Here is a 72,089-nt window from a genome sequence, read left to right as displayed (position 1 = left end):
ACGCAGAAGGAGAAAAACGTGTTATACTAAGCTCCATTTGTGGCCTAGTCATTGGTGAGCACCCAGGCTGGGGAGTACGCTACAAATGGCAATGATATAGGGGATAAGTAATCCAAAGTTTGACAGTGCTCTCCAATTGAGTTTGATGTGGTCCAGCAAACTGCTTATGTTTGCCACGTGTGCCTCCGTTGTAGTACAGAATCGGCGCTTGGTGTACATGGAGCCAAAGCGCAGCCCCCGTTCTGTATAAAACATTTGAAGATAATGAAAGCATCACCAAAAGGTCTAATCTCCAGGAGCCTGGAACCTGCTGGAAATTCGCACAAAGAGGTACTGTGCTACTACACAACCCAAAGCCATGCATTTGTAGAGAGTGACAATGCTAGAGGCGGATGCAACTGGGTTTTGAAAGAGTAGCAGAGTGCAAGCTAACACTTGAACACACGTGCTGTGAGGCAGAGATCAACCAGGTGTCAGACAGAACAAAAAGATGCTTAAAAACAAAGTGATATAAGCAAAATTCATCATGCCACAACTCTGGAGGGAGTGACCCTGGAGAAAGCACACAAGGTTGTGCTTGCAGATTTTTCCATACCCAAAGCGGCGACCCTACAAAGTTGCCGAGTGGGGCTCAGAACAACTCCAAAGGTTTCCAAAATAGAGAGAGAGTTGAGAGCGGAGAACGGAATTTTGACCGTTTGCTTCTTCAATTGAGACCAACAAAGGGGTCTCGTTTCCTGGCATTATCGATGATGATCCAGGGGCCAGCACATCTCAAGGCCTCAGAGATTGCATGCATGGACAAGATCGCCAAGCAGTTGTGGAGAGCACTATACTCTCCATGCCAGTAAGTTCCACCAACCGTTACAATGCTGCTGCCTTCTTGAAACCACCAGCAGCAGCCTGTGCAGGTAAGAGAGGTGGAGCCGGGTTCGCGGGGGGGGGGGGTTCGACAGGTAACCATGAGGGAAAATTAAATAAGTAATTTAATTCCCCTTGACTGTCACAATCCTCCCCACCCGGCGCACCACTCTTATCTGCACGGGCCGCTACCGGTAACCACCATTTCCATTTGATACTGCCAAAAAGTTGAATATTGGTGAAAGATATACTGCCTGTATAGTGACATTTGATAGTTTGATTGATTCGATTGAAGAAGCAGATAACAAAAAAACTATCAAGTACCTCAAGCATCTTGATGGTGAAACGGTTCAAGAAGTCATAAAGAAAATGCTTTGTGCTGACGAAATTACATGCAGTCAAATCAAAGCAAGGTTGAATCTCAAGTTCAATCTGATTCCAAATGTAGATACTGAAAGATACATCTTCAGTCAAGAAAGACAGCTAGCTGGTGAGACTGGATATGCTCATCAAAACTTTCAAGTTCAATGAATTTATTTAATGATGAGAAAACTACACACCTCAGAGTGATTGATGGATACTTGTCAGATTTGTTCAGATGATGAATGCTGAGTATAACTCAGGCCCTGATTTCAATATTGGGCGGTCAGACCACTGACTGCTTTCGTGGTTGTCAGGAGACTGCCTGGCAATCAGTTGGCGGTCCGACCCAACCCAATTACCATAGGGCTGCCGTGCTGACGGTCGGATGAGCTCTTTAATACTGCAGCTTCTGCTGTGGCCCAGGAAAAGGGCTGCAGCACAAGCCCCAGTGTTAAAGAGCACTTTGTACACATCCATGCACTGTGCACTATGCACCATATGGTGCATGGCACACGTTGCATGGATGTGTTTGGCTCCCAAGGCCCCTTGCAGAGGCCCACAAGGGCAAGGACCCTGTGTTGGACCCCCAAAGTCCCTTTCTGACAGCCTTTTCATGGTGGGCTTCTCACCATAAAAAGGCTGTCAGAAAGGGACAGCATAATTCCAGCAGGACTACAATTCTGAACGCCACCCCATCATCATCTGAGATGCTGGCGGTGGTGGCAGTCTTGTCCTTCACTCTTGACAGTCTGACCGCATGCATCAAAATGTGACATTCGGACCAAAGGGCTGTCTATCAGGCGGACCTCCACCAATGGGCTGTCGTTGGCGGTCCGCCTGACATCGTAATTAGGCCGCTAGCATGGAGCGAAGTCTCATTGCTGCCAGAGCTGAAGAACACGCTGATTGACAAGCTGCTGATATGGAGGCTGGAGGTTCCCAGAATGAGACATTTATGAATGTGAAAAATAAGCCAAATCACAAAGCAGAGGGACAGAGTGAATTCTCCACTGAAGAAGTTGCGTTTCAGATGTGGATTTTTGCTTCCATGCAAATGTAAATGTCCTGCCATTGGTCAGATCTGCCAAGCTGTGGATAGGAAAACCATTTTGTGATGGTGTGCAAGGGGAAAGAAAAAGGAGGTGTGTCACAGTGTGAAGACAAAATGGCTGCTCATAAGGCCAAGTGACTACATCAGCTTAGGTAAATCAACACCAAATTAGGTCAATCAACATCTAAAAATCAAGCAGTTCTTCTGTGTCAATTCAACTGAAAGTAAAGGAGATGGGTGATCCATGTCGATGTTCATCTCAGAAAGCATGCGCATGTTGGACTAGCCGACTATGAGGAAAAACATCTGGCCAAAAGAAACCTACGTGACAAAGCACCAAAGTCATTCAAACTAATGGTGAATGGTTTTTCGATACCTTTCATTATCAAGAATGGTGCATCACTAAATATTATGCCTAAGGAAAAATATAGTTCACTATCTCAAGTGCCTTGACTTATGCCATCAAAGACTAAAGTGTATATGTGGGCTGCATCAATGCCACCAAAGAGTCAAGGTTCATTGTAGCAACGATGAAGCATAATAAAAACCATTCATGTGCTTCAAGGTATGGAATCAAATACCTGTTTACTCAGGGAAACAACCTACACAACAGAAGCGTTACAGTGCATGCCATTACAACGCATGTTGTTACAACATGAAAGGCTTGTTGCAGGGTGTAGAAGGTGTTGAAGTTAACTCCAACACCTTCCCTACTGTTGCATACACTCAAGTTGCAATAGTAAATTATACTATTCCAACTTCCAGTGCACCCCAACAGCAAGTCGGGGTAAAGGTATGCATTGTAACGGCATGCATTGTAATGGCATGCATTGTAACATCATACAACCATTTACTCAGCTTCAGCACAGCCGCTGAAATCAGTGAACTATAACATGAATGCCCATCACAAAATAGTAAGTCAATTCCCTTTGTTGTTTCATGAGTTGGGAAAGTTCAATCATACATTAATAAGGCTGTCCTTGCTATGACACAGACAAATTGCCTTTCATGTACAGTAAGCTGCTGAAGAGGAACTTGAATCTTCAGTCTAGCACAATATTATTGAGCGTTCTCCTAGTCCAATTTCACCCATAGTGGTAGCACCCAAAAAGGATGGTGAAAGAGCTGTACGCATTTGCGTGGATATGCGTCAAGCTAACAAGTGCATTGAAAGGGAATGGCATCCAGGTCTGCACATTGCTGAAATGATGACACAATTGAATGGGGAAAAGGTATTCCCTCCCCTGGATCTGAATTAAGGATATCATCTGTTGGAAATCAAGGAACAGGTACATTACAACCTTTTCTACACATGTTGTTCTGTTCCATTACAAGAGACTAAGTTTAGGTGTGTCATCAGCTGCAGAGCTATTCCAAGACTTCTTTCGATGTATTATTCAATATATCATACAGCCTGTCATGAATGCTTTCAATTACAGTGATGGCATATTGGTTTTCTGAGCTAAGGAGAAGGAGCATGACAAAGCTCTCACTCAAGTGTGTCTTTTGCTCACTGATGCTGGTTTATCTTTGAATGCTGAGAAATGTGTCTTTGAGAGATTACACAGCATCTGCAGGACCTGGGAACAGCCCATGTTTCAACAGTTGGGAATTCCAAGACTTTCTCAGTCCTCTTAATGTGAAGCATCAGAAGAGCATTCCTCTGTGGCCATAGGCCAGTGGCCTTGTCGAACATTTCATGAGTACTCTGTACTGAACGCTGTCCAGTGTGTTGAATTAGAAAAGCTCAACCTTAAAGCTGGTCAAAGTTCTCCTCTTTGAACTTAGCACTCAAACCCTCACTCAACCACGGGTGAAATCCCTGCAACCTTGATGTTCGGGAGAGCCATGATAACCAAGTTACCTCAATGAACCAACAGAAGAGCAAATACCGAGGAAGAAACATGCATGAAAGACCTGGGTCATAATAGCCTACGCCAACAAGCATAGGCATGCACAAGATGTTACCTTCATGAAAGGAGATTGAGTTCTTGTTAATTTTGATGACTCAGTGTTGTCATTTATTGAGCAATATGCAACTTGCGATATTCAAGAAGAGTCTCAAAGCAGAACTCTCAGGCAACAAGTCTTGCAATTCTAGTCCCATAAATGTGTCAAATATTGTTGACAGAGATACAGAGATACAGAGCTAAAGGGAAACACTACATTAAGGGGCACATTACGATTGCAGTCAGACGAGCATCTGACCACCATCGCTGCAGGCAGGTGTCGTGCCCACAATGTGTTTGTCGTCCTGCCTGCCTTATACGATATGACTGCCATGCCCTCAGCACCAGATATTCCACTGCCTGCCACCTAGCATTACCGAAGAACACCCAAGGCCTGTTTGCCTGCCACAACTGCAACCACACCTTCACCTGCCTCCGCACAAAAGACCCACCAGCTGCACAACACTCATGAACCAGACCCGACCACCTCAGATGTATCCTACTTAACACCTGCACCCTCAAAAGACAAGTTGTGGAGATATGGGACCTGCTCGACTCCATCTCCCCCAAAGTCGCCTTCTTTACGGAAACCTGGATGAACTGCACCTCAGCCCTGGACATTGCAACTGCCATCCCTGCCAGCTACAAAATCATCAACAAGGACAGCGTCAACTGACCGGGAGGAGACATCGCCACCGTACACAAAAACACACTGCACCTCACAACCAGCTCCAATGAACACTCATCCAAACTGGAGCACATTCACTTCCAGATCCAGAAGAACCCAAACACCACCCTCTGCGGCACCCACATCTACAGACCTTCCAGAACCCATTTACCCTTCAGCAAAGCTATAGCCGACTTCATCGCTCACCATGCCCTTGCCTCTATGGACTACATCCGCCTCAGGGACCTCAGTTTCCACCTGGATAACCTCGGCGACCACAGCACTGCATCCCTACTGGAGAGCATAGCCACCATCAGACTGAAACAACTGGTCAAAGCGTCAACCATCTCCACTGGGCACACGCTCAACCCCATCTTCTCCGCAAACAGCAACATCTCTTTCGGCTACAGCTCCGAGCCACACTGGACCAACCGCCACTGCATCCACTTCTCCTTCACCAAACCCACCAGACGACACCATGCCCACAGCGGTCCTGGTAGAAGCTGGAACAAGGTCACAGAAGACCAATTTACCACCTCCCTCAGAAAAAGCCATCCACAGACACCAACACCTCAGCATTCAAGCTCCACCGCTGGATCTCTGAATGGGTCAGCACACTCACTACCCTCAGGAAAACTCTCAAACATGCAGGCCTCCAAAAAGCCAGCTGGTTCTCCCCCAAGATCCAAGAGTCCAGGCACACTTGCAGATGGCTCAAGAAAAGATGGAGGGGTAGCCAGATCATGGCAGACAATGCAGCTTTCAAAACCGCTGTCATTGCACACCACCACCTCATTAGAACAACTAAGAAAGCAGCCATCCAGGAATGAATCAACGCTAACGCACACAACTGCAAAGAACTCTTTGCCGTGGTCAAAGAATTTGCCAAACCCAGTACAGAGACAGTGGGCATTCCCCCCTCTCAAAACCTCTGCGACAACCTCTCCACCTTCTTCCACCGCAAGATAAAGGAGATCTGCAACAGCTTCGAAACACAAGACCTACCCAACACACCCTCAACCTCCACACCCAATGGCTCCAGACCCCATCTGACCATGCGTAACTGCACCACCCAGAACCCTGATGACACCCTCAGTATCTTGAAGAGCATTCACTCCGGAGCCCACTCAGATCCCTGCCCTCACCAAATCTTCAACAGAGCCGGCACCTCCAGCACATCCTAACTCTGCTGCACCATCAACTACTCCATCGAATCTGCCACCTTCCCAGAAGACTGGAAGCACGCAGAAATCGACCCCATGCTGCAGAACCATCTGCCAACCCGACAGACTTCAAGAACTACAGACCCATCTCTCTGCTCCCCTTCCCAGCCAAATTCATCGAGAAAGCTCTCAACACCTAACTCTCCAAGTTCATTGAGATGACCCACATACTGGACCTCTCCCAGTCGGGCTTCAGAAGCAACCACAGCACAAGGACTGCTCTCCTCGACCGAGGTGAAACTGCTGCCCTATTCTCCTGGACCTCTTGGCCACCTTCGACACCATCTTCCACCACGCCCTCTGAGCAAGACTACACAACACCGGCATCCACAACAAAGCCCTAGAAAAGACCTGCTCCTTTCTCACTGGCTGATAACCAAGAGTCAGACTTCCCCGTTCAACTCAGAACCCACAGAGAACAGCCGAGGAGTGCCTCAGGGTCCTCCCTCAGCCCTACCCTCTTCAACATCTACATTGTTCGCATGCAGCCATAGTCAGAAGCTAAGGACTTAACATTGCCTCCTACGTGGCTAGCACCATTGCATCAGCCAGGCTGGCTTGCATTTAGTGGCACAGCGAGCAACAGCTCACTGGGCCACTGGATTCAAGCTAGCCTGGCTGAGGGGTAATAGCTCAAAACTGGTCCCAGGGTGCTTGTTTCCAGTCCAAGGAGAATCTGGCTTGGCAGTTCGGACTGGACTGTTTCCACGAGGAGCAGGGTCAAGACTGATTTGCATATGGCTGTGTCTAAACTGGGGTGGCATGGTGAGCAAATGAACGATGTAAATGACCCAGATCTCTTGACTAGGGGTGAACGTATGATTTTTTCCACATTCTGCCTATCATTTGCTTGTGTAGCACTTTTCGGCCTAAGTGGGATGGGCCCTTGCTCATTGAACCACTGGGTCTAAACTGGGGTGGCATGGAGGGCAAAAGAATGATGAATTTAACCCAGATCTCCTGACTGGGTCTGAATATATGATTCTTTCAGCTTTCTGTCCATCACTTGTTTGCGTAGCACAACTTTAAAGGAATCACATTGCACAGACTACTTATGTTGCCTGTGGAACATAACAACAAACTAGAGTACCTGAAGTTATCTAGTTATACTTGTCATGAAGTGTCCAGAGTTCTCAAAAAATTGAAAGTTCTCATTATTGATGAGGTTAACATGGTATCAAACCTAATGCTAGCTTTCATTCGTTGGAGGATCAGGGCCGGGCGTAGTTCGTGCAGTTTCGCTACACTGAACTCCGCCAAAAAACTCAGCGGAGTTCTGCAATTTGGGGAGTGCAGTGCAAACTGCCTTTCGCGCTGATCTTCCTGCCGCTCGGGTAGAAATGAGTGGCAGGTGGCGTTTGCTGACTTATCGTTCACGTGCGCGAGTGGGGAAAAAACTCCACTGCACTACGCGGAGTGGAGTTTCCTGCACGCCGCAAGCTCTGCTGAGTGCAGAAAACTCCGCGAACGGAGCGGAGTTCACTTCCCAGGCCTAATGAGGATGCAGGAGAAACTTCTTCATGAGAATACGAAAAAAGTCATCAGGGAGTGTAAGAAATGTTAACATATGATTAACTTTTCAGTACGCTGAGTTGACACATAGGGCACGATTCCGATCTCGTTCGGAAAGCATACTGACTGAATCGGTTTTGGAATGCTTTCCGTATGACTCAGATCGGGGAGTCTGACTGAGTGAGTACGATGCAGCCGTATGTACCCAGATACAATTCAGTCAGACTCCCATTTACTTCAATGAGAGGCTGAGTTCTGAACGCGAACACAGGCTCCCACTGAAGAAATGGGTGGCTGAGGAAATGGGTGGCTGAGGAAAATCGTGCCCCCTGTGGTACACCATGTTGCCTGCCACACTGGGCATGGTTGGGTAAGGGGGACCCATGGGTACCTCCTACAGGCCCCCAAAGACTGATTCCGGCAGCCTTTTGTTATGGGCAAACCAAATCGGAAAGGCTGTCCGAATCGGTCATCGTACTCGCTCGTTTGGAAACCGGGGGGCAGATTTACAAGCCCTATGCGCCACTTTTGCGCCACCGTAGTGTCACTTTTGTGACGCAGTGGCGGCGCAAAGGTAGCGCAATGCTGCGACAGATTTACAAAGTGGTGCATCTAGGGAGATGCGTCGCGTTGTAAAGCCCTGCGCCACAATAAACCCGCGTCAGGTTTAATGTATGCAGGGTGGGGGTTGTGTCGAAAAAAGCCTCGGAAAAGTGACGCAGTGAAATCTACAAGATTTCACGCAGTCACTTTTCCGACGCTGGTGTGTCAAATCCTTACGCCTGCCTCAAGCAGGCGTAAGGCGTGACGCACCATGTTAGGGATAGGGCAGGTTGGAACAGTGCTGGAGTTGTGTCGCGCTTCAGCACTGCATAAATGCGGCACATCGGCGGTGGCGCATGGGCAAACTTGCGTGATGCATCTTCCCTGGCGCATCCCTGCTGATTTGCAGGGATGCGCCAGGGAACGTAAATCTACCCCCTAGTCCATAGAGCTGTACTAATCGGCTCCAGAAAGGCTCGACCTCTCCGAATGCCTTCCGGAACCGATTCGGTCAGCCCTAATGGTTTCCAGGCATTGTACTTGGTCGTTCGGAACTGGGAACATATCAGTCGGAAACAAGGGCTCCGGATCGGTTTTGTCAAACCCAAATCCGATTCAGAGCCCTTCCGACCAACATCGGAATCAACCCCAAAAGACAGCAGATGTAGTGTATGGGAATATATTAAAAGACATGAGAATAGGAAGAATTAGCAAACAAGCTTAGAAAGCGGTAGCTTCTTGCATGGTTAGATCTCTATTCCTGTACAACAAGTCACTAACTTCTGTAATGCAATGTTTATGAAAACTCAGAAGCAAATTGTGTGCCAGATGCCAATATTGAATGAGTATGCACAAATGTACTAAGAAATGCTTCATTTTGAAAAACAGGAGATTGTGAGTCTTACAATTAAAGTTCAAATGGAACATAAAGGTTTATACTTACCACCATGTCAATCAGGTGTACAGAAACAAATCACTAGAGAAACCAGTTTCACATTCTGCTGGTTTAGAAAAGACTCTAAACCTCTGTAGAAATTGCAGAATAATTTTGCGACAAAATCTGAATGTCTAGGAGGGATAAGTGAAGGGTGCAATGGGGAATGTGATAGACGTTATTACCTGTGCCAACTGAATAGAGTATGAATATACTTTATTTAAATGTGTTCACATTGATTAAGGAGAGAAATTGAAAGGTGCACTGACAGATTTAACTTGGAAAAAGATCTGTATGTAAAAAGACAAGTGTCCTCTGTGTTTGGCCTATGCTGTCACCATTTACAAACCTCAATGATTAAGTGTTGATGCAGCAATGATAAATATAGGTCACACAGCATTTAAATATGGAATGTCTTATGTTGCTTTATCATGAGTGAGGTCTCTGTCAGGGTTGTACCTTCTTTACTTTTTGATGAGAGCAAAGTCAATATTGACTCATCATGTGTGATATAATATAAATGTGTATGAGTGCTGTATGCTCCTCATCTCAGCTTATATCCCACTGTTGACAAGCATCCAAGTTATAGAAAGAGAAAGAGTACTGAGATTATAGATTTTTCAAAAGTTTCAAAACTAAATTAAAAATCTACAAAGAGTTCGAAAAAGATAAAAACCCATGAAGTGAATCGTGTAATTGGTTTTGTATTTTCCAACACTTCTGGAGTTTCATGTTATGGTAATGTCATACTTAATTATCTTTTCTACATAAAACCCATGGTTCAAAAATTGTACAAAACAAAGAGAAGCCTTTAAGTCAAGCTTTGACAACTATGTTCCGTTGAGTACATACTGAAAAAGATGTATGTAATTCAACCATGATATAGTTGACCAATGCAATGGTGGTATACAATTCAATTTGAATGTGCAACAAGATGCATATTTTCAATGGTGTGCTAAATTAAACTATTGGCAGTGTTAGTATTCTGGTGTATACAAATTTTACATATTATATCAGGATAAAATAAGTGTAAATGCAAACTCTTCTAAAAATGTACGGTCTCACAAGAGTGAAACAGGAGGTACTGCCCACTTAGGCGGCACATGGGGGATTGTGTGACTGGATCTCGCAAGCCTTTCACAAACTCTTGCAGGAGGTTCATGAGAGCCTCTGTTTATAATGAAATATAGAAAAAAACAGGTGTAACATGTGAGCAAAGTTAAACGTTTAAAAAAGAAACTACTGTCTAGCGGGGCTTTTTGGCCTTACACAACCTTGTCCTGTGCAGACCTGCTTGTCTCCAATGAAAAACATATCTGCTTACATAAGCACCAATAAAGTGCTTTATTAAGATAAGCAGGGTTGTTTTCTGCTTCAGCACTCAATATCTGGGAAGGCACAGTGTCTCCAGGTTAGAATGAGGTGTATGCACCTGAAGAGTTGTCTTGCGCAGCAGCTCAAGCTAACTCTGCCCGAGCAAGTCTTTGCGGATGCATGGATCTCATATGCCTCCACATGCCTGTGGTACTGATACTGTACTGTTTGTTTATATTCCCCCGACTGAATTGCTTCTTGCAAAGTTTGCAGATGGCATACTTTGCAGAGCCTTTTGCCCCAACTGGACTCATGTCAAAAAACTGACATACCAAAGATTCTATAGAACAGCAAACAGGGAAACAAAGCAAGCCACAAAGGTCAACCCACGCCAAAATTCCATAGGCAAATAAAGCAAAAAGGATGGAATCTTACTTTTCTAAATAAAGACATCCATTTAAACTAATCACAACCTTTCCTTGAGATGTGTTTCCTCTCACGGACTTCTTTTGAGTGTCTACACAAGTTAATCAATATCTCTTCTATCTTTTTTTTTTACTTTATGAACTTTATTCGCAGTACAATGAATTGCATAAAAGTACACATGTTAAAATGATCACATTAGAAAAATAGATTAAAACAAGCTGGCAATCAATACATTCAGTAAAAGTTAATACAATACACAGTACTCATTGATGTTCATTACATAGAGGGGTTAGACTAGTAGTCCAGACACAGTTATTTTAATGCAGACAAGGTGTGGCATCAGCAGCAAAAATGTAAAATGCTATAGATGGAGTGCAAAAGGCCTAATGGGCTCCCCAAAGCAGCCAGCAAAAAGGAAGCTAATGCAAAACAAAGAAATGGTGTATCTAAAGAATAAAACAGCGTAAGGGCTGCTGCTACTGTTCATATGTAGAATTTCCATAAAAGCGGAATTATAAAAGTCTTCCTTTCTTTTTCATAATGTGTGCAAAAAAGGATGGTATGTGACGTCGATTGAGCTGACTTATTGTCACAGGGGCAAGAGGATAAATTCCTAAGGACAAATTGATTGTTTGGGTAACCAAGCATGAGCGGAATCAGGTTCAGTCTGAATATTGTCAGAATAAATCGATGCTGGGTATTAGTCACTATTTGTAAATAGGAAAAAGAATGATTTAATATCTGTGGCAAGGATTCATAAAACTTAACAGAATCTTTCCATCTATCCTGTGTAACTTGGTTTAAAAAGATCGCCTTTAGTGTTGATCTAGGGAAATGTTTGCAGAGAAAAGGTGTATCAAACAGAAACCCGAGACCCAACAAGTTAAAATGTTCTCTAATATTGGTTATCTATGGGATTTTGTAGGCATAATTCAAAGTTAGAATAACTTTGATAATATTTTGATCTAGGTCCATGGTGTCCCTGTTCCAAATGGATAGCCAAAGGGCAAGTGGATCTAATCTGATTGCATCCGTAATATAAGGGATGCCAGCTACTTTGTGGGCTATAACGTTACTAGTTGAATGAGGAATTGACAATTATCATTTGATGAATTTATCTTCTTGTTTTTGCAGAATAGTTACGTCAGTGATACCTCATATTGATGCCCCATAAGAGGCCATTGAAAGTGTTTTAGCCTTATAAATTGTGAGCATTTCCAATATAGGCTTATGACTACATTTTTAGGAAAACCTAAATAGTGCTGCAATGCATTGAAAAATTAAATTAGCTCTATTTTGCAGCATCTCCTTCCAGGACAGTTTATTGTCAAATGTAACCCTTAAGTAGTTAAAGTAAGGTACTTGTTCAATTTTTTCCCCTCCTAAACTAAAACTCAATTTTTTGTTTTTATCCTGGCCTATTGGCATTACACAGTACTTGGTTTTGTTAACTTGCAGGTCCAGCTTACGCATAAAATCAGTGTACTGGGAAAAAAGATTTTGCAGTGCCATCGGAGTCCGTGCTAATAAAACGGCATTATCTGCGTAGAGCAGGATCGGGAGGGCAGCTGATAATACTGATGGGTATCTTTTGTTGTCTCAATCAGAGCTTTACTTAATCTGTTGGTATAGAGCTCAAACGGGACGAGAATGGGGCCAGGACACTGCCTTTCCTGACACCCCTCTCTATTTTAAAGCATTTAGTGCATTCACCATTTCTCACATATCGCACTAGTGCGGGGGTACCCGCATAGAGCTCTATTATAAAGTTAATGATGCCCTCGTCCACTCCCTTTTCCTTCCAAATTTCCTCAGAGCTTACTATGGACCACGCAGTAGAAGGCCTTGGATAAGTCCATAAATGCCAAATAGATTTGGATGTTTTTTGCTTTCGTATATCTTCCAATAATTAGCGTCAAATGTAAACACTGGTCCAGCATTCCCCTACCCTGTAAGAACCCATACTGGACTTCCGATAGAATGGCCCTTTCTTCTGCCCATATTTCTAATTTGTTTAGCAAAATGCGAACCATTAACTTGGTCGAACTATCGAGCAAAGAAATTGGTTGATATTTGGCAGGTGCAGAGGCGTCCCCTTTTTCTCATATGTCGGGATAATTATGCATTGTTTCCAAGAGGGAGGAGGACCGTTCACATTTATGGAATTAAAAGTCGCGGTTAAAAGCGGGGCCCAGAATGGAATGTTGGCTAGGAAAACATCCATAGGGATTAGATTGGGCCCCTGTTCTCTCCCCGAATGGGATTGGATCAGGGCTAGTTTGACTTCTTCCAAGATTGAATGACTAGTGTATAGGGGGATGTGAGATAAAATATCACAAGTACCTGTAGAAGGCTCCACCCTTTGAAAGATGTCCTGAAAATGTTTTACCCATGAAGCTTCATCGATATAGGTATCTAATAATGGGGTATTGTTCTTACTCAGGAAGGGCATGTTTACAGTTTTCCAAAAGGCTGTATGGTCCCAAAGGAGAAATGCTTTTTTGAGGTTCTCCCATGCCTCTGTTCTCAGCTGTTTTAGCCTATTTGCCTTGTCAAACCACTGGTTAAATGTGGAATGGCTCACAATAGGCGAGTGTGTCAACTGTGATCTTAGGAACTTTAGTAGCGTGTTAAACGCCTCGACTATACAACTAATGAAGGATCCAGACAGATGTAAATACTTTTGAGTTAGCCCGGACAAAGCTGGTAAAAAGAGCGGGCACATCAATCTTCTCCCATTTCATAATTACTCCGTTAGATCTGCTAATTATTGGTTTGGGGAAATTAATGCCATTTCGAGGCTTGGAGACTGGCCACGACAAGACACTGGACAGGATTGCGTCATCACTAAATTCGGTGAAAGGCATGTTAGATGTGAAAAATATTGAGTTTAGGGACTCAGATAAAATGATATAGTCTAATATAGAGAGGTAATCGCTCTATAAAAAGTTGAGGAAAATTATAAGCCGCCATTTCATTAATACAGTATTGAGCGCATTCCCGTGGATATCATGATGGAAATGGTCAATGCACTCATTTTTATGATCCAAAATTCCCTAAGCATGGAGAAGACAGAGTTTGAAAAGATCTATACCCATCAATGTATATTGGATTCGTCTCCCAGGTTTCTTGCATGGAAATTATTTGGTAAGTAGCCAGTGTAGACAGCCTTTCCTCGTTATCACGCTTACTATTATATCCTGCTATATTCCACATAGCTAGAGAAAAAGGTAGATTCTGTGCGGCCTTGCGAGTGGATAAAGAGGTCTGGTGTACCTGATCTATTGAATGTAAATCGGTATAACCCTGCTGTTTGGTACCCTCCAGTGGAAGCTGGGAGGCAGCCGTTAAGGGCACACATGCGAACTGGGCACCGGAAATTAGCGGGGAAATTAGCGGGCTATCACCCGGATGTCAATCGCAGGAATCCAATCCTGATAAGGGCGCAAATCTGTTAGAAGTAGGATAGTGCATTGTATTACTCATGAGATTCCCATGCCCTCTAATGTCTTACTTTGCTCAGATTGACAAGAAAACACTGTTATGAAGTTAATTCCAAATATACGATCGTGTGAGTGGCTCGCAAGATCCAAACAGAAAGTACATTCCCTTGAAGCCCATGCAGGGGATTGTGTGATTGACTCCAGCAGGCATCTTGTAAGAGTCATCATTTTGTAAAAAAATAAATAAATATTATACACATATTTTAATGACTCTCTAATTATAGATTAGCATTAAATAATAGCTGAACACATGAAATGAAATACAATACTATAAAATGAAATATATAACTATACCATCTCGCAAGTGTTCTGCGAGTGGCTTGAGAATCTCTAGCAAGAGTAATCATACACCTTAAAAATGGATTTACATAGTGAACACTAAGACCATACATTATTGAAAAAACTGATCACTCCCTTTCTGAATTATAATCACAGTTTTAATGTAAAAATACATGCAAAGGCTATGAAAAGTATGGTATTAGAATATTAATAAACTTGCTGGGAAGAACATGAGAGTTAGAAAAACTGAGGAGATGGACAATCTTAACTGAAATATTGTTGTACTACTCTGTTTTATATTCAGACCTAATTTTTTAGAAACATTTTGAAAACTGTGCACCCTTTCCTGTTATGATATAATACAAAAGCAATTCCCTTCAAAAAGAAATTCTGCGCATAGCATATATTATTCAGTTATTCTACCATACATACACAGAAAAATATATAATTTACTGAGAAAAAAATAGAAATTCACTGAACAAATCAAAGGTTAAAGTAACATTATAGTTAGATGTGATAAAAGATTTGCTTTTCTTTAAAAAAAACGTTGACATTTGCTTAAAAAATCAAAGGTTAAAGTAACGTTATAGTTAGGTGAATTTCTTAGTGACTACATTAATGTTTTGAACAAAAAAAGCACGGCAATTCAGCAGTTATAATTAACAGCACTAACTATTACTTGCGCACCCACCATACATTGCTGATGACCTCACATATGACATCACTCATGACATGTTCTATGACATCATTTGTGACATCACTGATGACATTTCAAATGACATCATGAAGACATAATTGATTACAACAACCAAGCTTCAATTTTACACATTGCACTTTAAATGGGTATACCATTTGAGCTATGAAAGTACATGTAAAATAGCTCAGAATAATATGAAGCATATTTACTGCTATCATACATAGAACCCCCATACATAAAGCAAGTGTGTGTTATTTGCAACATTGACCAGATACCATACACTTCATGAGTAGCCTAGTCTGATGGATCAGTGGACTAATGTGTCCACTGCAGGAGCCTATGCTGGACCTCATGGTCATACGTTCATACTCTGTGGGTCCACTCAGCCTTTCATCCATCTGAGGTTGACAAAATGAGTACCATTGAGTTGTGTCACAATAAACATCTGCTATTCAGTGCCAAGATGTGTTTTACAGATACACGTTATGTTAAATATGAACTACAGATAAAAAGATAACCTATCATGCACATAGTGTTCAATCTGTATACAACTGTTCTGGGAAAACCAAATTCCTCCAGATACTTAAGACCTGTTACATAACTAAAGGTCTACTTTGGACAGTCTTTGCCTGTATCAAACCCCTGACAGTCACTGAACCTACATTGAGAAACGAAGTGCCTATGAGTAGAAAAGTGGATACTGTTAACACTCTTTACTCTATGGAGAGAGACACAGAAACTCATGAGAAATACACTACAGAGTATTACATAGGATCTACTAAGCACAGTGTATACTCTGAAAAACCTGTGCAAAGAGCAACAATTCACCTAAAATAGCCAAGGTCTGAAGGAGCTGTTGATCAAGCTACATGCTGTCTTCATACAGATAGTCCATCTTCTGAAGCAAAACAAGCACATGTACATAGCTTAATACCTGGTGCACGCAGTCTTCTATGTTGAGCAGAAATTGTCATGCTGAGACAATTCTGTCTAATAAAGCAAAGCTGCTTACAATACTTCGCATTAAGGACGTAGAATCCTTATCAAATTGAAAACTTTTTTCAGTAGAACCCAATAATGTTTTTAGAACATAATGAAAACAAGTCAATTGCCACCTGCACACAACGTTAATCTTGAATACAAAGATATATAATGTGTTCAATACCTCTACACCACTATAGTACATTAGGAGCACAAGCATTTTGTAAACACATACGCCCATTAGCTGGACCCAAGCTGCACACAATTAGGTAGAAAAGTAATATGGTTACCCGCCACTGAGTTAACTATAAAACAAACTAACACACTCATTGGATGATGTCATGCTGTCACCAGTGATCATCAGTGACGTCTGTCATCAATGATGTCATGTGAGATGCCATCAGTGTTATCATTAATGATGGAGAGAAAGTCTTCTATGGGAAAATCCATATCATTTTAAAATGTCACATGTCACAGTTCTTGTGGTCCCCTATATTATTTGAATTCCTCAACAAGGCTGCACAACATCTGGCAATCTTCAGGACTAGAGAGTAAATGAAAATTCCTACAAATTACTCAAAGGTAAAGGGTAATTATTGCTGAAAAATTGGAATTTCAATGAAGTATTGTGCTTACATTAACTACGGATGTGTGACAACAAGTCCCTGGGCACTAGTGCCCTGATAATGAGTATAGGTGCTATTTAGTGCACCCGATAAATAACAACACCACGGGGGATGTAATTTATCGGATGCAATAAATAGCACCTATTACAAGTTTGTAGGGAATGTTTGCCCTGCTGAAATTTAAAGAAGCTTGAGGTATCTTATGCATCTGATAATTATCTGCTATTTTAAACAACTTTTAACTCCTAATTCCGACCCATGCGCAAACAGAGGTTTACACATGGGTTGGAATAAATCAGGCTGTAAGAATTAGCACAGAATTATTAAAAGACTGCTGTGCCAATAACATTGCATGTACTTTTGTGCAGCCATTTTGGAAATTTTGAGGAGAAAGTCTTCTATGGGAAAACCTGTGTAATTTAAAACACTCACAATTCACAGTGGTCCACTTATATTATTTGAACTGTTTGGCAAAGCTGCACAAAATCTGGCAATCTTCAGGATTGCAATGTGAATGTCAAATCCCACAAAGTGCTCAAAGGTAGAGGGTAAATATTGCTGCAAAGTTGTGATTTCAAATGAACTAATGTGTTAACTGTAACTACAGATGTGGCACAACAAGTCTGTAACATACATAACTAAGTAACAGAAATGGTGCAAGTAGTTTCTCTTGAAAATGTCTTAATTGATTTTGTAATACCACTGGTGTTGTCTGATAAATCTGCACAAAGTTTGGTAGACGAATATCCCATCCAGTTTAGTTACATTATACTCAAGGCAGACTTTTGATTATGCCAGAGTAATCAGAGTTTTTTTTGTAATTATTTCACATGGAAATACCGCTAATGCAACTACCTCTATATTAAACATAGTCAGATTACAAGGTCCACTTCTCTCCTACCCTCATGGAGCTCTAAATAGGATGCTGCTAAGAGGAATGAACAAAATCACACTTAATGCGTATGAACAGTGTAGCACATACAATATCTTGATAATGTCCAGGTTATAACTTGCATACTGTATACTAACCTAGTGCATGCAGAGTATGTGCACATTTTCTGGAGTAACTGTGATGGAGAATCACACTTTGTACTGCTTACACACTAGTCCCACTTTGTACTGCTTACACACTTGTCCTGCTTGATGTGAAATGATCACAGTGATCACTTGGAGACGAATAGAAGGATAGACACAGTTATATGTAGTGATGTGCTTGATTAGTTATCTATGTTTCTCTCATACCAACTGAAAAATGCAAACATAGAGACAAACTGGAGTATAGTGAATGGAAGTTTCGCAATTGAATGCAATCAAATAGGATATTAATGGGATTCTTGAGAGGTTCTGACAATAGCAAACTTGTCCAATGATGCACTGGTGTGACGGCTGAAACAAGTTAACACAGGGATACAGAGGATACTAATTTCTCTACATGTTTTTTCCTTTGTCAGTGTGCCCTTTGAAAATAAAATGAACCCTCAGGACACCCCAGACTATTTTAAATGCAGGATACTATCAAACAACCAAAGAGCTCTCTTAGCTACCAAGGTTGAGACCATCCAGATACACTAGGTATCTGGACGAGGACGCTCCTGTTAAGCATGCCACTAGCAATCCCACTGGGTGAGAGTCCCCCTTTAACACCATAGCGTGATCCCCTTGAGCGGGTATGATGCGATAGGCTAAGCATGGTGGGGGTTCCCTCCGGTTGTTTTTGACACATGTTATAAAAGTAACATAAAGACAAAACTCTCAATAGACAATAAATACTACCTAGTGGGTCAGCTGTGCCCACCAATCCTGGTGATCAAACAGTTACTCATAAGGTAGTAATAACCAGGGTAGGAAATTAAAATACACATCCACAATGGACAAGTATTTAGAAAGGAGGAGTGCTTAACTAGAAAGAAGGGAAAACAAAGGACACACAACAGAAAGCAGGTAACAAAGCACACAAATGCAATGGAACCTAAGACAGCAGGAAAGGAAGGTAGCAAACTAGAAACTGGAAGTAAGATAAATTGAAAGAAAGGTATGAAGATGGAAAAATGTTGATACAGTAAAAGTGAATTATCAAGGAACAACTATACACTCAAATAGTGCAAGCTCAGGATTCAAGGTAGCACTGCAGGCAGTGGAAGTTCAAGGAACAAGGAAAGGGTAAGGCTCAGGAATCTTCAGGAACCAAAGTTCGCTAGTGCTCAAGACACACGAATCAAGAAAGCACTCAGGCAGTGCTTGTTCAAGGAACAAGGAATTAGCTATAGCTCAGAAATCAGGAATCCTCAGGAAACAAGGATTAGCAATAGTTCATGAATTCTGGAAACAAGGGGCCAGTCAAACAGGAATACTGCTACAATGACCAATGCTGGATTGACGGAAAACTTGGCTTAAAATAGCTCACTATGTTCATATGTCTCAGGTGTGAGCAGGATAACACCTGCCAGCCACAGGTGTTAAGAATATGTCTGCCCATCCTTGGCTTGCATGGATGAAGAGGAAACATTGAGCAAGACATTTTAGGAATATGAGTTTTTTGCAAAAGGAGACTGGTTCCCACAACACCAGACATGGATCTGGAATAAATAGGAATTTCATAATAATACCCAAGAGGCAAAAAGTCAGTATATGGGTATAGCAGAAGGTCCAGAAGCTTATTTTGACACTGGAAAGTCCCACAAGTAAGCTCCTAGTGGTGTGCACGAGACAGCAGGGAGAGAATCATGACAATAATTAATTCCTGCCCCAGAATGTGCCGTCTGTTATCTGCCTGTCCTGTAGCATGTCTTCAGGCTCTGGTCTACCAAAATAGCACCTTCTCCTGATCCCTTCTGGTGTAGGGGTAGAGATCATTCCATCCCTTCTTTTGTGGTCTCTGGATTCTGTTGGGGTGCAGTTCTCCAGTGTTAATCATGTTTTACTTCTTCGTGCTCCTGGCTTCAGTTGTCTACTTTCTCAAGAATTCTGTGTTCGGTTGTGTCTTTTCTCCATCTTCTGGCTCATGGCAGTATTTTCAAGGGCCTTTTCTGCATCTCTTCTGCAGTGAACGTTCCGCATTCGATGCTGTAACCCATATAGATTCGAGGTTCATCTTCTGGGTCAGTAGCAGAAGGAGTAGTCATGCCCAGAACCCACCCGCTGTCTCTTAACCCCCTGCCTCACTCCCGGTGACAGAAATCTTCCTTCCAGGCTCACCCTCAGTCTGTAAGATGTACAGGTGTCAAAAGTAGGTAAGGCTGCCTGTCACAAAGACCCACAATATTCTCTGAAAAAAAATTACAAAAGGTGTGCTATTGTAAACTACACAGTAAAGACATAACATTTGCTATAAAAATGACAAAATCCACTAAACTTCACTAGCTATGGTAAGCAATGCAGCATAAAACCCATCACCACATACTCTGCTCATGAGCTTAGACATAACACCAAACATAACATCACAAAGTACATCATCCATCATTTAATTGATGTCATCTTGAAAAACATGGTCAAGGGAGTTGCAGGCTACCACACTAGTTATTCCAATTGACTGCAACAGCTAAAAAACAATTATCTTAACACAGGCCTATTCTAACTGGGGAAACAGAGGAGGGGGCAGTGAGACTGCTGTTCCCTATGATTAGCTGCGACGAGAACAATCTGAGGGGAACCTGCAGGCAAGCATTCTACCTGTAGTCCCTGGGCCATTGTGGGATGCCTCCTACTGTGCAGGATTTTTTCAGTCTGTGGTAAAAGTAAGCTCAACTGAATAAGGCGAATTCATACATGTTCACTTCTGATTACAGCTGACTACAAAAACATAAGATCTGCCCCCAAGTAACGTTTGGTGATTCTCCCAGGCCCCTGATAGTCAGTAGACGGCAGCAGTTGCTTCATGAATTGAGAAGGTCTGGTAATGAATATAAATCTCACTAAATGAGAACTGAGGGGAAAGGTATGTGATAAGGTTTGTTTTGACAACTGGAAAAGTGTGCATCATTTTTATGCACTGTACAGAAAGAGTCAATGGTTGTTTATGTTATCTATTACATTTTCTTTCTACGAAAGTTAACATCAGAAAAACTAGACAGATGTGTTCTTTTGGGATTCCATCTCTCCTGACCCACACTTTGGTGGTGGAGTACAATTTTATATATTTGTATATTGTTCAATCCATAAGGGATTCTGCTATCACTAAATGTCAATAAAAAAACATCAGATATAGCTAAAAGTAAACTTCATTTGCTGTAGTGTACTGAAATAATTCAGTTGTAAGGGTTACTGACATTACGAGGGCTGCAGACAGTTCTATGCCATTACAAAATAAACCTGTCACTCTAAATGATCTCTGTATATGATTTGACCGCTATCCACATAAAAAAGTAGAATAATGGCAAAAATGACTGCAAGCCACCACGGTAATTAGAAACATAGACACATTAGCTATTAACTTGGCCTGTATTAATTCACAAGACACAAAAGGCTAGCTAATAGTTCGCATAGAAATAACAAGAGCATGAATCTCCCTGAAGGAATTGTCCTCATCCAAAGGCAATTGAGTCGTGTTATTTTTGAGATCATAATGGGTGGACACTTGTGAATAATTTCCAGGAGAAATGCCACGTACTGTGATTTGTTTTGAACCTCTTAAGCACCACCTTTCCCTCGAGGCCGACAAAAGGGCTAATCAAACATACAAGCTTTCATTTAGAATTACATGTTAACATTTAATAACAGTGAAGAGGGCTATATTATAAAGCTAATGAAAATCACAACCAGTGAAAACATTTCTTTACACTAAATTCAACATTTTATTATGTTTATTCATAGCAAAGAACTATTTTGAAACTTGCAAATGCTCTTTCACCGTAATCTCTGTTACTTTTCCCACCATCCTATATATTCTTTGCTGTAATGACGGAGTATGTGGTTGGCAGTATTAATAGATGAGCAATGGGAGAATAGGGATCAGGTAGTGAAAGGCTGCAGGCTACGTCACTTTTAAGCAGCTTACCTGCGTGGCCACACAGCTGCACATTGCTTCCGCGCACTTCATTATGAGGAGTGCGCTCTCCTAATATACAGTTAGGCCAGCGTGAAAGGCAAACGGAATACATGCGCTGAATGTGCTTTGCATCACAGCCACGGTGCTGCCTGAAAGGAGGCTGCACCACTGCTTGATCTGACTTGCCAAGGGTGGGAGCCATCAGCAGGAGAGGCTTCTAAAATGATGTTGAATAGAGTGACTGAATAGGGCTAATTGAGCAGCATGACAGGATGCTCCTTTCTTTGGCGTTCACAGTCTGGAGATGATCTGTTCAGAAACGCCTCTGGGCAAGCATCATTGTTTGCAGGGTAAATTATGAAAAGTGAGCTTTAGGAACTCATTTTCAGCTTTGAGATACTAATAAAGAGGAACTTCAACACTTGAAGGGAAGATGCCCTGAACCAAGGGAGGACCATGGTATGCATTGCAACCATCATTCCTCCTTTCGAAAAAAGGTGATATTGTTGGTCAGACACTCTGCATTTTGGAAAAACAGAGGCTATGGCAAACTAAAGCAAGTAGCGAACATGAACTGGTAGTCAACTTTTCCTCTCCGAGATAACTCAAAATGTTCTCGAAGCTGGAACATAAGGTAACTCAATGAAGGCTAGATCCATAACTCAGTCCTGCTTCTGTTTAGCACTCGAATGCAGTGCTAACATTCGTTATCACAAGCACAATTGGGAATCACTATTTGTAATTGTGACTCTATTCATGCCTATGGGCCTCAAGGCCCCATAAGGGCCTAAAGGCCCATAGGTGCGTAGTGTCTTGCATTATCTACATTTTGATTACCTAATTGGTAATCGCAAATTAGGTGATGCAAAGGCAAGGGTGCACGGGGGACTACGGTCCCTCCGAAGTGCCCCTAAAAAAGGTACACATGTAAGGCATACACATGCCCTAGGGGCATGTGTGTGCCACGTTGCATTTCAGAAAATGCTTTTTTTTTGCATTTTCCAAAATTGCACGTTTACCATCAAATTGAAATCGATGGTAATAGTATTTCCTAAATGCACAGTTGGCATTTAGGAAAGGCTTCTTACATGTGCATTACGGAAATTGCGATTCCCTATTTGCTTTCACAATATAGGTCATATCTAAAAATTTGGAATACCTAAATTCCGAATCCCAATGCATTTCATGCATTCAGGAAGGCCATTTGCATTCGAAAACGGATGAATTTAGTGATTCGTGCCATTTGCGAATGCAAAATACTTTGTTACATGTGGTCCAAAATGCCTGCAATTCTCAACCTGGTAGCCTCAACAACACAGTCTCACAGAATTGAATGTAAACAAAGTGTCAAATTCTTATGGACATTTTTATAGATTTGTTTTGTTGTTGACTGACTTTGGCTCCATCCACAGCACACCATAATGTGCCCTTACACGCAGATGTATACGTTCTACTCATTTTCTTCAGCACTATGGCAGAGTTTCTTTTTGGAGGAATATCGAGGGAACTGACGGGGCAGGCTCTGAACACGACATCAGAACATGAAAGTGCAAAAGTGGAGAGTGTTAATTCAATGGAGTGCAAGAAACTGTGAAGAGGTGGCTTTGTACTCAGGTATGGATGGAGTGGTTGAGTCAGGGAAGGAGAGATAGGCAGCACACATGTGAAACTGGAATGCAAAGGGACAAAGCTCTGTTTTTTTGCAAATATTACCAGATTCTCTCTTGGGAAATACCACACTTAATGCATTGCAATTTTTTGTAACCCATTGGACTTCAAAAAAGTTGCATACAAAGAATACCAGACATGTTTCTGATTAAAACCTTGTATGGTATGACTCTTCTTAAAAGAAAAGGGCATGCATGTTCACTGATATTGTTAGCTTTGTATATTGATTTTATCACATTTCCATGCCTAATAGAAGACAATACTAATACTCGAAATAAAGGTAACATAAATAAATGAACACCAAACCTCACTAAACGTATTCCTTTGTTTACTCTTTCACTGTTGGAAAGATAAATGCAATAGTGCAAAACAATGTATAAGGTGTGCCAGCCACACAAAGTGGAAGTTCTTAGATAAAGCACTGCAATGTGGCTCTCATAGCAATGAAATGGGTTATTGCCTTTCTTAGCAGAGCTTTTACCAGTCAAGTTTTGCTCCTCCCCACTAATGAGCTTAGGTAATCAATGTCAGTTACAGTGGTCTGACTCCATTTTATGTAGGCCGAACTTCATCTTGGATAATGGAGGTCACCAGCTTCTCAATCTTAGATAGTGGAAATTGCTATGTTCCCCGATTAATGCAAAATCACTGTCATGTATGGCATTGCATGCAGATGTCACCTGACCTTATCTTTCTAAGAACTATGAAAGCATCAAGTCATTCGATTAATGACATAGATACAACACTTTATGTGGCATTCATCTGGGTAAAATGTCTACTTTTTATCAGGTCAAGGTTAAATAAGAACAAATACAGACATTTAGACAAAATAGGGTAGTCTGAATTGACGTCCTTTTACCTTATATGTTCATACGGAAACATCTGGGACGCACACCTTGATGCATATAATCTATGGCAGGCATTCCTAAATTTATTTCAAAAGTTCCAATTTCTGATAAGATTTAGTATATAAGGAATGCTACTTGACCACTTGTCAGGAGAGGTCCTTTGCCTTGACTATTACCCCAGATTCTATATGAGATGGTCTCAACTACTGCCAGCACACTTCGCAGATGCTACATCTGGCCTGTAGCCAATAAAGCAGAGTCCCGGAGTTCTGGAGGAAGCGTGTGTTTGCCCTTCACAGGGAACACTGTCTTCACGTCTCTGCTCATAAAGACAGCCTTTGGTATGCAGTGCATCTATTCTCCCTAAGAATCTCTATACTGCAAGTTGCTCTGCCTGCCATGCTCTCTTAGTGTAGTGCATAGAAGTAAGCTCTAGATGACATTTTAACCATGTTAGGAATGTAAATTTTATTCTCGTTATTTGTAACGTGCCTTCTTACCGTTTTTAAAATATTCTGTGTCATTCTTTTAAACGTACTTAGAAACAAATAGTTTCAGTAGTAATAAATACTTTTATTTTAAATTGTTCATTCTTTTTAGTACATTATATGTGTGATACTGTGAATAATAAAATAGGTTTGTTACCGTTACCACGGTGTCCCTGATTTATTTATAGGGATTTTTAATAACTCAAAAGCAATACCACTATTTCAAAAATGCATTGAGTAGTGTTCTGGGGAGCTACAATAACATTTCTTTTCAGATTTATCATTGGAACATTGTCAAAAACTGGTCTCTAGTTGGCAGAGGTTTGCACCCTGTCCAAGTAGGGACCACAATCCTAGTCAGGGTGAGTCAGGTACACAACCTAATTTAACTTGTGCTTGCCCTTTGGTAGTTTGGCATAGAGCAGGCAGGCTTCACTTAAGAGGCAATGTGTAAAGCATTTGTGCACACGTTATTTACAGTAAGACGATAAAGACAACACAAAAACACTCCATACACATTTAGGAAAATGGAGAATATTAATCTGATTAAGACAGGACCAAAACAACAAATATCCAATAAGTAGAACTTGAGATATGAATTATTAAAGAATAAACTGCAATATAGTGCTTTAAAGTCAATAGCGCGTAGGAATTACTTGAGGTTGCCCTATAGAGGGGGAAATCCAATAATTCTGACCAATCAGCATTGAGGGCAGGCCGGCTAGAGGGCCCATGCAGGACCCGCTGAAAAAGTATCTTGGATGGTGCAAGTGCCGGCGTCGAAGACTCAATGCATAAATTCCGATTCAAGCAGTCAAGTTAATGCATCAAAGTTGAACCTCAGAGAAAAGTCCCATATTGTCGATAAACGGCTTATGATGCCGGCGCTGTGTCATCGTCGAGACTTGCCATCGGGACCTCAGATCAGCAATGCATCATGATCGAACCTCGCACTCATCGAGCCACACAGGGATGTCTTCAGATCGGCACTGTATCGGCGTCGAAGGGCACTGTGTCGGTTCTGATCAGCGCAATGTCCTCACTGCATCACTTTTGTCAGGAAAGCAGCTGCTAAACCTACTTCCCAGGCCCAGGACTGCATTGACACCTCTTTGCGTCGCATGACTCACAGTTGGCAGAGTCCAGCAGCTGAAGCAGTGTTGAAGAAAGTCTTTGATGGCCCTGAGAATTCAAGAATAGGGGGCACGCCTAAAACTTTGGTTTAAGGATGTAGAGAGCAAGTCCAGTCCTTCTCACTTCCAAGAAAAAAGCAGCAGGCAGCAGGTCAACACAGCAAAGCAGGTAGCAAAGTGGCAGTCCCTCCTACAGCACAGCAATCAGCAGCCAACATTCCAACATGGCAAAGCAGCTAGCAGAGTGTCAGTCCATCCTACAGCACAGCAGGTCTTCTTCCAGGCAGAATGTCCTTGGTTCCAGCTAAATTCTGATTTGGTGATGTCAAGGGTCCAGTACTTATACCCAGTTGTGCCTTAGAAGTGGGGGAGACTTCAAAGAAGACGTTGAAGATCACAAAGCCCCTCCCTTTCCTGCCCTGGCTCCAGACTCCCTAAAGGGGGTAGCAGCTCCTTGTGCGGGTGGCAGGCCCTGCTCTATTCAGGTACAAGTGTCAGCTCCTCCCTCCCAATCTACCTTACAAAGGCCAATCTGCCTTGTAATGGACCATAAAGATGCAAATGTCACACCCCAGCTCCATCTGTGAGTGACTGTCTACGGAGAATGCACAAAGCCCAGCTGCCACCCAACCCAGACATGTATTCAGAGACAGGAAGAGGCACAGATTGGTTAAAGTGAACAAATGGCAGCTTTCTAATAGTGGCATGTTCAGAATTACAATTTAAAATTCAACTATACCATAAATTGAGATTTAAATTGTGAATTCATAGACACCAAACTCTAAATCTCCATCTTTTCCCAATTGGAAATGACACTTAAAAAATGTTTTATGGCAATGTTATCCTAAGGGAGAGATAGGCCTTGAAGTAGTGAAAAACAAATGTAAAATGTGTTCACTACCAGGACACGAAAAACTCAAAAAAAGTACATGTCCTCCATTGTAAATACACTGCACTTTGCCCATAGGCTGCCAGGGGCCTATCTTAGGGGTGAATTATATGTAGTAAAAGGGGGAGGTTAGGGCCTGGCAAGTAGGTTAACTTGCCAGGTCGAAACAGCAGTTTAAAACTGCTCACACAGCCACATCAATGGCAGGCCTGAGGTATGTTTATTGTGCTATTTAAGTGGGTGGCACAATCAGTGCTGCAAGCCCACTTGCAATATTTAATTCACAAGCCTTGGGCACATGGAGTACAATTTACTAGGTAATTATAGGTAAATTCAATATGCTCATTGTAGATTAGCCAATGTTACTATGGTTAGAGTACAGAGAACATGCACTTTAACATGCACTTTAGCACTGGGAGCAGTGGTAAAGTGCCCAGAGTCCTAGAGCCAACAAGCACAAATTGAGCAAAAAGGAGAGAAGGAAAGCAAAAAGATTGCGGGTGACCTTACAGAAAGGGCCATTTCCAACAAACATTGCACCAAATTCACCTGTGTCAGTCGTGGATGGGAAAACACTCCTTGTTGAGCTACGCCAAAGTCATAGCTTATGCAACACTGGCACCAAGGGCTGAAGGACCCACTGGGTGCTAATCATTGCTCTGTTTTAGTATTCAACCAGTATTCACTAGCCCATTTTTAGGTCGATCTTAGCGTTGCAGCGCGCTTGCGCCGCTCTCGCTGCGAGGCATGCTGTAGTAGGGTATGATGTTGAAGTGCAGTGGAAACCTCGCTCACTCTCCGCCCAAATTTATCATTGGCTGGTGTCATTTTCCTTGGTAAACGCTGGCTTCCTATTGACTATGAGGCTTCTTAGTCCCTCTTTGTTACCGCCCTGTCTCCTTTTGTGACCGCCCAAAACAACTGGACCTTTTACTTGCGATATTACACCGTCAGCTTTATGTAGTCGGTGAGCACTATTTTCTTTCAGGCGCACACTTCTCAGCAGCGGCGCTGCTTTCCCATCGGTAGCCGGCTGCGGTGCATGCCGCTCGCTGGCCGGAGGTGGTCTCGCTGTTCCGGGTAAGATTCACACTTCTTCATCAGCGCCATCTGGTTCCACACTATTGAATTCAGATTGATAGCAGCTTCTTTGAAGTTTGTTGTGGCGGCGGTTTGCTTGTCATTACAGATGAGGTTTTTGTCTGGGATAACTTTAATTATTTGTGAGCTGCTGAACAGTGAAAGTGGAGCTGCATTGAAGTGGCGGACAATTGATTCTTCCCATTACATACCCTGCATTTCTCCATCCTGCAGGATCTTCCTGCCCGCCTCCTGTGGTCCGAGATAAGGCCTCGCCCATATTGTGGTTGCTTAATCTGTATGACTGAGTTTGTCTGCATTGAAATTGATACTGCATTTCATTTGGCATTTGCCGAGATCATTTTCCTTGTAGGGTGGTGGTTTTCTGCCCTTCCCTTGCTAGGATTGCGTGTTAGGCATTAAAGGCAACATTAACTGGGCTGAGCACTGCTCAGAATAAGTTTTGTTTTGCAATCCATGTCTTAAAAGAGTTCAAACTTTTACAAGCACTTATTTTTATTGTTACCCTGTGGTTTCACTCCCGTCGGAACACTAGTAGGCAGAGGCAGGGTGTTTGGGTACCTGATTTAAACAGGAAACAATGATTTTTTTAAAGACAGCTGTAGGAGACAATTTTTCAAGCAAATGTTGTTTGCTGCTAAAGTAAGAGCATGTGGAATTTACATTAATATGTGTGTGCATTAGAACCAGTCAGTGACTGATTTACCCTTACAGTACACCAACTGAAGATACCCCAAATTGCACTCATTGGGCGTAAGTCGCACCGGTGGCTAAACGCAAGAACTGGCCAGTAACATTTGGTAAATAGCCGTGGAAATGTGTGCATACTTCCAGCGCCTAGAAAGGCTTAGTGGCGCTTATGGAGCGGGTTCCCGAACACTCTCGAGATCCACATCTTTGAGCCGGCTAACACCTGACTAGTCCCTCTGTATCGCTGACTTCACCATTAAACAAGCATTCGGAATGCGATAGGTCTCGCTTTTGCAAGAGTTTAAGCTATTAGCATTGTAATTGACAATTTTTTTTTTTGTTTTAAAAACCAAAACATAAATAAAAGGCATAGTAATTTACAATGAAAATAGCTTAAACTCACGTAAATGTGAGACCTATTGCATTGCAAATGTTTGTTGTGGCTTCACTAGGGACTGTATCACTCTTGATACTGCATTGTCTACATCCGATCTGGTGTGAGTGAATGGTCAATACAAAGTATTATGCTCACTTTGAGTGACTCTGAGTGAGACTTGGGGTCAGTATCAGAGCCAATAATGATAAATACCTAATTCAAACATTGACAGTAAAGTACTTCCTCCTAAGCTTTGCTTTTTTCATAGTAAATTAGATCAGTATTGCCATGGCACAGCCAGTGCTTTCTTGCATATGAGCTGCTTGTCCAGAATAGCAGTCTCTTTTTGCACCCTGTCCTCCTTCCACCTATTTAGGAGACAGCCCTCCTTTAATTATGAGGCTGCACACCCTGGCCAGGATGCTGCTGTCAGTTGGAGGCCGGTTCCTGATGGTCAAGCACACACCAGGATTCCTGTGAGCCCACTCCCTAGCAGGATAATGTTTCTTTGAGAAGGAAAGGTTGACCATTGTGGGTGTCAGTTCGGTACCATTGAGCTTGACTTGGCCTATACATCTGAATGGTGAGAAGTCTATAAAACAAAATCACTCCCGAGTACTTTAAACATGCCTATTTCAAAGTAAAATACTCTTATACAAAAGCTTCCATTGTGTTCAGGCTAATGGACTGGATTTGAGCATTATTAAGTGTCACAAAATTGCAGTAAAGGAAAAATTTCCTATATTTGTGCTGCAAAATGTTCTAATTAATACGTCAATATTCTAGGAGGTCTGAAAGAAAGTAAAGATATAGGACACAGCACAGGCATCTGTACCTCCTCACTTGTGCCCCACATGGTCAAAAAACACCCATCCCTCAACCATTTGATGGAAAACAATGCAGGCATTCAAATCACCATCCTTGACCCTCCAAGTCTTATCATATCCCATTCTCTACTTCAACCTATCATAGTTCGTGATGTTGGCAGGCAAGGCTAGATAGGAAGTCGTATTAGGAGGCTCCGTTTGGTGTTTCTGAGGGTCACCACCCTGAAATACATACGTGTTTTAAAAAGCATGTATGTATGTTTGCATGTATATATGTAGTACCCATAAAGCTGAAACCTATCTGAAAGGGAGTGGAGTGCAGGGTCAAAGTCACAGTAAACGTGTGAATGGGGGAGGTAACCGGTTTCTAGGAGCAAAAATGTACTGTTACTACATCATGATGTATTGTTCTTTGAAAAAGTGTGTCTTCAGGTCTTTCCTAAATTGGAGGAGGGTTGGTAAATCCTGATGAATACGGATATATTATTCCAGATTATGAGTACAGAGATGGAGTGGGTGGGTTGCCTTCTTTTTTCTGGGTTGCACATCTCTCACATCTGATCGTGCAGAAAGTTACCAGAAACGGTGAGCCTATCAGACAGCTAAGCAGTGGTGCAGGTTGTTATATTTCATTGAGAATTGGCGAGGTTTTCTGTATCATGTAAGATTGCTTAATGGGGTGTCAGTGTGGAGCAAGGAATTGCCACCATATGAATTACAAAATATGTGGGATAGAATGGTAGCCCTGCAGGTGCTTTCTTGAAGGAATGGTTTCACTTTCTTTCGTAGAGAGCGGCTACCAGATCATCTTGAGTATCCTGGCAATATGTTCCTTGAGGTGAGATCAGTGCCCACTGTGAATCTGAATGACTTGGCATTAGGTAAAATCAGCTATTTCTAACTGTCCAATTCTTGTTGTTGAGTCGAGAGTCTAGTTATTGCCTGTTGTTCTTGGCAAATAGCAGGAATTATGTTTTGAAGGGGGTTAAGCTTCAGTTACGTCCAGATCCGGCGGAGACATTTGGTGTCTTAAATAAAAGAGAATTTTGAATACAGTTGCAAGTCATCGGCATATTGGTGTTATTTGTGAGATGATTTACAGGCAGCTCCAAGTAGTGGTTAAACATGACAGTAAACGAGGGGCGTGGCCTGCAGCCGATCAAGATGGCCGCAACCTAGTGAAGCTCCGTGGGTGACGCCGGTTCCCCATACAATCCGACTACAAATCCGGGCATTAATCGTACCTCACGAACCATTTCTTCACAGCCGGCGGTGAGGGGCGCTGATCGCGCTGCTCCCTGGAAGAATCGGACTGAAGAATCAATGGCGGGCGCGAGCTGAAAACTGGGGCCTGGACGTATGTGAGCCGCCGGGGACTGGAGTAAGCTGTGGACCATTGGGAGCGGATGTGGACGGTGGGATTGTGCAGAGAGCGAAGGGCGCGCTGGTGAGAGGCAGTGGCAAGAGATGGGGCGCACGCTCAGCGGCCACGTCGGCAGATCTCCATCTGTCCCCCTCTGCTCCCCCCCCGCTCCCGTAGCGAGCTCGGACCGGCATCGGCCTGCGAAGTGGGGTGTGAGGCACGGAGGTGGTGCGCGCTCGGGAAGAGGCGCGATCAGCGGCAGTGGCAGCAGGCGATCCCCCGGCTGAGCTCAGAGATCAGGAGAGCACAGTATGACTTTATAAGGCTGCAGAGGAGTACTGGATATTGGCCCCCATCATATGACCCATAATAACGGTGAGGACGTGTGCGGTGTCTTAGCTGGTGGCGGGTTGACTGAGACACGCACACGGAGAGAGGTGCGTCCCGTGCTGGGAGGAGCGGCTGGAGGGATCCTGCGAGGAGAGGGACATGGGCACAGTGAGGCATATCGCATAAGGGACACGCATATGGGCTGCTCCACAAGTCTCAGGGGGACCTCCAGGTGTGGGCTTAGTAAAGATGGCAGTGAACGGAGTCCCTGATGTGCTGCCTGGTGCGGCGCGCACAACGATATCCTAGCTGCCCAAGCAGAGGAGGGGTGCCTAACTATCCTGTGAACTTTCCTTATGGACCTAAGATAATCTGATAAAGGCTCCTGCGGATTGGCCGTGGTGTTGGATTTGAGGCATTGGTGTACAGTTACTGGGGGCGCTTCGAGGGTCCGGGGCCCCGCCTAGGTTTACCTACCAGCGCAGCGGGAAACCCGACAGGCCGTGCGCGGAGTATACTCCTGCGGGAGGCGGCGGTGATTACCGGCGGGCGCAGGATGTCGATGGGCCAAAAATGGGGGGAAGGGGCCCTCGGACACACACACAGGGCAAGCTGGACAAGTATGCCTACAATAAGGACCTTCCGGCTCCGCCTGAAAGTAAAGAAGTGCCTGCCAAAAGCTCCGAGCCAGAGGGAGCGACGAAAATTACACTGGAGGATATTATGGCGGCTCTCGACAGGGTGCAGTCAGCGGTGGGGTCCATCTCCACTGATGTCACCTTCTTGAGGGCAGATTTTCAGAAAATGATGGCCAGGGTAACGGAGGTTGAACAGGTAACAAAAACTCTGTCGAAGGACACCACTGCACTGCTTCAAAGGGTGGATCAGTTAGAAGCAGAGAATAAACTTATGATGGAGAAACTGGACGACCAGGAAGGGCGCTCTCGGCGCAACAAAGTCCGCATCGTAGGTATCCCCGAAGGTGAAGGGAATCCAGCTATGGATTTGTACGTTGAGGATCTCATAAAACACAGACTCCAAGCCAGAGGCCTTTCGAACTTCCTTTCTGTGGAGAGGGCACACAGAATCCCGGGGGGTAGACCCAGGCCGGGGGCTCCCCCAAGACCGGTCCTAGCTCGCATCTTCAATTTTCGGGACAGGAATGCTATACTGCAAACGGCAAGGGTGGCCCCTCAGCTGCGGATCCAAAATTCAGTGGTGTCATTCTTCCCGGACTACATGGCGGCAGTAACCAAGCGTCGTAGGAGCTTTTTTGACATAAAGAAGGAACTTAGACGTAGGGAACTCCCATACTCCATGATATTCCCGGCGAGGCTGCGTGTCGTGGCGGATGGAAAAACCTGGTTTTTTGAAAGCCCAGAGGAGGCCAATGAGTGGCTCGAGGGATGGAGGCGTGTGGAAGGACCCGGAACACCAGAATGGCGGCAGCAGCGGCGACGGGAAGGTGGCGACGTCGGGGACCACGGAGGGGAGCGGGAAGAAGGCAGTTCCCTACAGAATATGACCGAGGATTGAAGCAAGGTCTGATGGCCTGGTTGGGTCACATCTCCGCACTGAGACGCTTTCTGGCTTTGCCAAGATGAAGAGGGTGGTAGCTGCAAGAGCTCAGGGGTGAACAACAAGATCCTCCCACTCGAATGTGGTAGGTAAAGAACCGAGAGGACGAAAAGAAAGATGGGCTGTGACACACTCCTGTTGAGAATGACAATCTAACTTTTTGAGGAGGGGACGAGAGGCGGTGTTCCACTGACTTTTTCTCCCCCCCACGCAAGTACTGTTTGTGGGAGTAAAGCACTCTGCTAAGTTGGGGTGGCGGATAGTTGGGGGTCCGTCTGGCAGGGACGCAGGAAGGGGGGTGGGAGAGGGGGGTTGGTTTATACTTTTGGTGTGGTGTGGTTTGTTTGGTTGTTTTTGGGGTGATCGACTTCTGATGAACATGCAATTGCGGATGCAGGGGTTATGGTCTTTGTTGCTCCAACTGGTGGATAGACTATGTACCCTGCAAGTGGGGCCACTAACCGTTTACAAACATACGCACCCATCTAAAGGCTACACCACCTATGTGTACTCCAGACGAAGTTCGGTCAGGGGGAGCTGGGAGACGGGGAAAGGGGTGGGGGGGAAACAAGAAGTGTTTTTTTTTATTTAAGGTTCAGTTTTGTATAAGGGCAGGTATGGCACACTTTCAATATGTGATTAGGAAGAGTTGGTGGACGCACGACATACACGATTCTGAGAGAGGACAGGGTGTGCGGAAGGGACAGGGATGACACAGACACGAACTGAGTCCAACTCATAGATGCCTTTGTTGTCACCGGTTGCCCCCTTAACACTGCTCACGTGGAATGTGCATGGGCTGGGGGATAAAATAAAGAGAGGTCTTGTTCTACAATATCTAAAGAGATGCGCACCGGCAGTGGCCCTGCTGCAGGAAACGCATTTGGTGGGTTCGGCCTGCAAGGCTCTGGATCATTGTGGATACAAAATGGTGGCATACTCGGCGTTCACTTCAGGTTCAAGGGGGGTGGGGATTTTAGTGCGTAAACAATTTCCGCTGGTCATACACCATACACGAACGGATGACCACGGTCGATTTGCAGCAATATCCTGTCAGTGGGAGGGGAAACAGTATAATATTGTGTCCGTATACATCCCCCCGGCCCTCCACTCAGTAGCCCTCCCCGCTCTTAGCGCGTTTCTACTAGGTCTCCCAGAGGGGGTAATAATGTTGGGTGGGGACTTCAATGCTGTTGTTGACGGCACGATAGATAGGTACCCACCCAGACAGAACACGACAGGCTCTGCGCGTTTGGAGGGGTTTGCTGAGGCTCTCGGTCTTACAGATGTGTGGAGATACAGGCATCCAGGGTCTAGACAATATACTTTCAGTCAGGGGTACATAATAGCTTGTCATGTATTGATTACTTTTTTGCAGCTGCAGAAGATCTCATGAATGTCGCAGATGTTGAGATTCGCCCGAGGGGCATTTCAGATCATTCCCCCATAATGTTAAAATATACGCGTCACCATAAAGCGCAGAGGCGTGTTTACCCTGTGTATCCGGGATATTTACAAATCCCTTAGATATCAGAAGAAGTCATCGCAACAACGCGGCATTATTTCCAGGAGAATGCTTTCTCAGTCAAGTCCCCGGGTACTCTTTGGGAAGCATATAAAACGGTGATTCGTGGTCAGATCATTTCCTCAGTTGCGGGGCATAGGAGGGCGGCGCAAGCTGAATTAGATAACATCGAATCGGACCAATGCGCTGTTACGGAGCTGCACGCACAGAATCCGTCCTTAGAGACATCACAGGCACTGCATGCTAAACAATGTGAATTTAGGGACTACCAGATGGAGACGACTAGGGCACGAATCCTAGCCACGCGCCACACAGTATATGAACTGGGTGATAAGGCTAATAAACTTCTAGCCTGCCTCGATAAAAAGGAACGTGCACAGAGAACGATAGCACGGCTGTGGACACCAGATGGCTCATTGGTGGATGCGCCGGAGGAGATAGTGACCACGTTAGCCGGGCATTTTAAGCAGGTATACGCATCGCAGACGACTATAGACACGACAGAGGCACAGGCATACATCAAGGACATTAAGTTGCCTAGATTATCCCCAGAAGAAGCCCTCATCCTGGAAGCTGACCTAACGGTCGAGGAAGTGCAATTGGCCATAGGTTCCCTACAATCGGTTAAGGCAGCGGGTCCTAATGGTTTGCCCATCGAACTGTATAAGAAGATAGCCGTCTTGATGGCCCCTTTTCTTTTGAATATGTATCTCGGAAGCCTGGCAACGGGGGAGCTTCCCCGAGATCAACAAACAGCCACCATTGTGGCGATCCCAAAGCCGGGAAAACCTCCTGAGGAGTGCTCCTCTGACCGTCCGATTTCATTAATTAACACTGAAGCTAAAATATTAGCCAAGCTGTTGGCAGCACGGTTGACCCCCACCTGGCAACCTTAATACACCCAGATCAGTCTGGATTCATGCCAAAAAAGAGCACAGCTCTGAACTTGCGGCGGTTACAGGGAGTAATGGCGCGCATGTCCCACATTCAGGAACCGGCAGCCATCCTTTCTCTTGATCCGCGAATGGCATTTGATATGGTAGAATGGCTGTATCTTTTTGCAGTCCTCAGGCCTTTTGGTTTTGGCCCCAAATTCTGTGCGTGGATAAAGATGCTCTATACTAAACCTATAGCACATGTGGCTGTCAATGGACACATCTCCTGAGACTTCCCGCTGGCGAGGGGAACGCGCCAGGGATGCCCGCTGTCTCCGCTGCTCTTTGCATTAGTGTTGGAGCCGCTGGCGGCATGGATCAGATGGGAACCGATGATTCGTGGGCTTAGATGGGCACCACACTGGGAGGACCGCATATCCCTCTATGCGGATGATGTGCTGCTATACCTGGCATCCCCCGAACGTTCTATCCGGGCGTTCTTAAATATTTGTGAAGTATTCGGGAGAGTGTCATGGTACTCAATTAACTGGTCCAAATCGGTCCTATTTGTACTGCATGGTCCGACACCATTGCTCCCTGGGAATTGCCCGTTGCAGATCGCAGCGACGACCTTCAAATATTTAGGCATTCATATTACATCTACACCTGAGGAATTCATGCAGCGCAATCTTAGACCTCCCTTGGAATGGTTTCAGTGCGACGCGTTAGTATGGCGCAGTCTGCCGTCATCAATGCTGGGGAGAGCGGCACTTTTTAAAATGATGGCACTCCCACGGTTTTTGTATGTTTTGGAGAACACCCCGTTTCGAGTGCCGCTAAGCTATTTTAATGCAATCGCGTCAGAGGTTTCAGGGCTGAACTGGGGGAATAAACCGGCGCGCATTGGACAGGAAAAGTTGGTCAGAGGCTGGTATGACGGGGGTATAGCCCTCCCTAATATACAATTATATTACTGGGCGGCCCAATTGAAAGTAATTAATAGCTGGCTGCACGCTCCTCATAATGATCCAGCGTTTCAGGCGGATAGGCAGGGCCTAGGAGAAGATGGAGTCATGGCGGTGCTGTATAATAGAGCAAAATCCAAACAGCTGATTAGGCCAACAGCAAACACGGTTCATATATGGTACGAGGCACATACCAGGTTGGGTTGGAGAGGGGTTATTACGCAAATGACACCGCTCTGGACATCTCAGCGTCTTGGACGGCTGAAGAATAGTAAAGGCTTTGATAAATGGGATGTGATAGGCATATCCACGGTGGGGGATCTCTGGAAACAGGGCGCGTTAATACCGTTTGAACACTTGCAGGCCAAGTATAAACTTGCTGCGTTGGAATAATACAGATATATGCAGGTGAGACACGCGCTACAGGCAACTATACCTGCAGGTACCATCCTGGCTGAGGCCACACCCTTGGAGGATAGATTATTAACTGAATATATGCATAAAACGGCCACCTCATTCACCTATCGTAAGCTGGTGAACAATTTGCCGGACCCTATGTTGGCACTTAAACGGAAATGGGTCGTAGACCTGGGAGAGTTGGATGATGGAGAGTGGCAGGAGGCGCTGTCATCCCCTCGGGAGGTGGCAATACCGGCACGCCTGCGGTTGATACAATTGAAAGTACTTCATCGTACATATTATACTAGAATGACCCTCTTTAAAATAGGAATGGCAGCACACCAATTTTGTCTGAGGGATTGTGGGGAAGAGGGTACCTTCTATCACACGATATGGGAATGTCCGAAAATTAGGGCATATTGGATCAAGATAATGAGGACTATGCCACACACCGTGGCGGAATCAGTGCTTCCAGAACCGAAACAATGATTATTAAACATATGGGAGCCGACTTATCTAACCCACCCAGCGCAGGACTGGGTAACGATGGGAACTGTGGTTGCTAAAAGAAATATTGCAAGGAGGTGGGGATCGAATGAGGTACCTACACTGCGAGACTGGTGTAAGGACATGGATGAAGCCATGGTAGCAGAAAGGGCGGTGTATGTGCATCAGGGCTGCCCCCAGAAATGGGCAAGAGTCTGGGGAGATTGGAATAAATTCAGAGGTCAGATTAGAGATGTTGGAAGACAGGGGATGGGGGCGGTAGGAGGGAATGTTGTCGGAAGTTCACTGGAGTTGTGTCCAAGTATTGCTTTCATACAGGTCAAAATTTATTGGTGCGGCCAGGATATAATGTTGTAAAGATCAGGCGAATTGTTGATGCCCTATGTTTCTAATAAAAATAATAAAAATAAAAAAAACATGACAGTAAACAAGATGGAATGTTGGTGACCAGTATTTTCTGAGACTTGGAAATGTGTGGGCAAACCGGCTTTATTTGGATAGGCAGAAAGAGTACAAGCGAAGGATGTTTCTAGTGAATCCCATTCCAGAATGCAGGATGGGAATAAGGGTGGGATGATAGAAATTTCAATAGCAGCTAAGAGGTCCAGTAATATAAAAAACAAGGGGTCATCTGTGTTTGTTGTCAGGAGAGTGTTGTCTGTCATTTGTAAGTTAGCTGTTTCCATACTTCAGTGTGATCTGAAGCTGGGTTTCTGCAGGAGATAGTTGATGGTGATGTGATCTGGAAATTGCGCATAGACTGCTTTTTCAATGATCTTGCCAATTAAGGGTAGATGAGTAATGAGCCACTATTTGGTAATGTCTTGTGTGTGCTCCTTCAGCACTGGGATGATCTGACCTGTCTTGAGAGCTTCAATGAAGATGTCTTGAGAGAGTAAAGCATTGACAAATGAGTGTGGTAAACCTGCCACAGAGAGCGTTTCATAGGTGGTGACTTTCAGGGAATTGAGGGGTTGCTAGGTCTTTGAGAGACAGGGGTTTGAAGGATGACCATTGTGGATGATACACAGAGGAATAGGTTTGGTGTTGTTGATTTCGTGTTGGATCTTCTGTATTTCTTCATTGCAGAAGTGGTTGATGCCATTGCACTTGTCAGTGGAGTGTGGGTGGGGAGGATCAGGTGGGGTTTATGTACTTCTGTTGGTAATTTCATTATTTCTGTTGATGTAGAACTTGGTTTTGGCTGATGTGATGAGTTGTCTCTATGTTACATGCGAGATTGTCAGGGTTCTGTTTTCTTCCATTTTCTTTCCTGGCATCTGATGGTGCATGTGTTGTCTGTGATATCTCTAGAATACCAGGGTATAAAATGGTTCTGCTTACAGTTGTGTGCTTTACTTAGAGCATGGGTTTTCACTAGGGGTCTGTGGTAAACTGCACTCGGGCGGCAGAGCTCAGAGTTTTACCACCGGTTCCCCTTGACCGGGGGTGGGGGACATGTTACCAGTGGACCTCCAAGGCACATGAAGGTACAGGGTCCTGTCCACAGGCCACGGCAGTGGATGGCCTGCTGAATGGAACCGACTTGATTAAGAGGAGGCTAGGTCTCTGACAGAAGAGCAATGACTGCATTCGATGTGTCGTGAAAATTAATAATTACCTAACACAGCACCGCAGCTTGAGTTTTCTGCTTCGTGCCTCCACTAATGTTACAGGATGTTATAACCTGCCACAGAGCTCATTCAGAGTGAGGCAGTCATGTTTGGGCTTCTGTCACACCCCCTAACTCTACTGGAATTCTGAAAACAGTAGCGCAGCCATGGATGCAGGGGAAAGCTCAATGTACTAGAGGCAATGGGTGGACGAGAAATACTCTGTCTGCTCACGGAACTCAGTGGAATTTGGCAGAGTTTTTTGGTAACCCCGCAAGCTCTGCCCAGCCCTAGTTTTCACATGGGTTTCCAGAAATGTGTTTCAAGTAATTTAGAAGGGTGCTTATGTCAGACAGAGCTGGTAGGCCAAAATGTGAGTCGGAGGTTTAGGTCCTCTGAACTCTCTAAAGTTTAGTTTTTATCTCTTGGGTTGACATTAAGGTGTTGGATGCAGTGGCAGCCAGTACTTTCAGCGGGGAGGGGGTGGACAGAACAGAAACGTACATATAGACACTGAATCACACCCATGCATTTAAACATGCATGCACACACATATATCCATTCACAACACTCACTCTCATATATTAATGCATGCACGCATGCACCAAACAATTAAAAGAAAATCACACCTGTGCAGCTCTGTGCACACTTCAGCCAATGAGGGGAGGCAGCAGTCCCTACTCGTCAGGGAGTGGAATGGTGTCACTTAGACTGCTGACCCCAGCCACTCTGTGAGGAGGTGTCACTGATTGACACTCGGCCCTGGGCACTTCAGGGCTTGGAACTGAAGTACCTAGGTCTGAGGCAATCAGTGATGCTCCCCCCTCATCACAAGGGGGAGGGCCTCGAGGTGCTTTGCCTGGCTTAAGATGTCACACCCACAGGAGCTGTGACATCTTCAGCTCTGCAAACCTAAGCTCAGGCAGTGACTAGCCTGCACATTTAGCACAAGTCTATCTTCTGGCTGCCTGATCTGAAAATAAAGAGTGTCTGGCAGGCTGACCTTAGCTCAGCCTGACAGACACTCTTCTTTTTGGGCTAAAGGCTTTTTGGCCCATTCGCCCATTAGGACAGACCATGGTTGGTTGGATGGACGCTAAGCAAGGTGATGTCGATGGTGAGATTATTGGTCCAATCCAGGGGTACGATAAATTTGCATTGGAAGACTGGAGGTGTTGAACAGATGAGGTCAAGGATGTCACATTTGGATTTTGGCGTTTCTTCTTTTTTCAAGTTTGAGTTGTCTGGGAGGTTGAAGTCATCTAAGGTGATGGTGTGGGTGTGTTGGATGGATGAGGCAAGAGAGGAATTCTGAAAATTCTTATATTAAGTCATTGTTCTGTCCAGGAGGGTTGTAGATAATGTGGTAGGTAGAGGACTGAGTTGTGGTGATTGGCAAGTTGCACATGAGGAGCTCCATGCAGTCAAATGTTGCTTACTTTCCTATGGTGCAGGACCAAGTGGATTAATGGATGACAGTGAGGCCTCCTTCCTTCCTTTGAGCAAGGTCTTCCTGAAGAATGCTGTAGACTGTGGGAAGAAGGAAGGCTGAGACATGCAATGATGTGGAGGTGAGCCATTTTGCATTGATGAAGCGTGCATCAGTGTGGTGATAAATCATTAGGTCTGCAAAGTCTTGAACATTGAGTCCTGCAGAATGTGCACTGATGAGCATGAGCTGGAGTTTGTGATTGATAGTTTGAGTGTGTGTGGAGGTTGGTGGAATGTGTATGAGGTTGGTCCTTTGAGTTCTGAGCATGGTGTTTGAGCTTTTGTGTGGTCTAGGGCTGAGAGTGATGGTGGGGATGGGTTGTATAGGGTCCTGGTAAGGCACATTATGAGCTTTTGCCTTTTAGGTTGCAGTGGGACAGGGATTTTGGCTCAAAGTCCTACCTAAGATTTGCAGGCCAAAACAGTTGGTTATTTTGAGGGAACCCCCAGGCTGAAAGATTCCCTTAGAAGGTAATTGGTGTATGTAGAGAGGGATGCTGGGGAGTGCAGTATTGTCACTTCTTGTAGCAATGGATATTGGGAATGAACTCCACTCATCAGGTTTCCTCTTTCAAAGGTTGTTTTAGTGAACAACCAGAGATATCACTTCCTTTAGAGATGGATGCAGGGAAGTGCATGTGTACTATCAAAAAGGTACCCCCTGAATATACTTGTAGGTCTGGGAGAAGGGGGAAAGTCACAACAATAATAATATAAGCCACAAGAGCACTCCCACTTGACCTATTTCTAATTCACTGGAGGCTAAAAGAGCTCACCGGGCTACCCGTTATCACAATGATTGTAGGAGTTTTTTTATTTCAAAACTACTCTTTTTTTATCACTATATTCATTTTATCAAAAGCTAAAAAAGAAAATTCAATACAAATACTCTTCCTTTTTTTCAACTTGTTATTCTATATTGCTGTATTGTTATATACAATTCTTCATTTCATCCCTTCAACATTGTATGTGAATACTATTTTAAATTTCAAACATTAGTTTTAATTGCACTTGGAAAATATTTTAAAAACCATTCTACTTCTTGTAATTGTGTTAAAATCGTTTTCTATTAGCAATACAGCGCTGAGTCTAGTTTTGCTTCGCTTACCTGAGGCTGCTTGTTGCCCCTCCTCGATCCACCACGGGTGCAGTCCCGATTGCTGTGGAGGGAGAAAAGGCAACTTCCGGTGCACAGGGGTTGGCGCTCTAGCTTTCGCGCCTCATTCCCCTTAAAACCGGATTCTCTGGCAAACGCGCAGCGGACGCGCGTAGCGGGCACGCCGGTGGCGCGCAAAAGGCGCGCCAAAGGCAAGCCCGTCTGCGCCTGTCCGTGCCAGAACCGGCCCAGGGGCCACATAGTCTGGTGGAGTCAGCCTGAAACCTATCACCTATAGCTCCTACTCACTCCACTCACTGCGTATTCAAAACACAGACATGTGCATGCACTCTATGAATGCTTTAAGTGATGAAATTCAAAATAAACAGTGTTTGCACTGTGATTTCACTTTGGCACCGATCTGTAAAGTGTATGAAAGCCCAGATTCACCCGCCCTTATAAATATGTTTCTACTGAATTGTAGATCTGTCCCCAAACATACCTCTCAACTCGCCATGCTACTGGAAGACCTAAAGCCCGATGTTCTCTTCCTTACGGAGACATGGCTCCACACGGAGTCTGACCCCACCCGTGTACAAACTATTCCTCCTGATTATTCCATACACAGGACTGACCGGAAATCCGGAAGAGGAGGATGTATAGCCATTATTTTTAAAAACATTTTTGAGTGTCGCAGTACTGAAAGTCCTCTGTCTGACTGCGAGAGTATGACCTTCTCACTTGAGATCTCCTCTACTAGTACTTTCTCGGGCATTCTGGCATATCGCCCTCCAGGCAATGCAAACAAATTCATTAAGGCTCTGCCTACCGTAATAGCAGAACTTGCTATGAGGCCCGCGAATTTTACTTTTTTGGGTGATCTTAATCTTCATATAGACGATCCCTCGAATAAAAATGCATTGGAGATGACGAAGAGCCTAGCAGCCCTCCAGCTCAAGGAGAAGGTGGGAAAACCGACACACTCTAAGGGTCATCTTTTGGATCCGGTTTTTAGTAATTGTGACAAGAATACTACAGGACCCCGAGTCCCTCTGCCATGGACTGACCACTTTCTTATTCCCATAATATGGGAAATTACCAGATCTGAGACACCTGCCAACAGTACCATAGTATGCAGACGTAATTGGCCTAGACTTTCAGCCGACCAGTGGAAGTTGGTTTTGGAAGTCAACAGACCGCTTTGGGAGGATAACTGCACCGTAGGGAAAGCTAATGAGGAGTTTAACTCCTGGATCCAGGTTTCATTGGATATGATTCTTCCTAAAAAACCTGTCCCTATGTCATATAGGCCAAAAACTGCTTGTCAGGTTCTTACCAGATAGGATTCTGCAGGAGCGCCACCGAGTCCCCACGCTGCTGTTGCGAGGTGTAGAAGCTAATTCCCAACCGTCCCTTCTCACACCGTGTGGCTATCAAACCCTAGAACACACGGGTAAGGAGGGAAAGAGGGGAGACAAAACAAGGAAAGGAGGGTAGCATCCAGAGAACTGCCTTCTTTGTCGTCACTGTGGTTTTTAGAGAGCGGAAGTCTGAAAAAGGCACAAAGAACATATAATGATGATAAGTGAGGTGAAGGTCCCTAAAAGCCCCCTCCCACCTGTCCTGGCTACCAATAGGAGGCCCGCCTACCTAGTGGACTGGTTGTGAAGGGAATCCTAAGAAGTTTACTGGAACCGCCCCTGGTGTTATGTGAGACACATCTTTGATTAGGATCTATGAAACCATAAAAGGAACAGGATAAGGATGAAATGCTCGTAGTATGGGAACTAACACCCCCTCCCTCAATACTCCCCCGGCACAGTACCTTGAGTTGTGAAGAAAGGAGCCTTGTAGGTAGTCCCAACTGCCAACTGTAGTGAATATGGCCAGCTCTCCAAGTAGGGAACGCAGGAAAGCGGGTCTCTGGAGGATGGGGCAGATAAGGAACGAAACAGGAGAGGAAGCGTGGAAGGACAAAGGTGCAGGAGCAGTTAAACCCGGCCGGCCCACGAGACAAGGTCCGGTAAGGTGGGCGGAGTACACTACTGCCTGCTGAAGTATGCTCGACAGAGCAAAGGAACAAGGCGCCAAACGGCGCGAGACAAAAAGGAGCCCCCGAGCCGGAGGAACCAGGCTCGGGTGTCAGAGCTCTGACAATGAGGGTTGCTGTAAAAACAGAGCAACTGTGGAATCCTCAGAAGAGGATGGGCGAAGGACACGGGAACAAAGCGACTACCGAGGTAGTCCAGGAATCTCAGAACGCTGGAGAACAAGTATCGCAACAGCCTGAGGAGCCCCACTGGAACGCGAAGCTCCGAGTAAACCGGAAGTCAGGCTTTTCAACTCGCCTGACCATGTTGCGCCTGCGCACTCAGGAGCGGCCATCTTGGACAGGGAACGGAGTCATCCGGGGGTTGGAATCGGCAGGCGTGACAGTATACTCCCCCTAGAACCCCTCCCACAGGTTTAGGCTTGTGAGGATGACGTCTATGGAAAAGACGGAGTAATCGAGGGGCGTGAACATGACTAGCGGGTTCCCATGTACGTTCCTCTATACCGTAGCCTTTCCAGTGTATCAGATACTGCAATCGCCGTCTGTTTCTTCGTGAATCGATAATGGCTTCCACTTCATATTCGTCCTCTCCCTCTATGGACACCGGAGCAGGTTTTGGGGGAAGCCGGGTCTCAGGTTCCATGGGCGTTAACAACGAAACATGGAAGACAGGGTGTACCTTGAATGACACTGGCAAGTGCAGTTCCATAGCTACGGGGTTGATTACTCTTTTGATCTTATAAGGCCCAAGGTACTTAGGTTTGAATTTACAAGGACCCCTTAGAGGTATATATTTTGATGAGAGCCATACCTCGTCCCCGGGTTGATACAAAGGTTCTGTCTGTCTGTGAGCATCCGCCCCTTTTTTATACTGTGCCTTAGCCTGGTCTAGATTGTCCCGCGTGACCTTGTGTATATCTTGAATGTTATGAATGAAGTCACTGACCGCTGGGACAACACAGTCCGCGATGGTCACTGAAGGAAGGGTCTTTGGGTGGAAACCGTAAGAACAGTAGAAGGGTGTGTTTTTTGTGGATGCATGTTGACTGTTGTTGTATGCATACTCTGCCGTCCATACCATCTTGTCCCATTCTGTTCTAGAGTGTAGTGACTGGCTTCTTACGTATTGTTCGAAGCACTGGTTTACCCTCTCGGTCTGGCCATCGGTTTGGGGATGATGACTTGAGGACAATCTGACTTCTATTTGTAGCAGGGAGCACATCTTCCGCCAAAACCGAGAAACAAACTGAGCGCCTCTGTCTGAGATGACCACGGAGGGAAACCCGTGTAACCTGACTACATGATGGAGGAATATTGTAGCTAGTTCAGCCGCCGTAGGGAGGCCTGGTAATGGAACAAAATGGGCCATTTTAGTGAATAGATCTACCACCACCAATAAGGTAGTGTGGCCGCTGGTCGTAAGAGGTAATTCCACTACGAAGTCCATGGACACTGTATGCCACGGCATCGGGGGGGTAGGGAGAGGTTGGAGTAACCCCATGGGCCTCTGTCTGGATGTTTTACTTTGGGCACACACGTGACATGTTTTCACAAATAGTTCTACATCCTTTCCTAGATTTGGCCACCAAAACCACCTTCTGACTGAGGCAAGAGATTTCTTTATTCCAGGGTGTCCGGCCAGAGGATGAGCATGACACCATTCCAGAGCCTGTCTTTGCAAATCCAAAGTAGGAAGAACCAGGCCTTCCTGCACATACAGGAACCCCTTCCTTGTAACGTGTTCCACTGACTCTACCATCTCTTGTCCGCTCCCTGTCTGTTGTTCTGTCCTTACTTTAGTGCAGAAATCCTCCTCTGACAGTCCTCCCACTATTCTATGTTGTGGTATGATGTGGGGTGGATTTACCGGTTCTTCAGGCATCTCAAATCCTAACCGAGACAACGCATCAGCCTTACCATTCTGTCTGCCTGCTCTGTATTGAATAGTAAAATCAAATTCACTAAAGAATTGGGCCCACCGTAATTGCCCCATGGAGAGGGCCTTGGCTGATTTTAGAAATTGCAAGTTGCGGTGATCTGTGAATACAATAACGGTATGTCTGGCTCCTAACAGGTACTGACGCCATTCCTCAAAGGCCTTCTTAATGGCTAACAGTTCCTTGTCTCCAACCGCATAGTTTAGTTCCGCGGGTGTGAATTTATGGGAAAAAAATGCCACTGGATGTAATTCGCCTGTAATGTGGTCTGCCTGGGATAACACCCCCCCCACCGCGGCCTGCGATGCATCTGCCTCCACTATGAACGGATACCTGGGATCCGGATGTTGGAGTACTGGTGCCTGGGTGAAAGCTGTCTTTAGTGTTTGAAATGCTGTCTCGGCTTCTGTTGTCCAAACAAAGGGAACCCCTTTTTTCAGTAGTTTGGTAATAGGCGCTATCGTCTTGGAAAAGCCCAAGATAAAACGCCTATAAAAATTGGCGAAGCCGAGGAAACTTTGTATCTCTTTCACCTTTTGAGGAGTGGACCAACGATGGATAGCTTCAACCTTTTGGGGATCCATGCGTAACCCTGTTGGAGTTATAATGAAACCCAAAAAGGGGACCTCCTGGACATGAAACATACATTTCTCAAGTTTGCAGTAGAGGTGGTTGTCCCTTAGTCGCTGCAACACATTTCTGACGTGGTGTACATGTTCTTGCGGGGAAGAGGAGTAGATAAGCAGGTCATCAATATAGGCAATGACGTAGACCTCCAGCATTTCCTTAAGAACCTCATTTATAAAGAATTGGAATGCTGAGGGGGCATTACACAGCCCAAAGGGCATTACAAGATACTCATAGAGGCCATATTTCGTACAAAAGGCCGTCTTCCACTCATCTCCCTCAGCTACCCTGACCAAGTGATAAGCACCCCGTAAATCTAGTTTAGTAAATATTTGGGCATTTCTCACCTGATCAAGGAGAGAAGAGATGAGCGGAAGAGGATACCTATGTTTGATCGTAATCTTGTTCAGAGATCTATAGTCAATGCAACATCGTAAGCCCCCTTCCCGCTTCGGTATGAAAAACAGCGAAGATGAGGCTGGGGAGCGGGAAGGACGTATAAATCCCATGGCCATCATGGAATCCAGATATTCCCTTAAATACAGGTTTTCTTTCTCCGTGAGGGAGTAAACCCTGCTACAGGGTGTTTTAGCTCCGTTCTGTAGCTCAATCCGACAATCATATGGTCGGTGAGGGGGAAGACTAGTGGCCTCTTCCTCGTTAAAAATGGCTTTCAAATCGTGATATTCCTGTGGTAAAGAGTTCTCCTCCTCCACCCTTGGTACCTTACTGATCTGACTAGACATTACCGTATGAGCCAAACAGTATTCAGAATTGAACTGGATTGTTGCCTTTTTCCAATCTATCAACGGGTTATGCAACCTCAACCAAGGGAGGCCCAACAAGACCGGGAACTGAGAGGATTGGATCAAGTCAAATACTATCACTTCTGTATGATTAGACTCTAAGAGGACTTGTATGGCCTCCGTCTGATGTGTGATGGGACCTGATTTTAAGATGCTTCCATCAATCGTGGTGACATTTTCTATGTAACCCTTGTTATAAGCTTGTACGCCATGATCCTCAGCCCAGTTCTTGTCTACAAAATTCCCTGAAGCGCCCGAATCTATCATAATTTGAATCTCTGTCTTTCCTTGGTTCCAGATTAATTCGGCGGCGACAAAAAAATGACTGGGATGAGCCATACTAGGGTTAGCGGAAGAGACACTTAAACCAGAATAACCCGGAGTCCTGGTCTCACTAGGCCCCGGGTTTTCTAGTTTTCCGACTTCTTGGTTACTACCGGTTTGGTAGGACAATTTCTGAGAAAATGACCCGCCTTCCCACAATAAAGACACAGCTGATTGTCTCGCCTTCTGCGTCTTTCTTCAGAGGTTAAAGGACCACGTAATGTCCCTATCTGCATAGGTTCCACTTCGTCAGCTGCAGAAGCAGCTTCTGTTCTTTTCTCCCGAAAAATCACTGTTCTACTCTCGATCTTTCCTTTTTCCCGCTTTCGTTCTTGAAGACGATGGTCTATTTTGACCGCTAGGTCGATAAGTTCTTTGCAATCCCTGGGGAGATCTACAATCTGTGATAGAGAATCTTTGATGTCGTCTCTAAGGCCCCGATAAAATAAGGTACTGCGTTTTTCTTCTGGCCACTCAGCCTCAACCACCAACCTCTGAAATGAGGTGATATAGCTAATCAAATCTGTCGTCCCTTGTTTGAGAGCTAGTAACTCTGTATCTGCAGACTGTGTATAAGTGTGTTTGTCAAAAAGTTTTTTGAACTCTCTTTGGAATGCCCTATAGTCCTGTAATAAAGGGTCGTCCCGTTCTATCAACGGAATCGCCCATTTTGCTGCTGAACCACCTAGATAAGAAATCATAAAAGCCACCTTTGCCTGGTCTGTAGGAAAACATTGTGCTTTACATGTGAATTGTAGTTGACACTGGCTAATAAAAGTGGCACATTTTGTAGAGTCTCCTGAAAATCTTTCGGGTGGTGCAAGAGGAATGGACGGAGGAGTAGTTACTTGTATAACCTGTGCTGAACCCCTAGCACCGCCCTCCCCAGGTCTCTCTCTCTGTAGGGTATTTACTCGAGCGGTCAAGGCCTGTGTTTCTAACTGCAAATTCCCTATCATATTAGCTAAGTCCGTCATTGTAACCTGAGGTAAGTCCATGGCGCCCGGGCAGAACAAACCACTAGGGCTTCGCGTTCTGTCAGGTTCTTACCAGATAGGATTCTGCAGGAGCGCCACCGAGTCCCCACGCTGCTGTTGCGAGGTGTAGAAGCTAATTCCCAACCGTCCCTTCTCACACCGTGTGGCTATCAAACCCTAGAACACACGGGTAAGGAGGGAAAGAGGGGAGACAAAACAAGGAAAGGAGGGTAGCATCCAGAGAACTGCCTTCTTTGTCGTCACTGTGGTTTTTAGAGAGCGGAAGTCTGAAAAAGGCACAAAGAACATATAATGAAGAGAAGTGAGGTGAAGGTCCCTAAAAGCCCCCTCCCACCTGTCCTGGCTACCAATAGGAGGCCCGCCTACCTAGTGGACTGGTTGTGAAGGGAATCCTAAGAAGTTTACTGGAACCGCCCCTGGTGTTATGTGAGACACATCTTTGATTAGGATCTATGAAACCATAAAAGGAACAGGATAAGGATGAAATGCTCGTAGTATGGGAACTAACACCCCCTCCCTCAATACTCCCCCAGCACAGTACCTTGAGTTGTGAAGAAAGGAGCCTTGTAGGTAGTCCCAACTGCCAACTGTAGTGAATATGGCCAGCTCTCCAAGTAGGGAACGCAGGAAAGCGGGTCTCTGGAGGATGGGGCAGATAAGGAACGAAACAGGAGAGGAAGCGTGGAAGGACAAAGGTGCAGGAGCAGTTAAACCCGGCCGGCCCACGAGACAAGGTCCGGTAAGGTGGGCGGAGTACACTACTGCCTGCTGAAGTATGCTCGACAGAGCAAAGGAACAAGGCGCCAAACGGCGCGAGACAAAAAGGAGCCCCCGAGCCGGAGGAACCAGGCTCGGGTGTCAGAGCTCTCACAATGAGGGTTGCTGTAAAAACAGAGCAACTGTGGAATCCTCAGAAGAGGATGGGCGAAGGACACGGGAACAAAGCGACTACCGAGGTAGTCCAGGAATCTCAGAACGCTGGAGAACAAGTATCGCAACAGCCTGAGGAGCCCCACTGGAACGCGAAGCTCCGAGTAAACCGGAAGTCAGGCTTTTCAACTCGCCTGACCATGTTGCGCCTGCGCACTCAAGAGCGGCCATCTTGGACAGGGAACGGAGTCATCCGGGGGTTGGAATCGGCAGGCGTGACACTGCTCCTTGGTACACTGATAACCCACGGGCACTTAAACGACATAGCAGACGGCTTGAAAGGAAGTGGAGGCTAGACTATTCTGTTCTCAGCAAAACAGAATTCAGGGAATCTGTTGTAAATACTTATCTGTCTGTTATGGTAGCCCTTCCTTTGTGTCCTTTCCCCTTCTATCACTCTAGAAGCTTTAGGGTGTTCTCAGAGTGTTTATCTATTAAGCTGTATTCCATGCTTGGCAGTTATGTGTCTGGCCAGCTGGAGAGAGGTTGCTGTTTGCTGATATCCGAATAAATCCACACCTGCTTACCTGTAAACGACCATCGTGTCCCCGAAGTCTTTGCTTACATCATTTGGCGACGATCTTAGTAGCTGGCTGGATCCTGACTCAATAGTGTTTACAGCGTGGTTCGGAATATCGTGGAGGCAGTAATTTCTTTTCAAAAGCGGATTGGATCCAGCGTGCAAAGAGACATTGTGGTGGCCTCGCAGGATGTTTCCGTAAGTTTCACCGTTTTGGCTGGTTTCGCCTGTTGCCGAGAAGCGTTGTGCTCACGTCATCGACAGTAAGCCCATTTCCACGCATGCGCCGAAACACAAGGTTGCCTGGATACCGTGGCGTCAACACCGTCTCTCTACGTAGAGACGTAACCTTGTCAGCGTTCGCGTGAAGGCTTCTGCCAGCGGAAGGTTGCCTGGATACCGAGAGGTAAACATTCAGCGCCCGTAACGCTGGTGTGTTAAAGCGAAAGGAATCGTTACCTTCTACTCAATTTAGAGGGTGCGTTACATGACGTCCTGAGCTCATTCTTGGTACTAGAGCAATGCGCATAGGAGCAACCGGGGCTACGCTAGTAAGTGCATCCTGTGGCATCATTGCAGCTTGTAATTTAAAAGGCAACAAAACTCAGGTGTAACTATTAAGGTGGTGAATTGGAAGAGTAACAGTTGGGTTTTAACTGTTGTGTGTACTTAAAAAAAAAAAGAATAATATTTAATAACAGTAAACCGTAAATATGGCACAGCAAGTCACTGTTGCACTCCCACCACCCTTTTTAAAGGAAGCTGGCACACCTGAAATTCCGTGGGAAGGTTGGATAGTTATGTTTGACAACTATCTGGATGCCATGGATGGTCAAGAATTTCCAGCTAAGAGGAAAAAAGCGTTGTTGTTAAGTGCTTTAGGGAAAGAAGCACAGAGAATTTTTAAGTATCTTCCTCAAGCGCTACAAGCTAGTGGTCAATCATCTCCAGATGTATACAAAGATGCAATGACCAGACTTGAGATTAGATTTTCAAAGGAGGAAAACTTGGTGATGAATAGGTACAAATTCTATAAAAACAAACAACGTGTTGAGGAATCGATTGATGACTTTGTGTCTCGTTTGAGAGAGTTATCTGTCAAGTGTAACTTTGGGACGATGGCAGATGAAATGATTCGGGACCAATTAATCGTACAGTGCAACAATAAAAAAATCCAGGAGAGACTCTGGGCAGCCAAGAATCCGTCTTTGAAGGTTGCCGTGGATTTGGCTAAAGCTGTGGAACAGTCTGAAATTTGCATGAAGGAACTGCAAAAGTCAGGTGCTCAAGCACAAGTATCCGAGGTGTCTGAAAAGAATCCTACTGAGAGCGAATGTGGGGATGATGAATCTATCGCTGTGCTAAAATCGAAATCAAAATTTGCTGAGAGACAACGTCAATTTGTAAAGGTTCCAACAAAATTTTGCTCAAGATGTGGGAGTAATACTCACTCATCTGATGCAAAGTTCTGTTTTGCGAATAACAAAGAATGTTTAAAGTGTGGTAAAATGGGACATTTTTCAAAAATGTGCAGATATAAAGGGAAAGCGAGAGTAGCGGTAGTGGAAGAAAACAATATTGAGATTAGACGAGAGAATGATAAAATTTTGATTGTAAATGAAACTGACACGGATATCAATGTAATCAATGAGATGCGAGAAAGACGCCCAAAGGCGGAATTTGACATTAATGGTCACGTGGTGACCTTGATGGTTGATACTGGTTCTAGGTACACCATAATTCCCGAACTATTGTTCAGGGAAGAATGGGTAGATAAACCTCTAAAACAATGTGATATTTGTCCCACAGGATACCAAGGTGAACGGATTGACATGTTAGGTTATTTTGATGCGACTATTAGTTTTTCAGGCAAATCTATCCAAGGCAAAGTTTACGTTGCCATGGACGGGCCCCCCATTCTTGGATGGATTCATCAATATGATCTACATATCATTGTGAACCCTAGAGCATCTTGTCAGGTGATGGTAGTAGATGAGGTGTCCATTGAGGATATAATTCAGGGAGCAAGCAGGGTGTTCAGAGAAGAGTTAGGGGAATTGAAAGGCTATGTACATAAGATTTTGTTAAAGGATAATTCACTGCCAGTCCAACACAAACTCAGAAGAGTTCCGCTCACAGTTAGAGATGAAGTCAAATCTCTGATTAATGAAATGCAACAAGGGGGAATTATTGAACCAGTAGAAGCTTCAACCTGGGTTTCTCCGGTTGTGATTTCCCGGAAATCTGATGGGAAAATTAGGTTCTGTGTGGACCTTAGATCCCTCAACAAGAATGTCATAGCAGATACCTTTCCCCTTCCCAATATTGGTGAGTTGGTTTCTACCCTAAATGGTGCAAAATATTTCTCCAAACTAGATCTTAAAAGTGCATACCACCAGATTCGCTTACATGACGAATCAAAAAATTTGACTGCATTCATTACCACAGAGGGTACTTTCCAATTCACTAGGCTTCCTTTTGGTTTAACCTCGGCTGCCAGTGTTTTTCAACGGATGGTAACTGAATTGTTTAAAGGTATTACGAAGGCAGTCTTCTTTCAAGATGATATCTTGATCTTCGGTGAAACCATCGAGGACCACAATTATGTTCTAAAAGAGGTGTTACACAGGGTTGAGAGTGCGGGGCTAACATTACGCAAGGAGAAGTGTTTATTTTTGGTACAACAAATTGAATATTTAGGGTATGAGATCTCAGCACAAGGCGTTAAACCAAAAAAAAATGTGTTGGAAGCGATACGTTCAGCGCCTTGTCCTGTAGATAAGGATCAACTTCGCTCCTTCATGGGACTTATTGAATTTTATTCAAAGTTTGTGGAACATTTTTCAGACAAAACATTGACATTAAGACTTCTTTTAAAAAAAGGTGTTAAGTATGTTTGGGATAGTTCTCACACAGAGTGCTTTAACGCCATTAAGAGTGAATTGTGTGGAGCGAAAGTGTTAGCGTCTTTTGACATAAAACGCCCCTCTATTCTGATGGTTGACGCAAGTGCAACGGGTTTAGGCGCTGTTCTTTTGCAAAGGTATCCGGATGGTGACAGGACTATTGCGTTTGCGTCACGCACTTTGACAAGTTCAGAGAAAAATTACTCGGTAATTGAAAAAGAAGCTTTGGCTGCAGCATGGGGTGTGCAGTACTTCAGGACGTATCTTTGGGGTACTAGATTTAAACTTATGACGGATCATAAACCATTGATAAGAGTGTTATCTCCAGGTGGTGCTGGCAAAGGATCTCCTAGGTTGGCGAGACTTGCGTCCAAGCTGCATGAATACCAGTATGATATTTCCTATATTCAAGGTTGGCGAAATATACAGGCCGATTGTTTGTCCAGGTTGAGTATTAAGGATGTGGAGTGTAATGTGGATAAGTCTGAAGACCAAGATGACGTGGCTATTGCATGGGTCCAGGATGTATTAGCATTAGGCGAAGGTACATTTGATAGAGAGGAGTGGCATTCCGCGATGTCTAAAGATACGGTATTGTTGAATGTTATGGACATGGTTAAATTGGGTGTTAGAAGGGAGAGCTGCGTCCAACCCTCTGTTAGGCCATATGTTAAAGTATTTGATGAATTATCAGTGTGTGGTGACCATATCCTCATGAGGGGAGACAGGTTTATTCCTCCATTCAGCTTGAGACCTAAGCTAATAAGTTTGGCCCACGAAGGCCATATGGGCCAGACATTCACCCAACGTAGAGTGAAAGCTGATTTTTGGTGGCCAGGATTAGATGCACAGGTTTCTTCTTGGGTAGAGAATTGTTCCTTTTGCAAGGATAGTGAAAAAAGATTAAAACTTGCAGCTGCCCAAGTTAAGAGTTGCATATCGATTCCTGAACAACCATGGCATAGTATTTGTTTGGATTTTATTGGTCCCATGAACGAGCTTCCGTCAGAAAAACGTTTTGCTATTGTTGTTGTTGATTTGTTTTCTAAATGGCTCACAGTAAGTTTTGTTAGAGATATCACTACTGAATGCACCATAAAGTTTCTTAAAGGTTTATTCCATGAGGAGGGGTGCCCTTCGTTTTTAATAACAGATAATGGCACTCAGCTTACCTCACATAGTATGTGCACGTTTTTATCCTCTTGTGGTGTAACACATCACCGCACTTCTCTTTACAATCCCCAAAGTAATGGGGTTTGTGAGAGAGCCAACAGGGTTGTCAAAGGAATCATTCAAATGTCGTGCACATCAGGTGGTTTTGCTGACGAAATGGTACAGGATATGGTATGGGCATATCGCACTACTTCTCATGATTCGTGTGGAAAGTCTCCTTTTGAATTAATGAGGGGTAGACGTCCTGGTACTAAGTTGAATCCTTCTTGGATCAAAAACAGGGTGTGCAACACTCAAAATGGGAGCTGTCTTCCTTCATCTACTGTGTCTATTTCACCTGGGGATTTGGTGAAAGTTAAACCTGGTAGAATAACTAAGGGACTCAATAAGTTCAGAGGTCCCTATAGGGTTAAGGAGTCTTTCCAAAATTACGTTGTACTAGATAATGGTGAGAGGTGGAATCTGAGGAGAGTGGCATTGTATCAAAAGTCTAGTGTGGGTAATACTTCTACTAAGGGTGACTTGGACCCTGTGTCTAACTCGGGGTATATGCTATCTATTCCATGTGACATCACTCCATCCTCTTCTTCGAGTTCTCTGCGGGAGGAGGGTGGTGGAGATGCTTTTCAGAGTGTCAACCTTCAAGAATGTTCTTCGTCTGTAGAAACCATAAATGCTAGATTTCGCAGACCTCCTGCGTATTTGAATGATTATTTGTGTTAGTAGTATTGGCTGGAACATTATATTTGATACTGTAGTTTAGTCATGTTTTATTTATTTTTTGTTCTAGCTTTTAGTTAAATCTTTATCCAAATTCATCTGTAAGGGAGAAGATGTGTTGTAAATACTTATCTGTCTGTTATGGTAGCCCTTCCTTTGTGTCCTTTCCCCTTCTATCACTCTAGAAGCTTTAGGGTGTTCTCAGAGTGTTTATCTATTAAGCTGTATTCCATGCTTGGCAGTTATGTGTCTGGCCAGCTGGAGAGAGGTTGCTGTTTGCTGATATCCGAATAAATCCACACCTGCTTACCTGTAAACGACCATCGTGTCCCCGAAGTCTTTGCTTACATCAGAATCCATTAAACAATATAAAGCTGCAATTAAAATTACACAAGCCACTTTTTATGAACACAAAATTATGCAAGCCGCAAACTCCCCTAAACAAATTTTTAAAATTGCCAGGACTCTCACTAAACTCCCCCAGAAACCCCCCAGACTAGATGACCCTATCGCACATTGCAACACGCTGGCAGACTTTTTCCATAAAAAAATTCAAACGATCTATCAGGCCTTCTCACCCTCTCATTCCATGAGTATCACTACCAGTTCAGCAGAACTCATGGTAAAACCCTTCCCTCTCTTAGAACAATTCCCCCCTCTTGACCTATCCCTGCTAAGGTCCATTATGGCTCATATAAAATCAGGCTCTCCCACCGACCCTGCCCCCCCCAAGCACTTACCCTGGTGTCTGATATCATCGGCTCGATAATGCTGAACCTGCTCAACTCTTCCATTTCCACTGGGACAGTCCCACCGGCATGGAAAGGAGCTATGGTAAAAGCTTTATTGAAAAAACCTAACCTGGATCGGGACACTCTGGCCAATTATCGCCCCATTTCCCTACTACCATGGACAAGCAAGATATTGGAAAGGCATGTGAATAACACCTTGGTATCCTTTCTAGAAGATAATGGAATACTTCACCCTTCCCAGACTGGGTTTCGCCCGCAAATGGGTACCGAGACGGCTCTTCTAGCAGTGACTGAGGAATCAAGAAGGATCCTAGACCTAGGGGGAAATGCAGCTATTATCCTTCTTGACCTCAGCGGTGCATTTGATACTGTCAATCACGCTACACTATGTGACAGACTCATGAATGTGGGTGTGTCCGGTATGGCAGCTCAGTGGCTGCGATCTTTTCTTACTGGCCGCTCTTTCAGGGTTTTCGAGGGAGACACTGTATCCATTCAGTATCCCCTCCATTGTGGGGTTCCTCAAGGCTCCGCACTGAGCCCCGCCCTATTTAACATATATTTGAAACCTCTGGCAGAAATTGTCCATCCATTTGGCATAAAAATTGTCTCATATGCAGATGATACTCAGCTTGTGGTAGCTCTTAACCATCTGGAAGGACCATCTAACACCTTAGCGAGCTGTTTACAAGAGGTTGCCAAGTGGATGGATCAATCATGCCTTAAGTTGAATGGGGATAAGACGGAGCTCATGCTGTTGGGCAACTCTCCTGTCTTTAACTCGACATCCCTATGGCCAGTCTGCCTAGGCCATGCTCCTATACCCAAAGATCAAATCAAGAGCCTTGGCATCTGGATTGATCAGTCACTCTCATTCAGTTATCAGGCAACTAAACTTTCGTCCATTTGTTTTGGACTTCTGAGGATGCTCTATAAGTTTCTTCCCCTTCTGCCCTCCCACACCAGAAGAATTATGGTTCAAGCATTGATACTCTCCCGCCTGGACTATGGTAATGCTCTTTACCTGGGAGCACCTCAGTACACCATCAATAGACTCCAGGTAATACAGAATTGTGCGGCTCGCAGACTTCTTCAGATCCCGCGGTGGAAATCTGCAAAGCAAGCACTAGAAAGCCTGCACTGGTTACCGATTAAGCAAAGGATCCAGTTCAAGGCTATGTGTCTCTCCCATAAGGCCTTTTGGAAGAAGGGTCCGGTCATTCTTCAGTCACTCATTACCCCCTACCACCCAAAAAGAGATCTTCGGTCATCCAAATCCTTTCTTGCATTCAAACCCAGAATAAGAAAGATCAGATGCGGTGGTTGCTCTTTTTCTTATAATGGTGCCGTAGGATGGAACGCCCTCCCTCTTCAACTTCGCAAGGAACCCAACCTTTTATCCTTCCGCAGGCTCCTGAAAACCTGGCTGTTCTAAGTCTTCTCCTGCCTCTGTTACTCTGCTCTTTGTCCTCAGCGCTGGGAGGCCTACGGGTAGCCAACGCGCTCTACAAATTCCATTTAAATTCAATTCAGTTCTGTTCAACATGATATAAATTGTGTGCATGATTTATATAGACACCTCATGCTGTGATCCACTTTGCACTACAACTTCCTCCTATCTCATCACAACCTACCAAAACATATTCATACGTACATACTTCACACACATTCTATATCCAGCTATGAAGGAATACACTTTTCTTAATGTAAATCACGGGTTGGAAAATCCCTCATTAGTTATCCATGATTATGTTGCCAGCTGTATATCCTTAATGTTGACGCACGTTTCGGTGGGTTACAAAAATTTTTAACCACCTTCGTCAGGACCACTCCTATATCAGTTAGTTTCAGGCTTAGAGTACAGGGGAATCCAGAATCCGATAATTGTAGTCACAATCCTAAATTGTGATCTGGTGCGAGTTTGTAAAGCCTCTACTGCATCTCTTGAAATAAGATTTTCTTTTCTGTAATATTCAGGGCATCTGTCTCCATTACTTTTTTGCGAACCAGGGGGCATATGTATCAACATCTCCATTTGCGATTTCTTAAAATTCCTTAAGTGCGATTAGCAAATTGCGAAATCGCAATTAAGCAACACCTTCCCATTCATTCCTATGGGCCAGGAGGCCCATAGCAATGAATGGGAAGTCCTTCTCAATTTGTGATTCGCTATTTGCTAATCGCAAATTGAGAATAATTGCAAGGGTGCAAGGGTGTCATGATGACACCCTGATGCACCCCTGAAATCAGCATCTGTGCACATATGGCGCACATACATGCCCTAAGGGCATGTATGTGCACCACATGGCACTTTGAAATATGCAAAAAAGTGCATATTTCAAAGAAATCGCAATTTACCACCAACTTGAAGTTGGTGGTAATTTGCGATTTCTTAAGGAGAAATCGCACAAATGGGGTGCGTGTTACATTTCATTTAAGAAATCGCAATTTGCGATTTCTTAAATGCTTACGCAAACTTAAGAAATCGCAAATTTAGCGATTCCTTAAGATTGCGAGGCTGAAATGCCTCATACATCTCCTTTTGAGATTTTGTATTCGCCAACGCTGTTTTTTTGCGATTCGCAGCGTTTGCGAATACAAAATCGGTTGATACATATGCCCCTGATTTATTAAATTTGTATCGGTCCAGCCTTGATGCTCAGAAGGTTTATACAGTGTTGGTCTGCTTAGCCTTGTTTTGCCTCTTAAAAATGTATACGAGATCTACATTGACATTCTCTTTTCTCGTGTAGGCTTCTCTGTAATTATAATCTTCATCTTCATATCTCGCTGGGCATCTGTGTTGCCGGGGTTCTCCGTCCCACTACGCATGAGAAAAGTCTTATATTATTATTTCTGGGAATTGCATGGACATGGCTGTGACATATTTTAGGCGATGTAAACAATACCATTATGAAATGGTTTCTATTCATAAGAAATTCTGAACATTCAATGAATGTGGAGAAATTCAAACTTTGTTTTTGTACTACTTTGTTGCAGTGACATATTTTTATTTTACAACATTTCGCTAAATAATCTCTGTGCACATTTCAAATTGGAAAAATAGGAAATAACCCCGGAATTCTTAGTAGTTATTTGTGTTACCTCAATTAAGTTGCCAGCACCACAAAATGTTACTATCTTTTTGCTCGATTACTGCTGCAAAAGTTTCAGTCTGCTAAATCCTAGCAAAAACTCACCAGGTTGAAAATCATTAATCCCACATATGTCTATACATATATAATAATGTTTTTTCGTTTGCCAGGACCCTCAACTGAGCATTAATTTCTCCCAAATTAACCTTATGCTGGCTATTCGCTGCACATACATTTAAAAAATGTTCACCAAAATATCCTTTTGCTACTATTAAACCGTGGATACAGGAAATGGCTGCCGGCAACAACACCAGAGTATGTTTCTCATGTTGGCTGAAGTGAAGCTAATCGAGGCTGACAATGCAGTCTGGACTTTCAGGTGCTATGGGGAATGGGTGGGGAACTGGGTGGTATAAGTGAAGCAATCTTCCTAGTGAACTACGCAGCATATGCTGTGACATGATTCATTTTCTTATTCTTTCATCATGTTCTATTTACAAGGAATACATCCCCCAGTGTGTAAGAGTAATGCAGCTCTGGGAGGACATAGTTTCATCGTAATTTACATATCATTGCATGCATGTTTAAAGCTGTCAGAACTAATTGAACGTGATGAAGACTTGCGCAGGCAAAATATTCATCTCTGAAGCCTGATGTGATATATAGTTTTCTTGATCATGCATAATACGTCATGTTAGCATTGTACACACTGAGTGCTTTCGCTTTTAAATCATTTATGGAAATATAAAAATATATTGCTTTTTGAATCTTGTTTCCTAAGGTTTATTGTTTATTGGTGAGTAAAAACTGTACTGGGTACAGGGTTAATAAACCTGTGCATTACTTAATATCGATTCTTTACAAATGCTCTCTGTTTCATTGATGGCTTGTTTTTCAATTAACATGCTTTTATATGGGTATATGAGATTTTTATGTGCAATTTTCACATCTTGAGAAAGAACCTGTGTAGATTATACACAATTGTGCTGACAAATGGAAATCTAGAGTATTTAATTAACAGTCTGGCCAGGATTGAAAGTTTCATATTTACGCAGCCGTACTTTTCATGCAGGGCATGTATACTCAGTCTTAGTTTGAATTACTCTCCAAAGCAAATGAGATAAAGTGTGTTTTACAATATTGGCTGGCAGAGAATGGAGGAGTTGAATCGAGAAACTTTGACTATTTTTATTTATTATTCCATAATTACTATTTAAATTTGAGCTATAATGCACATTACCTTAAAATTCATTTTGGAATACAGAATTCGATGAAAGTAGTTATTTATTTCACATCAGAACCAGTATGATGTTTTAAAAAGTTGCAAGTAACAGTATAGAAATGGCAATTAGAAAGGGAAAAAATAGATTTCATCCTTTTGAACTGTTGGCATTGCCAAAGCTGTGCTACATCGGCAAAAAAGGAAAAGATTTGCTCACACCCCCCCCCCCCCCTACGTATCAAGATAATATTGGTGCTGTGTCATTTTTGTATCAATCAATCAGTATTTGTAGAGCAGGCTAATCATCCCGGGGGTATCCAGACGCTCCGTGAGTGAGGAGCTCTTGAGGCCGCTCATGAATTCAGTGAGGCAGGATGCGGTTCGGAGGTGGATGGGGAGGTCGTTCAAGGCCTTGGTAGCAAGGTAAGAGTAGGCGCATCCTCCGACTTGAGTAATGGATGTGGAGGGAGTAGCGAGGGCCACAGAGGCAGACCGAGGAGCCTGGTGGCTCAGTGAAAGGTCAGGCGGTCGTTCTGGTATTCTGGTCCCGTGTGGTGGAGGGCTTTGTAGGCGTGCATGAGCAGTTTGAAGTGGCATCTCTTCTTGATGGGAAGCAAGTGCAGGCTGCAGAGATGGGGTGTGATGTGGATTAACTGGGCAGGTTTAGGACAAACTCTTGCTGCTGGGTTCTGGATAGTTTGGAGGTGCTTGAGGAGGAGGGTGGTGGTTCTGGCGTAGAGGGGGTTACTGTAGTCAAGTCGACTAGTGATGAGGGCTTGTGTGATGGTTATTCTGGTGTCTGTTGGGATCCATCTGAAGATCTTATGGAGCATTCTGAGGGTGTTGAAGCAGGTGGAGGCCACAGAGTTGACCTCTTGTCTCATTGAGAGTTCGCTGTCGAACCCGCTGGATACCCGTGCATCTATGATTACTTATGTATGTGCATGCATAATGATACTGTTGCATGCATGATGACATATGCGAGCACAGGTGACAACACATATGGAATGATGTGGGCACCATTTGATTTATTTTTCTTATTCACCCTTGCAAGGTGGAAGATAAATCTTACCACGGTAAATACATTCAAATAAATTTTTACTTTCACAAAAGCACTTTAAAAAAACTGAAAAACAGACCAGCCTCATAGCAAATGTCAGTTACCAGAAACCTGGAAAAATCAAGACCAATATTACGTTGGGATAGCAGTGGTGGGAATTCAACAAAGGAGCAGGTGGGGAAGAAGGCAACACAGTGCATTGCGATTATATAAAAGCAAATGCAGAAACAACAGTTGATGGACAGAATGCAGAACAATGTCATCCATTCACTCCAGTACAGAGATCTGGGCCTAAATCCATCGTTTTTTTGCTCACCATGCCATGCCATTCCAGTTTGAAACTGGTCCTAGGATGCTTGATTCCGGTCCAGGGAAGACATGGCTTGGCAGTTCGGGCTGGACTGTTCCCATGAGCCACAGGGTCAAGACTGATTTGCATATGGCCATGTCTGAACTGGGGTGGCGTGGTGAGCAAAATAACGATGGATTAAACCCAGATCTGTGACTGGGGGTGAATGTTTTGCCAATGTGCAACATTCCGTCCATCATCTTGTGTGTTTTGCTGATTATATAAAAGCAGCCTGGGGCGCAATGGAGGAACTTAGGGGAAAGGAGGAACTTTGAAAAAAGCTAATTTGAGGGAATTAGTGAAAGAGCTGGGGGTGTGGGGAGGAGGCAGCAACACAGAGCATTTCGGAGGTGGATGCAAGATGCGTGAAGGGGGTAAGCAGGACATGAGAGAGAGCAGGAAAACCAGCAAACTCTGATTGTGTGCTTAAAGAAAAAAAAACGAGTTGTCTTGTGAACAGTGGAAAAGGCCTGGGTGGTGAACTCCTCTCCATTCGTAAAGTTTGCTGAGTTTCCCGCACTCCACAGAGCATGCGGAGTTCCTGAAAAACTCTGCACTCTGAAGCGGAAAATCCAGTGCTAGACCACCTCCCTGCAAGATTTCTCAACGCGGGCGGTTGCAGATTGTCGTGGCCACTCGTATTAAGAAACTTTCCATTAGGGTTGAGGAAGCTGCCGCTCTAGTAGAAAATTACTTGAGCAGCAGAAAGAAGCCTGGTGCTTTTCGCATTGATTTTCCAGTGCGGAACAAACACCAGGCGCTAGAAATCCTCAATAAAAGCGCGGCCTAATGCACTCTGCCGCTGGTGGAACTCCGCAAACTCCACCCAGGCCTACAGTGGAACAATAGAAGCACAATTTCAAAACAATGGAAAATAAATGGTGCTCCAGTGGTGCGACAAACAGAAGAAGAGGAAGCAAAGCCATTGAATAAGAAGCAATCAAATGACAGTGTCAAGAAAGCCAGACAATAGTGAGCAATGGAATTTCTCAAGTTGTTGGCATGACGCACAAGAATTCTTTCAACATTTGACACCTGAAATTTTTAGACAATGAGTGCCACAGAATATACACAGTTAACACAGTTGTTTTCCTCATGTTTTTATTTTAACAACTGGATTTTATGAATGTATGCAGGAGTACTTATAAATAGGACTGGAAAAGTTCAAAATTCATCCAAAATTTCATTAAAAATTTAGCAACGTCATCAGTCCTGACATCACTATTGAGAAAGTTTAACCTGCCAAGCCTTGATCAGTAGCAATTTCCTTTTGCAGAATGCTTTGCAGACGAAAGGTGAGAAACCTGTTGCATGGAAGAGCGACAAAAGATAATATTTACTAGTGTGTAAAAGAAGAAATAAATTGACGAGTGTCAGGGGGATTCTAGGACAATTTGGGCATGATTAGACATGAATTTATTTGTTGGACAAACTCTGAATCATTAGACCAAATATGTGCAAATGCTCACTTAAACATAAAATGGTAGCGAGTTCAAGTAATTGTAAGGAAGAGCTAGCACATCTACAGGGACAGTTTTCTTCACATAGGTGCATACCATTACCTTGTAGATAGAAATAATAAAGATAGTGCTTAACACAAAAGAAATGTTACTATGGTTATGTGTTAGGTTGTTAAAACAAGGAATATAATTAAAGTTAAAGCAATTTGAGAACCAAATGTCCTGAGTTAGTAAGTTCCTACTTTCACTGCAATTATTTTAAACTGAGGTGTGAGCAATTTCAGTTGTTATGATGGATTTCCTGAGGGACTAATTTATATATTGCTTGTAAGGATACTCATCACATTGGCAGTGGAGTATCCTTACTGCCAACATAATAATCACCATCCCCAATTTATATGTGGGTGGACCTTTGGTTTAACCACAGTGGAGACTACCCCTTCTCTGATGTGGTTACACCCCTCTGACGGCCCAATGGACGAAGGGCCGTTAAATGTTGACTTCTATGTCCACCCACCCAATTTTTCGGGCGAACATAAAGGTCAGTTTTCACTGCCTGTCACTACCAGGAATACCCAGGCATTGGTTTTTTATTCTTCAAAAAGAATTGATGGAGCCCTTCGTCAAACTGAAAAAAGCATTGACAGTAACCGCTGTGACTGCAGCTCGGGCCAATGCTTCTAGAACGACCACAGGCTTGGCATCATTTTTCAAGTTTGGTGGGTGGGGGTCTCCATCAGGGTGACGGAGTAATTTACTCCTTTGTTCTGAAATACCTCCGCCCGCCAATATTTAAATCAGCCCCTAAGTCTTTGCAGTGCAAAAAAGCTGTGCCTCCTGTCGATGTTGAAGGGGCGAGACTGAGTATACCTCTTCATTTTAATAAGCAGCTAATGTTAGTGCTGGTGGCTACAAGGGACGGTAGGCATTTATCAGGGAATACAATATAACAATGTAGCAGCACTGCAATCTCTGAAATGTATGGGTTCAGTAGTTAAATGACGCAACAGTAGCATATTAATAAAGGGACACTGTGAGAAGTATGCAGGTCCATGATCTGCTGCTTCACATGCCACCAGCCTACACACATACACTCTGATTCCTAATCAAAAGCAAAATTGTACACCTACTCAGATAGATTCACAACTGCTTTTGGAGTAGATTTGCAATTTTTGGGGCTCTTCGGAAAGGCTTCAAGGAGTGGTCCTTGTAAGATGCACCTATTAAATATTTTGCAAAATGACTTCTGAAATTCTTTTGTAAATACTTTTTCTGCTTGAATAAATATAACCAGGTGCAGTAGCTCAAGTCAACACTCCTGATGAAGGGCAAACGTAGTTGCTGTTTTTAGTCCATTTGTCAAGAGCTCTGCATTTTCCATTGAACATTCATAGATGAGGTGCAGAAGAGAAACAACATCTTTTGAGAAATGTCATGCAAGAGACACATAAATGCCATATCCCAAAAGTCTCTTGTCCCACCAGTCAAAAGCAGCTATGTCATCCAGTGGCATGGTGAAACATGAAGGGCCCCCTGAAGAATGTGGCGAGGGGCCTGAGGACTTCCATATCCCGCAGACTCTTTTAGTCTTGAATTAAAAGGGGGTCCCTTGAAGGGTGGGAGGTCCTCTGCACCACATTGGAATAATTACCCTCAAGGGCGTAGCACACACCTTAGTGGGGCTTCCCCTGTGGGGCCCCAAAGTTATGATCGGGCAAAATGTGTCTATAAAAGAGAGTCCTACAGCTTGTTGTATGAGCTGTGCTGAAGTACGACCGCTGAAAAAGAAAGCACTTAAGTCACTAAATTAACCTGTGCTTGCCCCGATGGTATTTTGGCACAAGAGCAGTCAGGCATAACTTAGATGCACTATGTAAAGTATTTATGCAGCACATGAACAGCCAGCAATAACATGAACACAAAACACAAGAAAAAATCCCACACCAATTTAGAAAGATAGAGTAAAATGTAATAAATTATTTGACGCCAATATTACAAAAATCCAATTAGTGGAACTGGAGATATGCAATTTAAAAGGTGTAAATAAAAACAGCCCTTAAATGCACAAAGCGCCAAATGGGGTTATCTGTATATTGTCTCAAGGACAACCCCTTCTATGTCCATGGGGACTAGGGTCAATATTAGTATAATGTAAACAGCGTGGGGCTCTTTTCAAAGCATTCAGCAAACCTTTTAAATCCATTTGGGAAGTAACCGTTTTTTGTGTTACTTAGAAATACCATGCGGTACCTACACAATTTGGTAGTATTTCATAAAGATCGTAGTAATACTTCAAAAACCATCTGACAAAAGGTTTTTGTATTAATTCTCAAATAGATAAACAGATGATAATACAATTCTTAACATAAAGTGCAGAAAACGCAGTGCTCCAGTGTATCAACAACGTCAAATTCTACAAAAAAGACACAAGAATGCATAAGAACGTTCACTGGCTGTCAGTATTTACAAAGATAGCAATATGTGTATATGACATTGCAACATGTGAAACTGCTATTGATCAACAGCCAAGTGAAACTATGTCAACGTTTCCTCCTCTACACAATTCACGGGGTCTCCTCAGGACAGAAGCCGTCCGGCTTATTACCTGCAAGTTAAAGAAACCAAAAGTAAATGTCAGCCTATACCCTGTCAATGTGTATTATTTGTGTGCTATGAATATGGCGTTAGGCTGCCATAACTTACCATACCAGGTAATGCTGTCCACTGCCTAGTCTGTGGTCCAGTCAAGGAATTAAATGGCTCACTGGGTCATTTTCCTCATGGTACAATGCCACTGGTAGTAATCAATAGCGTTTGCTATCTCAAAGCCACAGGGCCTATGTTAATCTGCCAGCGTTTGGTCTGAAAATATATAATGATTTATGCATCAAAAACATGTGCTGTCGGGTGCATGTCCCATCAGTCGTAAATCTAAAAAATCCACTATTAAATAGTGCATATGTCTGTGACCTACACTCCATGCGCAAAAGGTGCATATTCCTCATCAGACAGCCATGCATTAACACTTCTGCTAGTACCATGCTAAGGGTACCATACATGATCAGCAACCAATTAGAGTCTATGGAGGCATCAGAATTCCTAGGGCAATTGGCTGTCTACATCGTGCACCGATCACCAAAATGGAATGTACCATCTCACACCATCTATGTAGCACCGAAGACACTCAGAATGCTCCTCAGTCTGACTCATAATACCGGACAGCAATGATGTGTGTCCAATATTGCCACAATTAGCAAGTTCATGTCCAGAGAGAACCTTCATATATGTGCATAAAATAAATAAGTGTGTGGCGCCCCTCATTGGCAACCTTTCATGGTACATGCCTGTATGACCAATGTTAAAGTACATGCGACGTTCGTTGGAAACCATACATTATCAGGAGATAGATGTGAGGCATGCAACCAAAAAAATTATGTGCCCCACATGTAGTGAATCTCTATGTGGGCAGATTTGAAGAGGATACCATATACCATCCGAGTAATCCCATCGGAAAAAAAATCAGGGAATGGAGGAGATATATCAATCATATTTTTTTGCTCTGGCATGGGAATGAAAATGGCCTCAATGGGTTCATACAATGGATTAACTCACAAAGTTTAGATTTGAAATATACAGAGAATTACTGTTGCATAGAAATAAGCTACTTAGACCTGCTGGTCAGACACAATGGAGGGTACTTAAACACGACCCTATATAAAAAACCCAACAACACCAACTCTTTACTCTGGTATAACAGTCATCATCCCAGATTACTTAGGGATAACCTTCCATGTAGACAATTTTTATGTCTAAGGGCATGTATATTGAAAGAGGATTTCTTTAAAGAGGCTGAGACTCTGCAGATAAAGTTATTAGAAAAAGTATACTCTAAGGGAATAGTCAAAAGAGCTATGAAAAGAGCCTGGTTTTGCTTGTATGATGTGATCCTTACTCTAAAAGTAAGAGAGGAAAATGAGAGCATAGTCATGGTCAGCACATTTTCACCTACCAGCAATCAGATACAGAAAGTCATTCACAAACATTGCTCATTAGTTAAACATGCAAGGAATCTCCACTTTTGCATTGAAACATAACAGAAACATCAGGGATCATGTAGTTAGAGCACCCAGAGACCCCTGAGATTTGACAACATGAGGTCACAATAGGGCCTTCTGGCTTTGGTGGGACATCACAAGTGTGGCGGTTGTGTAGCATGTGCTTTTACCACAAACACTAAGACTTTTGATTGTAATAGCAGAAAGTTCAACTTGAAAGTATTTTCTAACTGCAATACTAAAAATGTGGTCTATGTGATAAGATGTCCTTGTAAGAAGTTGTATGTGGGACAAACATCGCAAATGGTAAAAACAACGCATTGCCCAGCACAGGAGTAGAATCTGATGCAAGGTGGAAGGTGCACCCCTCACCCACCATTACCAGGACTTACAACACATGGAGGATGAACTTTATTGACAGGTGGTGGAAGTAATTGCTATGAACAACCGGGGAGGTGACATCAACAATACACTGAACCATATAGAATATATATGGATGGACTTGCTTAAAAGCACATCTACTGGGCTCAATGATGTAGATGAACTAAGACGTCTTTCCATTCTTTCTACTTAATGTACCCAGCCCCTGTGTGTGCGTCCGTCTTCACGACACCCAAACCTAGGTAGAGAGTTTTCTAAGTACTTTGGTATGGTAGTAGATTTTTCATCTGTCCTACTGCTAAGCTGTGGGCTATTGGCCAGATTAACTGTGTGGGTTCCAATCACCACAACACACACCCTAAGGGGTATACTTATTAAAAATAGACAAAATGGCATAATTGTGTGTAGCCGTTTTTACAGATTGATCAGCCATTGCCGGTACTGTGTGGCAATGTTTATATGTTGACACACTATGTGGGGACACGGCACAGTAGGCTGAGTGAGGTGTATCAAAAAGATTGATGTGGCCATATGCCATATGTAATTCACATGTCCATTCCTTACATGCATCCTAGAGTTTGGCCAGTAGGCAAGTGACATGGTTATCCACACTTAGGTGCGATTCCGATCCGGGTAAAAAAATTTGCGTACGACTCGTATCCGTATATTTTCATGTACAAATCGTACAAGTACCGTACAAACTGCGAAGTACGATTCGTACGTGAAAAATACATACGAATTGCGTCGGGAAAATGGTCCGAGAGGGAGCCGTACATTATTACGGCTGAATAGCGTCGGGAAAAGTGTTCGATAGGGAGCCGGACATTTTTACGTGCAAATTGTAAAACAGAAGTCAGAGCGCGCAAGTACGATCCGTACCGCCCGTCTGAATACACAACTGCATGTAAAAGGCCCCGTACAGAGCGAACGCTGTAGCACACATGTACACGGGTAAACTTGTGCCCGGATTCGAGTCGCACAGCCCCCCCTCACCCTGCACATGTCAGCACCGTACCCCCGTATGTCAGCACCGTACCCCCCCTCCGCACCGTACCCCAACACCGTAGCACAGCCCTGCACCTGTACGCGCCGCACCCCAGGCCCGTCTCCCAGCCCCGCACCTGGACGCCCCGTATCCCAGGACCGTACCCCAGCCCCCCATATGTACGTGCCGTACCCCCAGCCCCCTGTATGTACGCACCGTACCCCCACATGCGTTACAACAAACAAATGATGGATGGAATGCTGACAATGCAGACATTCTCCCCCAGTCAAGAGATCTGGGTTAAATCCATTTATCTTTTGCCCACTACGCCACCCCAGTTTAGACAAGGCCATATGCAAATCAGTCTTGACCCTGTGCCTCATGGGAACAGTCCAGCCCGAACTGCCAAGCCATGTCTTCCCTGGACTGGAATCAAGCAACCTAGGACCGGTTTCTGGCTATCAGCCGTCATCAGCCAGGATAGCTTGACTCCAGTGGCGTAGTGAGCACGGGTCCCACGTCTGGGAATACCCATCCCACTTAGGGCGAAAAGCGTTACAACAAACAAATGATGGACGGAATGCTGACAATGCAGACATTCTCCCCCAGTCAAGAGATCTGGGTTAAATCCATCGTTCTTTTGCCCACTACGCCACCCCAGTTTAGACATGGCCATATGCAAATCAGTCTTGACCCTGTGCCTCATGGGAACAGTCCAGCCCGAACTGCCAAGCCATGTCTTCCCTGGACTGGAATCAAGCATCCTAGGACCGGTTTCTGGCTATCAGCCGTCATCAGCCAGGATAGCTTGACTCCAGTGGCGTAGTGAGCACGGGTCCCACGTCTGGGAATACCCATCCCACTTAGGGCGAAAAGCGTTACAACAAACAAATGATGGACGGAATGCTGACAATGCAGACATTCTCCCCCAGTCAAGAGATCTGGGTTAAATCCATCGTTCTTTTGCCCACTACGCCACCCCAGTTTAGACATGGCCATATGCAAATCAGTCTTGACCCTGTGCCTCATGGGAACAGTCCAGCCCGAACTGCCAAGCCATGTCTTCCCTGGACTGGAATCAAGCATCCTAGGACCGGTTTCTGGCTATAAGCCGTCATCAGCCAGGATAGCTTGACTCCAGTGGCGTAGTGAGCACGGGTCCCACGTCTGGGAATACCCATCCCACTTAGGGCGAAAAGCGTTACAACAAATAAATGATGGACGGAATGCTGACAATGCAGACATTCTCCCCGAGTCAAGAGATCTGTTGTAACGCTTTTCGCCCTAAGTGGGATGGGTATTCCCAGACGTGGGACCCGTGCTCACTACGCCACTGGAGTCAAGCTATCCTGGCTGATGACGGCTGATAGCCAGAAACCGGTCCTAGGATGCTTGATTCCGGTCCAGGGAAGACATGGCTTCGCAGTTCGGGCTGGACTGTTCCCATGAGGCACAGGGTCAAGACTGATTTGCATATGGCCATGTCTAAACTGGGGTGGCGTAGTGGGCAAAAGAACGATGGATTTAACCCAGATCTATTGACTGGGGGAGAATGTCTGCATTGTCAGCATTCCGTCCATCATTTGTTTGTTGTAACGCTTTTCGCCCTAAGTGGGATGGGTATTCCCAGACGTGGGACCCGTGCTCACTACGCCACTGGAGTCAAGCTATCCTGGCTGATGACAGCTGATAGCCAGAAACCGGTCCTAGGATGCTTGATTCCGGTCCAGGGAAGACATGGCTTGGCAGTTCGGGCTGGACTGTTCCCATGAGGCACAGGGTCAAGACTGATTTGCATATGGCCATGTCTAAACTGGGGTGGCGTAGTGGGCAAAAGAACGATGGATTTAACCCAGATCTCTTGACTGGGGGAGAATGTCTGCATTGTCAGCATTCCGTCCATCATTTGTTTGTTGTAACGCTTTTCGCCCTAAGTGGGATGGGTATTCCCAGACGTGGGACCCGTGCTCACTACGCCACTGGAGTCAAGCTATCCTGGCTGATGACGGCTGATAGCCAGAAACCGGTCCTAGGATGCTTGATTCCGGTCCAGGGAAGACATGGCTTGGCAGTTCGGGCTGGACTGTTCCCATGAGGCACAGGGTCAAGACTGATTTGCATATGGCCATGTCTAAACTGGGGTGGCGTAGTGGGCAAAAGAACGATGGATTTAACCCAGATCTCTTGACTGGGGGAGAATGTCTGCATTGTCAGCATTCCATCCATCATTTGTTTGTTGTAACGCTTTTCGCCCTAAGTGGGATGGGTATTCCCAGACGTGGGACCCGTGCTCACTACGCCACTGGAGTCAAGCTATCCTGGCTGATGACGGCTGATAGCCAGAAACCGGTCCTAGGATGCTTGATTCCGGTCCAGGGAAGACATGGCTTGGCAGTTCGGGCTGGACTGTTCCCATGAGGCACAGGGTCAAGACTGATTTGCATATGGCCATGTCTAAACTGGGGTGGCGTAGTGGGCAAAAGAACGATGGATTTAACCCAGATCTCTTGACTGGGGGAGAATGTCTGCATTGTCAGCATTCCGTCCATCATTTGTTTGTTGTAACGCTTTTCGCCCTAAGTGGGATGGGTATTCCCAGACGTGGGACCCGTGCTCACTACGCCACTGGAGTCAAGCTATCCTGGCTGATGACGGCTGATAGCCAGAAACTGGTCCTAGGATGCTTGATTCCGGTCCAGGGAAGACATGGCTTGGCAGTTCGGGCTGGACTGTTCCCATGAGGCACAGGGTCAAGACTGATTTGCATATGGCCATGTCTAAACTGGGGTGGCGTAGTGGGCAAAAGAACGATGGATTTAACCCAGATCTCTTGACTGGGGGAGAATGTCTGCATTGTCAGCATTCCGTCCATCATTTGTTTGTTGTACCCCCACATGTACGTGCCGTACCCCCAGCCCCCTGTATGTATGCGCCGTACCCCCAGCCCCCTGTATGTACGCGCCGTGGGGGTATGGCGAGTACATACGGGGTGGGGGTACGGCGCGTACATACAGGGGTGGGGGTACAGCACGTACATACGGGGTGGGGTAAGGCGCGTACATACAGGGGGCTGGGGGTACAGAGCGTACATACGGGGGTGGGGGTCCGGCGCGTACATACGGGGGTGGGGGTACAGTGCGTACATACGGGGGTACGGCACATACATACAGAGGGCTGGGGGTACGGCACATACATACGGGGTGGGGGTGCAGCGTGTACATACGGGGGTACGGCGCGTACATACAGGGGGCTGGGGGCACGGTGCGTACATACGGGGGTGGGGGTGCGGCGCGTACATACGGGGGTGGGGGTACGGCGCGTACATACAGGGGGGCTGGGGGTATGGCGCGTACATACGGGGGTGGGGGTGGGGGTGCAGCGCGTACCGGGCCCTCTTTTCCTTGTGCTTCGCAGTGTACTTAGCCTTTCTGGCACTTTTTGGCTCCCGTAAAAATATAGCCGTGCGGAGTGCTGTGGGTACGAATCGTACTTGCTGGTCCGTAAAACGCTGCCTGACTCCATGCGGACGTCGTGTACGCGCTGTCCAGGATCGGAATTGTATGTATTTTTTAGCCACACAGTGTTTTTTACGATTCGTACAGAAAAGGTATTTCTGTACGAATCGTATTTGCTGGTTTGTACGGTGGAATTCCCGGGTACGAGTCGTACGGAGAAAACGCTCCGTACGACCATTTGTACCCGGGTTTTACAGGATCAGAATCGGCACCATAGTATAGACCAATTTGAGTTGGTTGGATATTATTATTATTTTTATCAACACCTGCCTTGTAAGATAGATTTCCACACCGTTAGCTTGCTACGTCCCACATGTCATAGGATATGGAGATGCAGCATATTTTCTCTTCCAAGATGAAAGTGCAGAGAGAGAATAGAGATGCAACATTACACATTCCGCTCTGAGCAACCTAGTAAGTGTTTAGATGAGGACTTGGGCTTTATAAGCACAACAAGTGTGGTTTTGCTGTTGATGAAATAATGATTGTTTAATTACAGATCGTATAGATCGAAGATGCCTGGGCAGGTTCCCTAGACCCATGGGT

Source organism: Triturus cristatus, chromosome 2_1 (assembly GCF_964204655.1).
Source record: "Triturus cristatus chromosome 2_1, aTriCri1.1, whole genome shotgun sequence".
NCBI classification, from domain to species: Eukaryota; Metazoa; Chordata; class Amphibia; order Caudata; family Salamandridae; genus Triturus; species Triturus cristatus.
This window is presented reverse-complemented; position numbering follows the sequence as displayed.